At 31.5% G+C, this 52,144-nt stretch overlaps 1 protein-coding gene across 1 annotated transcript; it reads right to left on the bottom strand.

The window, feature by feature from the left end:
- Positions 1-654: 654 nt before the first annotated feature.
- Positions 655-49,887, bottom strand: LOC129228326 (probable arginine--tRNA ligase, mitochondrial). Its single transcript, XM_054863003.1, has 19 exons — positions 49,751-49,887; positions 45,910-46,001; positions 41,851-41,956; positions 39,657-39,752; positions 35,551-35,645; positions 31,264-31,403; positions 31,109-31,182; positions 29,464-29,548; positions 29,303-29,376; positions 26,548-26,654; positions 18,634-18,720; positions 15,693-15,753; positions 10,888-10,961; positions 10,668-10,789; positions 9,124-9,301; positions 6,772-6,867; positions 5,656-5,732; positions 1,438-1,505; positions 655-774 (listed from the first exon to the last, which is right to left on the bottom strand). The coding sequence occupies exons 1-19, from the start codon at positions 49,784-49,786 to the stop codon at positions 655-657; spliced, it is 1,788 nt and encodes a 595-aa protein (XP_054718978.1). The 5' UTR covers positions 49,787-49,887.
- Positions 49,888-52,144: the final 2,257 nt, after the last annotated feature.

Here is a 52,144-nt window from a genome sequence, read left to right on the forward strand (position 1 = left end):
TCGCTGCTTTAAACCAAACCCAGTGGCACGACAGCCCATAGGTGCCAAGGCTACTTTCTCCATCTCAGTCTTCCTGACAAAGGAGGGGCTCCAGCTAGATGTTCCGATTAGGCCAGCCGAACGCAGAACCCCTGGGGTTTAGTTCTCAAGCATGCTTGGTACTCGCTGTTTTTAACAATATTTATAAAAAGGAGACATGAAAAAGTGGAATTATACACACTTTTGCCCGAAATGCATCTATTTATAACAAATTACCTAAGATAAGTCCTATTAGCGTGCAAGATAACTTTGGTACGCTATAAAAAACAATCCAAATGACGTAGCGAATGCCTCCATGGGTAAAAATGATCCTAAAACATAATTAAAAAAAGGAAATTGCTTTTACCTCAAAATGCACGATCTTTTCGTTATACCTCTGGACAAGCTGAGAGCAACCCATGTAAAATGATAGCTTAAACAGTTTTTAAATTCAACATTTATGACTTTCGCAAGAAATTGGAATAAACTTCCTATCACAAAATTGGTTCGAAAACTGAATTGAATACTGATTGATGAGTAATGAAAAATAAAAATAAAAATATATAGAGTAATGAAAAATAAAAATAAAAATATATAAATAGAAATTTTATTATAAAATGTTATTTACAAAATATTTCACAATTTGTCTTGCACATTTACAGTCCTGGAGTATTTATTTTCCATAGGTGTCAAGCCTAGTAATTTTAGACCTGCTTCTAGTACTTTTAAGGTAGAAGACAGCAATAAAAGCCGTGCCTGAAAAAGAAAAATATGTGTAGTGATAAAATACAGCTGAATATTATTTTTTTAAAAATTTTATTAAAAAAGGAAGATAGAGCTTTTAATGAAGAAGTTGGGGGGTATAAATTTATAAATACAGTTCTGAGTCATTAACTAATAATTTGAATAACTGAAAAGAAGTATTGATTGATAATAATAAATACATAATAAAAAATATTTTATAATATATAAATGACATCTTCAAATAATGTGTCAGATTCAACAATAGCATAGATTTAGCCGTAAGTCACCGCCCTTAAGCCAGGGTTAAGGCAGAACAACATGCACTTTTCCAGACTGCCTGGTTATCATATCCAGAAAAATTCAAATCATAAAATTGGGAAATTTCGGAGAAAAAAAAATTACAGATAAATCAGGTAAAAATTACAATTAAAGTGGAATCCAAGTAAAAATTACAAAAGAGAGGAGGATTTTCATTCTTGACTATGCAGAAAATTTATTAACAAATTAATCAATGGGTAAAAATTTACTAAAACATGGAAAAAAAATATGCTTGTATTTTGTTTATTAGATACTTTGACAGCAACATTTTTAGCACAAAATGTCTATAGTACACAGAAATATGTACCTTCCTTAGGCACTTAAAGGCATCAAGATAATTTTAACAAAAATATTTACTTTTATAACAATGAGCCTGTCCCCTTTGATATCCAAACGAAGCACATTTGAAGCTCTGTCAGTAAAGAAACCTGTTAAATGAAATGTATTATTTTAAAGAATAAAAGTTTCACTACACTGTATACAATTTGTAACTTCTACATTATCATCTAACGACCAAACGGCACGAACTTGAGGGTCACGGATTAGGACAAAATTCTAGCTATAGGTCCATTCCCTCTAGGTATGAGCGCAGATAAAGCGGTTTGACTGCATAGGCTCTGGTTTGGCTGCAACAAGGATCCAAAGTTGCTAGTTTGGCCCCACAAATGCAATGGTGTTTCCATTGGAATTTCAGACTTCGACACTGTGTTCGAACTTCCAACATCTTTAGCATCTTTAGTTAGTAAATTGAGTATAAGGCTAGAATACGTTTTTATTTATGGGCAAAATCTAGGTGTTTGAAAAGTCGAAACGATCACGTATTTTTATTTATTTATTTATTTTTATTTACTTTTTTGTTTGTGTGTGTGTCATGTGCAATAAGTCAGAGCTTTTTCTCTTCTCCCATTTTTTACTTATCATTATGGGATATCTTTGACAGCAGACGATAAATATCCAGTTAAAGTAAATGTTTTTATTAGCAAACAATAAATACTTTTTACTTGCAGACGATTAATATATAAAACAAAAATAATTAGTTTCATTTGCAAACGATAAATATCCTGTAACTAGGTTATTTTGGCATTCAAGTTATTGAAATTAAAAGTAGTAGCCAATTTAAATTTGAGAACCGCTTATTGGAAATTAGCATCCAAGATAATTAATTCAAAGGTAAGCATGCAAATGCTGTACTCATACTGCAGTACAGTAGCAGAAAAAGGGATAAAAATGGTAATTTTAAAGGAAACTTCATTGCATTCTGGGTACAAATTAACAACTTTGGACCCTCGTTGCAGCCGAACTAGGGCCTATAAAGTCAAACCACTTTACCCGTGCTAATACATAGTAGGAATTGACCTATACCTAGAATTTTGTCCAAATCCGTGACCCTCAAGGTTGTGCCGATTGGCAGTAAGCTAAAAATGCTAAATTTTTTAAGTTGTCTTACAAAATTCTCTCTCTTACAGATGATATCAAGACAGTGGCGTAGCTAGACCCGACTTTCGGGGGTTATGTATATATGTATATATATATGTATATATATATATACATATATATATATATATAATATATATATATATTATATACATACTCCTATATATATAATATATATGTATTATATATATATATGTATATATATATATATATATATATATATGTATATATATATATATATATATATATATATATATATATATATATGTATATATATACATATATATACATATATATATATACATATATGTACATATATATACATATATATACATATATATATATATACATATATATACATATATATATACATATATATACATATACATATATATACATATATATACATATATATACATATATATACATATATATATATATATATATATATATATATATATATATATATATATATATAAAGAATATATATATATATACATATATATATATATATGTGTATATATATATAATAATAATGTGTGTGTGTGTGTGTGTGTATAATCGCTTGGAATTTTTTTCCTTTTCTTCTTTTTTTTTCTTTCTCTTCTCTCTTCTTTTTCTCTTTTTTTTTGAGACTAACTTTTCGGGGGGGGGGGGGTTTGTCCCCAAAACCCCCCCCTTAGCTACGCCCCTGTATCAAGACATATGTGAAGAACAGTTTTAAACCTAAAAATTTGAACTAAAATTAGCATTTTAGCATTCAATGACGCTTTTTAATTCAAAGGCTTTGAGATGGATCATCTTCAAACGCAAAGCGATTCAAAGCAAACTATCAACAGTTTTACGAGAACCAATCAGAAGCTGAATGTTTTACTGATCGCCATGACGTATGTGCCTAAGTGCTGAAAGTTGAAAATATTCTCAAAACAGAAAAGTTTCAAGTTAAAAGTAATTGTGTCCCAAATTTGGTGTTTGAGTAAATAAAAGGTTTGAATATGGAAACTTAAATAATATAAACTTATTTTATGCCAAAAGTGCTCAAAAATTGAAAATATAAATAAACGCATTGAAGAATTATGATGATTGGTTAAGAAAAGTAGTTAGAACAAATTATCCCGCTTTGTTTAGGAATTTTTTTTTTTCATCATTTGTTAATTTTCTCCAAGGATGCAGTCGGAGGAAAAAATATCCCACTTTGCCTTGTAGTATTTTGGAGCTTTTGACTCTGACTCTTTTACTTTATATTTTAAACACATGCACATAGTTTCATTTTCACATTTTGAACTGTGGTATTAGTCTTCTTTTTGCTTAGTTTTTACTTATTGCTTTAGCTTCTACTTGTTGCGTAACATTCTCTTTTTGTCAAGAAGAGACAAACTTTATTCCCAATTCTTCAACCACATTTTGAATGAATTTCAGTTTGCTAAAAATGTTTCACTTCTTTATATAAAACCCAGATATTGGTTGCAACAAGGTCCAAAATATTACATTACACAAAGCCTGCATCAATTTTATATTGAAGCGTAATAAGCTCAATCTGTCAAATAATTTGATTTCTTGACTTTTATTCTGGAAAAGCAGATAGTTCCCAGTCCTTTGACCACAAAAATTCTTTTGCACAACATATTCTCTGCGTATATAAAATTTGTATAAAAACATAGTACATTTCTTTATGTGCTACAATATTAATTCATCTATCAAGTTTTCAAGCATCTGAAGGACTGTTGTAGATAGCTATGTGCTCAATATGTGATGTTGGGCCTCAAATTTCTTTCAAAATATCTTGCTTTGATTAGCAGGCAAATTCACCTCCTCACCTGTATATACTCACACATAAGTCAAGAAATTTTTTACAAAAAATGAGGTTTAAAGTTATGGGGTCACTTATACCCCAGGGAAGAATTTCCGAAATCCCCCCCCCCCCCCGATTTTTTCTTAGGAAAAAAAAAACACTTGAAAACGTGAATATTTTCTCAATTTTAGTCCATCTTTTTTAAGCAGAAGTAAATACTCAAACATTCTGCAATAAAATTACATGGTCTGACTGTGAAATAAAGAATAAATAATTACAGCAAATGGCCGACTACGCAAAAAGTATGTGAATAGCGGTATTCGCGAATTTTCCCGATATTTGCAAATTATTGCTCATTTTTTAAAAATAATTTCATCTGGCTACAGCATAAAGTTTTATTGATATCAAATCAAACTTATAGCAACAAGTAAAAAAAAAAAATCGTAACAGCGAAATTGAACCCTTTACAAAAATGGCGATCGCAAAAGTAAACCCTTTTGGTGCAAAAGAAAAAACAATTGGACGTTTTTTAACATAAAAATGTTAATTACATTTCATTTTCCTCTTTTTTATAAAGTTTAAATTCAAAATTCAATGCAAAACACTCACGTTTTTTCCAAAAGTAGGGACTCTACTTTAACACTGTTTTTCGATTTTTCCCCCCGATTTTTAAAAATGGTGTATAATTAAGAAAATCATAGCTTCATAACATATAAGTTTTATTGAAGAATTCATAAAACATTTCTTTGCGAATTTCAAATCAGTTACTGTTTTGTTCTGACAACCATGATACAGTTGAGGTGACAGATTGATACTACATGCCGCTTTCATTAATATTATGATTTTGCCAAAAAAAAAAAAAAAAAAAAGAAAGAAAAAACTACTATGTTATTTCTTTCATTTTGCATTTTTATAAGTTGAAAAAGAAACTATCATTTGGCAAATAGCTTCCTGGAACAAAATGACTCTTTTAGGCACATCTACATATTTTTTTAAAACTGTGAATTATTGATTCCATCAAAGAAGTATTAATGGACGAATCACAATATTACACTCCCTTCAACTTGAAACCAGTGAGTTAAACGAATTTTGCAGTGCTGGTCTCGACTCCAGTATTACTTCTTTAGCAAATAAAAATGCTTTTATTCAAAATATGGTGTGTGTGTTTTGTGTTCTTTTTAAATAATTGTGAAAAAACAAAACTCTGCTATAGAGAAAGTCCTGTTGCCCCCCTTCCCCCCTAAAATCCACTACTGCACACATATTTGCATGTGAACAAGTATAGAGATGTCTCACAATAGTTATTTAACTCATATTTAAAGACATAACTAAGAAACTCGATAGCACTTACCATAAAGAACAAAGATATTGATACAATTTATGAGGCTCCAAATTTATGTAGGACTCATAAAGTATTTCATCAAACCTTTAAAAATAATAAAATAAATAACTAAATGCATTACAACACATATAAATAAATGGACACATATACAAAATTAGATTACTTAAGGATTCTTTAAATATTTAGATCTCAATGTTTATTTAACACATAATTTCCAAAGAATGTTTTAGAAGTTCATTCAGTCATTAAAAAATATATCAATGGTTGTAGAAAGTTAATTACTAAAAATTAGAGAAAAAAAAGTAAAAAATAAAATGAAATAATTAAAGAAATTAAACTTCAAATTAAGAAACTATTCAGGGCCTATGCAATTTTGATGGAATATCATAAGTAACAAAACTGACACGTCCTTCAATATGTCCAAAACTAATATCTAATCACTGGAACTATTTTTAGCACAATTTGTCAAAAACAAAGAAAATAAAAAGCAGAAAGTAAGAAATGTTTACCTGTAAACATAAACTAAATGAGAGAAATTGTGAACCAAATGAAAATTACTGACATAGAAATTCCGAAGCGTAAAAGGGTGAAGTTGAATAGCTTGAATTCCTATTGATTCTTTATCGGTATATAATTTTCACATTGGTGTTTGGTTGATTCGCTGTTTTTACATTTTGAGCAGCTTGCTTATCTCCCTCTTTGCTTTTATTGGATGGCTTTTCAACTATAAGTTCACTTATTTTGGATTGAAAAAGGGGTTCCTTGTAACCTTGAAATACATGCATGCAGTAATCTGCAATTTTGTGCAACTGACATTGTTTTCTTCTTTTTTTACTATAAAAGGTTGGATCAAGTTAAAAGGGAACAGTAGTCATAACTTAACAAGTGTGTGAGAGTCAACATATTTCATCACCTTCTCCATTGTTACAAAGTGTAACTCTTCACTTTAGCTCCTCTCTTCTCCTTATCACACTACATTACATAAACATATTGTTAATAAAAAATGTATATATATCAACCAAAATGTGTGATGTCACATTTCTTGTTACCTTGTCAGTTTCAAAGTGTAACATCATTTGCGAACACCTCTAACAAAATTACACTAATCAAACAACACAATTACCTTGACAGGTGCTTGATCAAATCATGAGCTGATCCTTCCAAAAGTGGAGAAGTATCGATGTCAAGTTTAAATTTATATTCAGAATCTTCTTGTAATCTATTGAATAATATTTTTAATCAATAAGAGGCAACATCAAGCAATGATTTTTTGAAAACATATTTGAGGCAGTGAGAAGCCACGGGAGGTAAGTGGACATTTTCAAATTTTGACAAATATGCGTTTAAAAATAAGGTATTAGGAAAGCTTAAATTGAATTTTTTTTCTAAATCATGCTGTACAGCAGCAACTACCAGGGCTACTAGTACTATCTCTTGCCTCAAGACAGAGGAGAGGTTCATGTACCATCTGTACTGGTTACTGTCCATTCTCGAAAGCAAAGACTTTCCACCCATGACCGATTCCATTTCAAAAAGGGGTGATGGGTTGAGGATGGGCACTTTCTGCTCACACTTGCTATCTCTTTCTAGTTCGACGCTACATTGGAAGAACTGCTGAACATGTTACTTTTGCATCTTTTACTTCCGGGTTTCCCTCCCTATGTTGATAAAATCAGAGCAGACCTGATGCATGTGCAAATCAGCACTAAGTCTTGGCTAAAGAAAACAAAAAGTAACTTTAAATTTTTAATTTTGCCACTTACATCCCTTTGCTTCTCACTGCCTCATTTGAGTAAAAAAATATAAGATGTACAGTAGAACTCCAATTATCCAAACTCTGACTATACGAACTGCTGATTATCCAAATCACTTTCAGAATTTAATTAAAAAATTTAAATAAAGCAAGTTTCTGTCTACCTTTGCTATTGCCTCCCCCCCTCCCCACAAAACTAGTATAGATGTGGCAGGAATATTATTGGGATGATAAAAGTCACTGTCTCATAGGGCAGTTCTGTTATTGGCTTCTAATCTGTAGCACCCTTAAGTAGGTTTAAAATATAAAAATGTAGACTTTCCTTTAATTAGACAAAAGCCTTTGAAAAAAAAAGGCTTTCTTCATCCTATTTTAAATATACATACAGTAATTAAATAAAACAGATCCTTTTTTCAGAGAAGATTCAATTATCTGAATTTTTGATCATCTGAATGGGTTAAGAGACAATTGATTCGGATAATTGGAGCTCTACCATTATATTACCGTATCTATGGTACAGGTACAGTTTTAATTTAGAAATTTACAAAAAAAATTATCATACATTTTGAGACACATTACAAAAAGTACAGATTAAAAGCGTAAAAAAACATTTTTTAACAATGCTATATATGACAATATTCACAGAGGTTTGGAAACCAAAAAGTTGGTAATATATCTCCAAGATGTTCCCAAATAATAAGGTCAAGTTAAGTGTGTGTTGAATTAATGCTGATTTTCCCCTAAGAGGTGTAAAAGACCCCTGTTAGAACATCTGAATAGCTACATTCACAAGAAACTTTGGTATCTCGTAAATCCACATTCCAGCTCGGAAAAAAAAAAAAAAACGGTTGAAAAATTCCCCGGTTACATGTAAACATTGTCCATGTTACACGAGAAAGTGGTTTTTACCCAGCATCCTCAGCCATATGCAAAATTTTAAGGGAAGGCTCAGATATTTTCACCATGGTTTAGTAGGATATTTTCCCCATACAAATTGATTGCAGTACAGATTAGAGTTATTAAAATTTGACATTTTTAATAACTTATTCATTAATAGCTGGAAAAGAAATGTTTTTGCATTTTTGCAAAGGAAAAAATACTTAAAGCAAGGAAGTTCACATTTCTAAGGGGGGCTTAATCCCCCCTCTGGCCCCCCTATACGGGCGCCCTTGTCCTCAGAGGCTATACTCAGCAAGTAGACGAACTTGTTTCTTGCAATGCATTCTGGGTAAAAACTCCGTACGTGCTCTAGAAAGAAGTAGGAGGAAGAAAAATCCGGGGAATTTTCCAGGGAAATAACCGGAATGAGGTTAAAAGCAGGTTATTTGCTGGATCGAAAGTGTCCATGTGAACGAGGCAAATATAACCAAAAGGGGAGCTGCAAAACTAGACCCCACTCAGAGTCTATGTGAAAAATTTCAACATTCTAGGGCATCCCGTTCTTGTGTTATGTGATATACACATACGCACATACATATATGCATAGAGACAACATATGAGTAAACACATGGTAATTAACTCAGAGATCGCCAAAATGGATGTTTCGGGCTTTTGTACACTCTTACATATGGTTGGGGGTGAGAAAACCACTGAACATTTATTCATGGGAGAGCAATTTATGCCGATATTAAAGTGAACTTTTTTTTACAATTACAATACTTCCTTTTTTTACGTAAAAGGAAGTTAAAAAGAAAATAAAACAATAATTTAACTTATTGGTACCCTTTCAGTCCAGCATAGCAGAATTGAAGTGAAGCAGCACTATGTTTGCCAAAAGTTAACACATCCTTCCAAAGAAAATTGTATTGCACATTTGGACGATATTTCATATCATTAAGGCACAGTGAAGAGAAACCAAGATTTTCCGCCATTGCATCCACATTTTCATCTATTTCAAGTTCTAGAGTAAAATGTTAAACCACAAAACACATCAATGCAAATAAAAAAGGAATTGCAACATTAAAATATTAAATATTCAAGTCTTAGGAATAAAGTAAATTGAGAAAATATAAAAAAAAAAAATTTCAAACTTCAAAATGCTAAAGGGAAAAAAAATATGGTCATTTGCTGCTAAAAGCAATATGTATACTGTCTGATCACGGATTGTATGGAAAGACAAACATCCATTTTACAGCTGAAATGGACGAATCTATTATTCAGCCTTCGCAGAAGCAGTCTCATTGAAATGAGTGGAATATGCACATCAAATTTTTACTTTTCCCCCTTATTCAAATAGATTCGTCTTATCTGGACGTTTGAAAATTCCATGCAATCCGTTGTTGGACAGTATATAGTCAGACCTTGATATAAAGCCACCCGCTGATAAGGTCACTCCGCATATAAGGTGATTTTTCTGAAGTCCCGGCTCACTGAATAGGAATCTTGCATTGGGTATTATCGGATATATGGTCAGATAATAATACATTAATCGCTTATAAAGTCACTTTTGTATAATTTCTTTAAATGATTTCAGGGCCTCAGATTCATTTTTAAGAATTTTTGGCAATATACGGTCCTTAAAAAGTGAAAATCCATTTTTTCTACTAACGTAGCATACAGTGCACAAAATGTAGTAGAAAGTGGGTGTTAGGACAGTGATGCTTACTAAAGTATGAAGCAGTAACGCATGCACACTGCGTGCAAATATCACACATTTTTACCAGTCATGAGAAGCCAAAGAACATGTTCAAAAAATATTTAGAAACCATAGTGGTTAAAAAACGCATCAGTTTTGTATTAATGATAATTTTGAGTAAGTAAGTTGCACATCAGTTCTTTGCTTGAGCATATTTGTATGCAGCTTTGTTCTAAATGAAAGTTTTGAAAAACAAAATGATTTTAAAATTTCTTATTGTTTCGAAAAAATTTAATTGTTCCAAATCGATTAAGCTATTTTAACTAGTGATGTTCCGGATATCCGAGGGAAAATTAGGCTGTACGGACGGGAAAATTGGAGACCACTGTTTCATCATGGTCATTTCATGTGTCACATGGAATGACTTATTTAAGATCATGAGAGATGCTTATTTTTTATTGTACTGACTTAAAGTTATTTTGAGAAATCCATAAAAAGAATTAACATTTACTTGCTTATAGAGGAAGTATTGCTATTAAGAAAATATCAAGGAGTTGACTGTGATGTCGTTTTTTATTTGGTGGGGGGGGGGGGACTCCATTAGTCCTTGCCCTCTTATTTCCTCATTTCAAGACTAAATCATGCAGCATAAGTCAATCCACATTTGAAAATTTCATTTAAAAATACTCACGCAAATCATAGTGCAATTTGTCGAGAATCTTAAGCTTGGCCAAATCAAGAACTTCAAGGGCACCTTTCATTTTCTTAGAGTCAAAAGAAGGGATATTCCTTAGTTCAAGTAGCTTAACCTCCCTAGGGGCAAAATTATGAAATAAATAAATAAATAAATAAAACTTTCAACAAGGTTTTTTTTTCTTTTTAAAATTAAACATTGGATAGGTATAACTTACTTTGACCATGAATAACCCAACTTATTCAGCAACTGAAGAAACAATTTGAAAAATGCTTTTTTTGAAGATGGGGCCTACAAAAACATTCAAAGAAAGTTGCTTTTAAAAAAGTTAGCTGGCCTAATATTTTGATAACATTAACAGAATGAATTATTTTTAACTTAATTCCTCTGGATGTATATTTATATATACTTTGCAGCTTTAATCAAATTAAACAATGTATGTATTTATTATAATGGGTATGGAGTATAATGTCATGCAAATATTACAATGCAGTGGAATGAATACCTTTACAATACCAAGCTCTATAAACTGCACAGCTTTTCAGAAGGAAACAAAAGATTTTGCAGTTAAATAAAGCCCTCTGTTTTGCCTTGGAAATTTTTAGACAAATTAAATTTTGGAAAAGTTTTTCATCTTTCCATCTTAATTCAACACTTTTAAATGAAAATTGATATTTACAGTGAAAAAAAATGCCAGACTACTTTTGAAAATGCAGCTGGTTATGCGAACCATGAAGCTAACAGAAGTGCAGGATAATTCATTTTCTTTTGATTATGAAACATATTTATTTGTGAATGACAACATATGTATTATATTGCACAATTAGAGCTTTAAGGTTCATTGCAGATAAAACTCATTCTGAAGTGCAAAATTATTTTTGATATATTCTGAAAATTAGTTTCTAAATTTGTGAAATGATCTATATAATGCCAAAATCTATATAACACAAAACTTCTGGTCCGAAGGTGTACTACAATGGTTTTCTACAGTACGGATTTTAATTACAATTATTTTGATCATATTTAGCATAAAATTAATAATAGTCACACCCTAGAAATATAGATCTGGCAAAAAGCAACTCATGATATAGCGTGCAGTGCATTTGGCATAATCTTTCCTTTTTTTTCGTGACTCAAGAATTAAAAAAAATGTTTAATGCATTTAACATAAAGTTGACAGAAGAAACAAAGTATTTTTAGGCATGCTTCTTTGAATTTCAGACATTTTAAACACATGCATGTCCAGCTCTAAGGCACAAACTAAACAAAGAAATGTAAAAATCTGTTAAAAATATATTTTAAATGGAGATAAAACACAGAGGTCAAAACAGTAAAAGTTTGAGCCTCCTTTCCCTCCTCCCCCCAAATCACTATTTCTTAAAAATTACCTTTAAAATTTTGTTATTGAATATGCTGAAGTAGTGGAAGAACTTTCTCTTAGGGAGCATATATCTCACATATTTTCTCCTTAAACTATACCATAAGCATTACAAAAGCTTGCCTTTTTACATGGTATTGGAAGAAACAAATTTATGTTAACAGAGGGTATTGTAGAAACATTATTAATCCTGAAATGCAACCTGGGATTCTAATAAATAATATCAAGATCTCATCTAAAATACTTATCTATAAGTGTAGACATCAGAAAATGTTTTGAAGTATAATTAAAATGATAATTTAGAGGTTACTATATTTATCATGCATTCAAATAGAATTTGAATGCACAGTCGGACCCCGATTTAACAAATTCATTGGAACCAAAACTTTTACATGTTAAATCGAGGTTATTCTTAATATACAAATACAATACAAGTGTGACAGCCAGCAACAGGCTCTGGGCTCAACTAGGCTGATCCACGTCAGTTTATAAGTCCCCAATGAAGGTCAATGGCCCTCTTAAATCTATCCACCCCCTTGCTCATTACCAGCTCTTCTGGTAAGCTGTTCCAAGTGCCCATGACCCTACTAAAGAAGTAATTTTTCATAACTTCCAGGTTGTCCTGAGATTTAAATAGCTTAAAACAATGTCCCCTTGTCTTGCTTTCCGTGAGAAAATTTAACCCGTTAACATCTTTCATTTTGATAAATTTAAACAACTGAATCATGTCCCCTCTGACTTCCCTTTGCTCTAGGCTATACATATTAAGCCTATTAAGTTTGTTATCATAGTCTAAGTCTGAAAGTCTCCTTACTACTCAAGTAACCCTTCTTTGAACCCTTTCCAATACAGAAATATCTTTCTTGAGATAAGGAGCCCAAAACTGAACGGCATACTCCAAATGAGGTCTTACTAAACTCCTATATAACGGCAGAAGAACCTTCTTAGATTTGTTTGAAATAGATCTATTGATAAACCCAAGCATTCTGTTGGCTTTGTTACTTGCAATGCTGCACTGTTGACTAAACTTGAAATCCTGATTTCATAAGATACCTAGATCAATAACGTTTTCTGCCTGACTAATGACCGAACACTGTAAATAATAACTTGTATGCTTTTTTGGATGACCTAAGTGTAGCACTTGACATTTCCCTACATTAATTGCCATACACCACTTATCCGCCCACTTAGTAATATGATCTAAATCCTCTTGAAGCTGTTTTACTTATTCCTCATTCCCTACAATCCCCATAACTTTTACATCATCAGCAAAACAATTAAGAACAATTAAGTTTCCAGAAATATTTCATCAATGTCATTCATAAAAATAATAAGCAGAAGAGTCCCTAAAACTGATTCCTGAGGAACCCCACTTAAAACATCACTCCATTTAGAATGATTTCCCCTCACAACTACTCTTTGTTTCCTTCCAGTCAGCCAATTACTAATCCGAAGTAAGGTTTTTCCTCCTATTCCTATATTAGTTAGTTTGCTGAGAAGAACAACATGCAGTACCTTATCAAAAGCTTTTTAAAAATCAATATAAACAACATCTACACACTTCTTGTTATCTAAAGCCAAGGAAACCTAAACATAGAAGTGCAACAAATTAGCACACAATTTACCTTTCTTGAAACCATACTTCAAACTAGTCAACAGACTATTAGTCTCTAAGAAATTCAAAATGTTGATTTTGATCAAAGTTTTAAAATTTTTACAAACCACTGAAGTCAGACTTACAGGTCTATAATTCCCTGCTTTACCTTTAGATCCTTTCTTGATGAGCAGCGTAATATTAGCCAGTTTCTAGTCCCCTGGCACTGTCCCCGAGTTGTAAGAAGCATTGAAAATATTTAAAATAACATCCTCTAATTCCTCTGCACATTCAACTAAAATTTTTGGATAAATATTATCTGGTCCCGGAACTTTAGTTGCTTTAATTTTTTTCAAATGAAATAGAACCTCCTCCGTGGAAAATACAAAATCCTCTAGCTGTATAATAGCTTGTGTCTTGTTAGTGTCAACTGTTGAGATAGTTATCGCTAAACACACTGGAAAAAAAGATATAAAGAACATTTGCGATTTCCCTATCGTTTTAAATTAAATTTCCATGCTCATCAACCAATGGTCCAATTTGACTTCTTCGAGTTTTCCCAGAATTAGCGTAAGAAAAATCCTTTTAGGATTTCTGTCAATGTTATCTGCTAGCCTTTGCTCCAATTCCCTTTTCTGAATCGGTACCAAATACTTAAAACTATGTCTTGCCTTACAATATTGGAGCCTATCAGCACTCTGACCAGTTTCTTTAAACTGAGGAAAAGCAGCTTGCTTATAGTTCAGAGCTTCCATTATCTCCTTGGAGAACCACATGGGCCAATATTTAGTACTAACTCCTTTTCTCCTAAAAGGAACATAATCCCCAACCGTTTTTGCTAGTTTTTCCTCAAATTCCGTCCACTGCAGATCTACACTGCTATTTTCCAATCCTGATGAAGATACCTCTTTTAAGCTCTAAGTGCAACAAAATCAGTGTTTCTGAAATTGGGCACAAACCTAAAACTTTCAATTTTGTACCCTTCAAATTTAATCCAGAACCTAATACTGTTATGATCACTATCTCCAATACGTTCCCCTATACACAATCCCTGAACAGAACTTCCTACATCACAGAAAACTAGATCTGAAATCGCATCCTCTCGAGTTCGGGATGTGAAAAAAATTAAAAAAAAAAAAAAAGCACTTACCTTATTTAAAGGTCGTAAAAATCAACTGCACAAAAATATCCATAGTTAGAAAGTGTTTATTTTACTTTTAAACTTAAATTTATGAACTACTTTTTATTCAGCATTCTACAACTTATTACACACTAGTTAATATGAAATTTTAAAGTACCAAGTAATAGATGTTTGACAATTTCCTTGATACTTGACTCGAAATATTATCTTTTGACATTATGGAGAAAAGAAAATACTGTCATTTACAGCCTGCTGCATGAGATATGTTTTTAGTTTCTAGGCCACGTGAAGCATTTGAAGAAGTAAGTTTTAATGGGAGTTTCATTATCGCTTTCTGCATCAGAATTGCTATTGATTGGTTGCCCCCTTGGCCATCAAAAATTGCAGACTCCAAGAAAAGTCTTTTTCTGCTTCGGACAAAAATGGATGTATCATTTGGAAAACAAACCAATGTTTCTTAACGCAAATGAAAAAAAAAAAAAAACTTTTTTCTTTTGGCTGTTAAAACAATTTGTTAATTCAAGATTTACAATCTGGTAAACAGGGATTTTGCCTTCATTTTAGTCGGGGGAAAAAGAAAAATTCGCTAAATCATGACATAAAGGTTTGTAAAACCGGGGTCTGACTGTATTCTGATTTTTGGCTCAAAAGTTTATCTACCGAGCGTGTGGGAAAGGGAACGATATATGTTTAAAAACGATACGATGGATTATTCACTCTCTTGCATATCTGCACATAGTGGCAATGTTCCCCACTTATTCTTTGTGTTTATCTTGTTTTGTGAATGGTTAATAAATAGATTTTTTTTAAAACATTTAAGATATCCAACTTCTTTCCAAGATATTCAAGTTCAGATTAAACCATTGACAATAAAAACTAAAAACTATTCTACTGAAAGCAGATACTTACAATCAAGTACATGGCATCAAATTTATGCTTTTCTTTGTTGACCACTGCAGCATTAATGTAACTATAAAAAAAAAGTGAAATTTTTTAAAATAATAATTATGTAATTTTGAAAAGGTTTACATCAATTTTATACGGCCAGTAAATCAAAAAAGAATTTTAGAAAAACATTACATGTATGATGTATCACAGATGCTGCCTAAGGTCAGGACAGACAGCAAAGAGAGTTTTTCAATATATAATGGATCATAAAAAAGACAACACTTGGATAGTTTTGAAAAGCTTTCCAAATGTGTTAATTTTAAACCTAATGACTTAGCTATATTAATTTGTTCCCCCTAATAAATTGTAATGATAAGAAAAGAAATAGTTAAAAGAATACTCTCCACATATCACCAACAGTGGCCAAATTAAAACCAAATGTTTAAAAAAAAACACCAAATTTGTCGCCATGGTGGCAACAAAACTTGGCGATCAAAAGATATATCGGCAAGTGTCGGACAAATCATAACACAACTTGAGTTTACATCGAAATAGACAATGATTTCCCGCAAAAAGGGGCAAAAGACCCCCTTAGGAACATCTGCACATACATACATACGTACGGACATCACAAGAAAATTCGTTGTAATTAACTCGGGGGTCGTCAAAATGGATATTTCTGGTATCTGTACGTTCCTAGGCATATATCCACGTGTGGTCGAGTAGAAAAAAAAAACTCAACATTCATTCATGGGTGAGAAAAATGGAAATTAAGGCCGATTTTTGAGTGAAATTTTTTTCGCAAATACAATACTTTTTTTTTTTGTAAAAGGAAGTAAAAAAGAATACTGATATAGTGAAATCCTTGTTTAACAAAGTTGAAAGTATCAAGAAACCGTTTTGCCAAATTTTGTTGTACCAAAATAAAAATAACCCTATGTTAATACAGTTAGGGAATCCTAGAAGTCTTTGTTATACCAGAATTTTTGCAAAAATCAGTTATACCATGTAATGCAGATTCAACCGTATCATATTAGAACTTGTAAAGATATATTTGTTTTTTAGTACCATTGCACACACATAGTTAAAATGAGGAGGAAAAAAGGCATCTAAGGGATAAGAATAAACTTTTACATTTTGGGCTATCATAAACTGTAAGAAACACTACTGAAACCTAAATTCAAATTCATTAAGTTCTTTTTAGACTGTACGGTATGCAGGAGCATTGATTATTTTTTTCCACAAAATAAAAATAACATTTAACTGAATATTGCAAAAGTGCAATGGTAAAATTTTAGTAAAAGCAAACCAACTTTCTGTACTGCTTCAGTGCTAAGAAAAACATCAACATTTACTATTGTCATATTTTCTGAGATGTATTGTTCACAGCATAATTTGTTGCAAAACATTGATTTCATATTATGAAATTTAAAACTTGAAAGATGGAAAACCCTGAATGAGCTGTTAATCATGGGACATGGGACTGAACCATTAATGGCAACCAAAAAGTCAGCTAAGGGAAATGAGGATTTTTTTCCTAAAATAATCCTAATAATAATGATTTTTCTTCTAAAATATTTGTATATATTTTATTACAAATCTACCACTATGCATGAATACTAATAATATTTGTTGGAAATGTGGGGCAAAGTGAAATGGTGAAGTATTTATTTTGTTTTTAGCACAACCTATTTGGTAACACTTGATTCTAGTCAGGATAAAATTATCTCTGAAAATCAAAGCAAATGCATATAGAAGCAAGGGCACCCATATAAGGGGGGGGGAAGTGGGGGCTCAAGCCTCCCCCCTTTTGAAATTAGAACTTTCTTGCTTTTAGTACTTTTTTCTTTGCAAAAATATAAAAACATTTCTTCTCCAGCAATTAATGAATAATTAAAAATGTCAAATTTTAATAACTCTAATCTGTATTGAAATCGGTTTCTATGGGGAAAATATCCTGCTAAACCAAATGGAAAATATTTGACCCCCCCTTAAGATTTTGCATATGGGTGCCCTTGTATAGAAGCAAGTTCCAAAAATTGATACTCATATTGCAATATTTGTGGTGAGTTAAAAATTATTTTTGTTATTATAAAATGATAAAGTTCTTGTTTTTAACATTTTAAATATTTATTGAGATTTAGTAATATTTGGTGATATATTTTAAATTAAGCACATTTTTGTTTGAAATGTTTTCTACAATTAGTCAAGAGCATGTGGGGCAAAATGAAACAATTCATTTTCGTTCACTTATTCAATCACTCATGACATCACTTATGAATTTATTCATTAACTAATTTTTATTTAATTTCCTTATTTATTCATTCATTCACTCATTTTCTTATTCCTTTGCCATTTTATTCACTCATTTATTTTTTCTCATGCATTAATTATTTTATTCATTTATTTCTTTATTGCTACATTATAATTTCATTTTTTCATTCATTCTTTTATTTATGCATCCACTTAATCAAAAGGATCAAACAAAAACAATTTTATAAGAATAATATTAGAAAATTTTTAGAAATAAATTTCCCTTGTGAAAAAAAAAGTGAAATTTTTCAATTTTTTTTAAAAGTATAAATATATTTGCAAAATTGAAAATAATATTTCAATGCAAGTTTTAATGCATTGTCCTTTTTTATATACCATAATTTTCAAAACAAATTTCTAATTTGTTCATTTTGAACAAAGTAACTTGTCTTTACCATTTCATTTTGCATTATATTCCCCTATATATATATATATATATATATATATATATATATATATATATATGAGATAACTAGTTAAAGAAAGGATTTGAAAGTAGTTGCGATGCTTAAGAAGTTGATCCACAGCTGATGATTAAGAAAGAGAGATGCTTAATCAGGATAATTGGTAATGAGGCTTTTTCTGCACTTTTAAATAAACCTGGCACAGAGACAAATGAAACAATCATCCAAAGAAAAAAAAACTTCACCTGCTTAACTCATGCTGTAGAAAACGTCTTGAAATTCCACTATGAAAACAAGAGTCTGCGCTGCCCACAGCTTCTGCTTCTTTTTTTCTACATTAAAAAAATAAATATGCATGAAGAAGCAATTCAACCAACTCATGAACACAAATCAAAAATAATAAAGACAAAAAATAGAACTCTGATGTAGAGAAAAAATCTATTCATTTACTTATTTATTTTAATAATTTAGATAGTGGTTTAATAAAGTAAAAATGAAACGATGCCTTAATAAATTTCATGAAAATGTAAGAACCTAAAAGTCCAAGTTTTTGTACCAAAAAGCTAATAAGATAGGAAAAAAGAAAGAAAAGGAAAAACAGCACTGCATATGCAATCTATATATATAAAAATGGATGTATGTTTGTGGGCGTGTGGGTATATGTGTATGTTCCTTATACAAATCCACAGTTTTCGTCGGATTTCTTCCAAATTTGGCACAGAGGTAAATTGTTACTCAGGAATTCATATAGGCGGGTTTTTGGAATTTAAAAATGATCCGAAGAGGTTCAAGTTTATATTTTTAATCATAAATTGCTCTTTTCGACACGAACAAATTTTTGCATGGTTATGAATTTAGTCTAAATGAAAGGCCCGTAAAAAACTGCCCTAGATGAAGTTTCTTCAAAGATTAACTACTATCGTTAAATTTAGGAACTTTGATTCCAAGCTAATAAAAATGATTTGCAACTTATAACCACCAGGATATATTTTAAACACAATCAACACAAAAAGTACCATAAACAACGGCTGTTCAAGTCTTTTAGTGACAAGCGAAACTCATGTTTGGTAAAAGAGCGGTAGATAGGCGAATTAATGCTGAACATCGTTTCGTAGCCTCAGGGATCCATTGATGCTACCGTTAAATTGTAATTTTTAATATTGTTTAAACAAAAAATCCACAATAGTAAGGGTTGCGTGTAATTTTTTGTCAGTGTTTTACACGTTAATAGCAGAGAAAATACAAACATTAGTAAGGTATTAATATTACATTCAAGATTGACGTACTATCTTCGACTGTTTCAGCATTAGAATACTTTTATTAAAACCACATCTAATTTCATTCATATGATCCTTACCAAATCAATTTCCAATGTGTAAATTTTCTGTATACTATTCCTTGATTTACGTTGAATCTTTAAGTAATTCAGTTCAACTATAACCTAATTCGGTTAAATAGAAGTCGCTCCAGGCTATCAAAGAACATGTATATTTGTGGGTGTGTGGGAGTGTATGTTCCTTCTACAAATCCAGTTTTCGTCGGATTTCTTCCATGTTTAGCACAAAGGTAAATTGTTGATCAGGAGTTCATATAGGCGGGTTTTCGAAATTTTAAAAAGACCCAAAATGGTCTAAATTCATATTTTGAGTCATAAAATTGCTCTTTTCTACACGAACGAATTTGTGTATAGTTATGAATTTGATCTTAATGAAAGGCCCGTAATAAACTGCCCTAAATGGAGTTTCTTCAAAGATTAACTAACATCGTTAAATTTGGGAACTTTGATTCCAAGCTAATAAAAATGATTTCTAACTTATAACCACCAGGAAATATTTTAAATGCAATCAAAACTAAAGGTATTCTCAACGTTGACCATTAATGCCGATTCGCGACTATAGTAAAGCATTTTTGGCAAGAAAACCGAACGAAAATCGAAATGCTGCTGTTAAGCGTTTTTTGAATAGCATCCTGCAAAGCAGTAATGCATTGCGGTCTTCGACGGTTCTACTTACTTTGTATGCTCTCTTTTGGTATTTCTGTTGCCGTAATGGTAAAACAAAATAATAGATCAGTATTTCCAACAGGAACAGCCCAGAAAATATCAAAACCAGCTCGGTATCAATAATGCATTTATCATCCATGTACAAGCTTTAACAATTTAACGTTGGATGGTCCATAAAACCAATCTGCATATGTTCTTTATACTATTCCATGATTTACGTCGGATCTTTACCTAATTCGGCTCAACTAAGTTTAATCGCTGAGGGCTAACAAAGAACAAGAGTAAAAAATACTAATTTCGAAAATAAATTGCAAAATAATCATATTTGTGCTTTGTAGCATATCTGGAATTTGTTTTTCAAGGAGGAGGGGGATGGTCATGATGTTTCTTACATGCACATAAGCTACCATACTAGGATTGCCAATATGTGCTAAAATTAAAGGTTGTGCACCTTTTTTACCCGCAAAACCGCACGGAAATATAATTCGGCGGAATTCATACACTTTGGGAGGGTTGGAGTTTTAAGTATGGAAAAAATGCAAATAAATATTAATTTATATTAAAACTGTTTTAAACTGCAAAAAATTGCTACGTTTTTTTAATATAAACAAATTTCTTCATTTGAAATTTTGTATTACCTTAACGCTCGAGTAATAGTACATCTGATGAAGCATCTTGGCCAACTAGCAATCATTTTATATCTGTTAGCAGGTATGATGCAACTTTTGACACTCAGAGATTGCTATTTAAAGGCAAGATGAAATATTACTGCACAATATGAAGTTTTTTCTTTATTGTGAAATAAGTTGAAAAAAGCTGCATTCCCAATTAAAAAGCTAAGTTCGATAGCTGCTATAGTAAACAATCGAAAAATATTGGAAGTTTGTAGCTACCATTAAGCATTTGAACCGTCACTGAAGAAGTGCTGTGACATTTGAATGGACAATTATCACTATAATAGCTTAAACTCTCTTAAACAATATAGGGATAAGGTGAAACGCTTTGTATATCATTTGTAATCTCATTGTACGATTAAGTGCTGTAAATGTATGTGAGATATAACCAGGGCCGTCCGAAGAGCTGACGGCGCCCGGGGAGAAAGTTTCCTGGCGCCCCCCCCCCCCTCTATACAGACAGAAAAATCAATTTAGTTATAACATCAGTGCATAGTTCATACTTGAATATTTTACATATTGATAAACAGAACAATCAAAGGGCTATGCATAATACAAATTAAAACACAAGCAATGAATCTGTTTTTAATATTTGTGAAACATTAATGCCCCAAAAACTTTTCGAAAAACGGAAATGTTAAAAATTCAAATATTTATCTAGTAAAATGTTATCCCACTAGATAAAAAACAAACAATTAAAACTGAATTGGTTATTCATATTGGTCAAACTAAGAACACGAATATAATTTGCTGATTATAAAGAGAAAATGTATTTATCGAAGTAAAATACATCAAAATTGAATTTCGATCTGAACTCATCTAATGATTCTTTTCAAGAGTTTTTGGTTTAACTTGCATCAATTTAATATCAACTTTCTTATATGTTATAAACAAAGATGTTATTCCTTTGCATCAAATATTTGTAAGTTTTAGGGAGAAGCCCACAAATACTCAACAACACCAAAAATCGCTCAGAATTGCGTTTTTGGAGGTCTAATTTTGAAAAATCACTGGCCCTAATATTACAAAATATGGCCTTACAAATTGCTTTTAAGAGTCGAGTTTAAGAAAATATTCACCCCCCATGCCGCCTTTCTTTAATATCACTAACAATGGGTTTTTCAAACGACACTTACAAAAAATTTAAGTGGGATAGCTCCTGAAAGTAAAACACTGATGAAATTTTTTGACCATAATTTTGAACAATTTTCCTGAGAGATGCTCCAGATCCTCCTATCCATCAAATCTTCAAATTTTGTCTAAAGCTGCGTTTTTGAAACTTCGATTTCGAAAACTTCAGGGGGAGAAGAAATTGATTTTAATCTTTTTTATAAAATAATCGATCGGAAACAGTCTCTGAACTCCCTCCCTTACCCCAACGTCAATGAACATGGCCTATAATCGTGTTTTAAGGCAAAAATTAAAACTAAAAGTTTAAAAATTTTGACCGGACACCTTTTGACCTTTTTTCCTATCCGATCAATAATAAAAATAAAAAAAACATTTTTTTTTTGAAGTGACCCCTTAAAAAAATTTTTCTCGTTACGCCACTGTATGCAGGGGCAGAACTATAGCAAATTTGGTGAGAACTAGACAAAAGAGAAGTGCCTTTTGTTTGATTCTAAACAGTTATATTCTCAGAAATTGTATCTGTTTCAATGATACAAAGGATACAAATGCTTTGGAGACTAAGAGACAGGAATATTTTAGTGCCATAGAACAATATAGAGAACCATTGCAATGATTCTCTATTTTGTGTGTCTATCGCTGCGTATCTATGATACCTGAAATGAGGGGGTGCCGCAAGGCGCCCCTCATTTCGTATGAATGTCGTTGTGTTTCGTCAAAACGAGGGGTGCCTTGCGCCGCCCCCTCATTTCGTGGCGCCCGGGGCCATTGCCCCGCTCGCTCCCCCTTTGGGACGGCCCTGGATATAACTATTTTCGATACAGATAGCTTTATGTTACTTGCTCAAGGTTGGTTTCACTCACAAATGTAATTCTTCTTGCTGCTGGGGGAGGGGGGAGTAAGAACAATATTTAGAAGAAAGTTTTAAATTAAATTTATGGATTAGAAAAATTTAAATCATTTAAGTTTCAAATTTTTAAACTACGTTTCGAAACGTGAAATACATTTCGTTTGCTTTTAAGCTGTAGGTAAGGGGAACAAAATATGCAACAAGATTCTGTAAAATGTAAACAAAAGATTTGTCTATTATGCAGTTGTAAATACAAACAAGACATTTAGTTTTCAAAAAATTTCACGGCCTGAAAATAATTAAAAAACAAAATTTAACACGGATTAGTGACTAAAATGCACACACCTACTTTTTTCTCTATAACGCAGTTTAATTGGTGGTTTTTAAATTCGGAACTCCAGCGCTCGAATACGCTACCTTGCGGTGATTTATAAAACTGCGAATGCAACTAAAACTTTGCCACGTTGCGTTCCATGTGTGTCTGTTGACGTAAACACAGGCAGTTTGTTCTGAGTATTTATTAACGCAATCGATGTGTCTTAGTTTGCTTTCAGCTACAGAAATTAATTCGTCCCTTAGTAGTATTCTCGAGCTCCTCAAAATAATGTTAGTTTTCATTATTTCCTTAATAATAGGTGAAAGCGAAAATTCTGGATTAACAAACTTGGATAACGTTATACAAGGTAAAAAATTTTATTGTTTTGTATGAATTTGTAAGAATATGGGAGTTTTTTTAATCTTAAATTAATTAAACTTACCATATTTTACAGCAGCATTTAGTTGGAATGGACAGTATGCAAAATATTTTCTTGAATATATTATCGTAGAACAAAATGAATAACCGAGAAAGAATTTACTTTATTCCTTTTATTCTCAGCTGAAAGGTATCGCCAAATTTGTTTAGGGTTATAATTTTGGCATTGTGCGAGCAAAGTAGCCTTGGCGAGATTTCGCGTTTTTAGTTAAACCATTTTCAAATTTTATCATGAGTGGAATAAAATGGTAGTAAGATTACAGAATTCGATAAGTAAAAAGAAATAATTGTCAATCAACTGAAAAGAAAACTACCACCATATATCCGTGAGAATTTTGTTGATGATTTGCATAACATGACACAATTAAATCGTAACTCAGAAATTAGAAAAATCGAAACAGAAAATTTTTAAATTAACCGATTCGGGAATTCAAGAGAAATAACTCAGCTACAAATGGAAAACAAGCGCTAGCCAAAGCAAAGCAAAGAAGTATCATCTTCTTTTGGTAATAATTTGTAATGTCATATTAAATTTTCTAGCATTAATTGTTATTCTTGTCAGGCCACAATTATTATTTAGTTTTATCAAGAATTGATAAATATCGAATTCAACATCGTGAAAATGGCTGCTTAGAACTACGAACTACGTACTTTGCATTAATGTTTGACGTTTAGTAATGCTTCTTGAATTCTCATTTCTTTCTACGTGGGTCAGAATATCAACAAGACTTTGAAAATTAATTTAAAAAGAATAAAGCGAAAAATCATACGTACGAACAAAAATCACAACACTTTTAGCATTTTCTTCGTTACCATGTGCGTTTGTTTTAGTTTTCAATTCCGCCATTAGACAGTGACTTCAGTGCCCCCTATAGTTCGTTGGAGTTGCGAATAGTTCGTTCAATAACTTCACATCCATCTACTTCTAATTTTAATGTTTTACATACCTTAAAATAATGACTGCAATGTAGTCAGTGGACCCATTCCCATCTCTCACGACTATTGTATCGCTCTAAATTAAATTTTTGATACTCTCTAAGGAATACTCTGTCTAGAGCAACAAACTTAAAACATGTTCTCTCTGCCTGCATCAGTGTGAGATATCATGTATAACATTTACGGCAAGTATTAGGTTTTAAAAATTTGAACTAGAACTTAAATCTTGACTAATTTCAAATCTTTACAAGACATTAGTATTACTGTCTAACTGTCATTTTTACCAACGAAAATAGAAATTTGACGTCAATATAAGAAAATAAAATATAGCTGACGAGCCTCTTTTTAGGCAAGTTACACTTATCCAATTTTACTCTATGGCATGGCACTAAATCACCATGGCAAGAGCGAGCAGACACATTTGGTAAAGTTTTTTTATACTAAGAAAACTTTTTCTGCGAAATGTGCTTGCCTGAAAACATACAAAATAACTTATCACTTGATACCCTCATTCGCAAAAACACCGCAAAAAATCCGTAAAACGGAGTGTTATCGTCTGTTAACAACACTGACTGAATTCTTTATTTTCTGTACGGTGGACTATTTGTTTAGCTTTTTTACATTGAGGATGATTTTAAATTAATCTGAAAATAGTGTAACCGTGTCCGAGAAGAATATTTTGTATATATTTGTGCCTGATAATAGGGATTGACTTTTATTTTTTGGTAAGCTCACGACTCTTTCTAAGGAAACATTCAATGATTTATTTCTGAATAAAATGCATGTGATAAGTACTGTTGCATTTTTTGATGTATTGGGGAAAACAAAACCTACAAAGGCGGCACAACGCTTTTCTTTCGAAGCATCACATAAAAGGTTGTCCCACAAGATGTGCAAAAGACAATCATTTTTCTTTGCATTAAGACAATTTACGTACCGCCCGTCTGGATTCAACCTCAGACAACGTACCAGTGCACACTACAGAGCCCAAACAATATTCCTCATATTTTTGCTTTAAGTTGATGCTACTTTTTCGGAAAATGCTTGATTTTCGGTGTTAATTCAAATATTTTGAAGATTTAAGCCTAGAAAGCGTTGTGAGAGTATTTTTTACGCTCATTTAGATAGAATTCATTCAATTGATTATCTAAAAGACATGTTGCATTAAAAAGCACCCGGGCAATGCCGGATAGTAAGCTAGTACACAATATATCGACAATATGGCTATGACATCTAATACTTAACTATATATTTTAAAAAAAACCTAGGGTTTAGATACAAAGAGGTGTTCTTCTCAAAAGCATTTAAATTGTGTTTCTAACATGCATAAGATAGATATCCCAGTTTGTGTTTAGTTAAAGGATAGTTTAAACATTTAGATATAAATATGTTTATGATACTAATACACTGATCAGTTTTAAAAACTTCGCACTAGTTAACCAAAACATAACACAATATTCTCTAGTTTTGCCAAAATTTGCATTAGAAATTATTTATTCAGGACATCAAAAAAAAAAAAAAAAAAAGGTGCAATCTAGTTTACTTGATTCAAAGAGTTTCACCAAGCTCTACTTCACAAACAATGGTTCAATAATTTTCCATGCACCTAAAATTTAAAAACTTTGCCAAGTCATTCTTCTGTGGTCAATCTGAAACTTTCCTTAAATTGTTTTTCCCACTTAATGGGCACTCATATGTAGATTTTTTAAAATTAGGTTTGCTTTCTCTAGTGCAGTACTCATATAATCTGTAATAATGGCTATATAAAAAGCATCTTTTTTTGGAATAAGTGGAATAAATAATATTTATGCATACTCTTCAACAGAAAGAAATTCACTCAGATCTATTTGTTCATAAATTTTCTTAATTTCTTGAATATGATTAGAATCAAGATGAGTTATGTCAAACGATAGGCCCATTTTCTGAAATAAAAATTATAATTAATTGTAATGTACTACAGCAAAGATTTAAAAAAAAAAAAAAAAAAAAAAAAAAAAACAGCATTATATTAGCATGATAAATCAAGAAGCATCAAATTTTTAGTTTTTTACCTACTTTAAAAAATTCACATTAATTCATTAAATTTTTCAAAAACTTTCTTTTTATTGTATTTTATTTTAAACTAATATTTGACTTGGGCTGCACCTAAAACTTTGAATCAAAATAAAATATTACATAATACTGTATTAAAAAAAAGTTTAGTCGAACTGTTAGAAAGAATCATTAATGAAAGTATAACCAAAGCGGCATAGTTCCAATAATACGCTAACAATCAAGATTTTTTACATTAAATAAAGTCAAATCTCATCATCGCGATACCTGGATGACGACACTTTGTTGATAACCCCAAAGTGACGCAAGAACGAGGTTTGACTGTATAAACATGTCAAACAAACTAAGTTTTGAATATTGTTAAAACATAACTCAAGTTTCACACTTAATACTAAAACTAATAATTTGATTGTACAGTAAACTACCGATTGCCGACGATCGGTTTATCTGCAGCTCGGATTATCCACTGGTCTTTTCACTATTTTTTTAACGGTCATTAAACGTTTTTAAACTTATGATTGTGTTATTGTTTGTTTTTAGCTTTTACATATGTATATATTTTACATTCAACGTTAGTAGATGGAATGTAGCAATGTTTTTAGCAAAAATTTAAATGTATGTGTGAGTGTTATTCATATTTTTTAGCTATTGTATACAGTAGTATCGTTTTTTAACTATTATTCAGATTATCTGCAGTTTTCCCTTACCCGCGGTAACCATGCCATCCTTTTCCATGGATAATCGGGAGTTTACTATATATAATTTATTTTTTTGTATGAGTTGACAAAACTTCAGTTAAAAAAATTAACTTAAAATACCCATAACACCATTAACTGTACATCACTTTGTACATTTTTTTTTTTCTATTAGAGAATAACTTAAAAAAATATTCAAAAAGAAAACAGTTTGAAATTCTGTGAGTTTATAACTACAGTAGGTGCTGCTTAATGTGATCACTTTGGGACAAATATAATTGGATAATAATAACTGATTGATACTAATAACCAAAAAGAACCCAGGATACAACAAAATGGGGTTTTTTTTCAATTAAGAAGCATTTATTCTTATAGAAAGCATCACAAATGCAAATTAAAATTGTATTTACTCAACTAAACGCAGTTTTAAATTATAAATTATTAAATTAGCAGAAAGGAAAAGCTGAGTTTTTTTTTTTTTTTGTTTAATCGTTTAAACCATCTGTAAAGTGTTTTTTTGTCCATTTTTTGAGTAAGATCCCTTTTAAAGCATTTTCCTTGACATTCCTAAACCACAGTTTCAAAGCAGATTTAATTTTACTTTATTTTCCAGCACAGTTTTGCTTGTTGCTTAAACTTTCATTTAGCTTCGCTTTCTTTTCAATCTTGTCACAATTTTTTAATAACTTACAAAATAATGGCTGAGGAGAATGTTTAGCTGTGCTGCAGCATTCTTAGATTCATCACGGTTAAATTGTCAAAGCATTTTAAAATGTTTATTTTTTCCTTGACAATAAAATCATTGCGTTTTTTCTCCAACATGTTGACCATTTAAAGTGAAGTTTTTAGTGTTCAAGTGTTTAGTGGGGTTAGTGTTTAGTGATAAGAAGGAAACTTGATTCCTCAGAAGCCACATTAATTCTCTCAAAACAGAAAGAGACACCAGCAACGTGTCCTACGATTGATTTTTTACATGTCCAAACAAGAGGCATTATAGGGGGAGTTTGCAGTCACTGAGGACAAACTTCCTGTTGTTACCTTTCTAGATAAAATTTGCATTGCTATTGAAAACCACAAAATTGCCACACAGAAAGTCTTGCCAGGGTTTGCCTTTGTATTTCTGTTGATTGAGGAACAAAAAAGAGGGAAAAATTTAAAGTTTATGAAAATTGATAACAATAAACAAAGACACTGATTACAATATCCAACTTTTTTAACACGTGTTAATATACAAATGTTCTGGGACTTCGTGATTCTGATAACATTAAATGAATGATAACATTAACCGTGATCACACTTAGCAGCACCTACTGTATTGACTGTCATAAGAGTTACTTGATTCCAGAATTAAACTTTGAATATTGAATGAAGTTACATAAAAATATATTTAACACAAAAAAAGCCTTTTTAAAGTATAATAATGCACATTTTTTAAAATTAAAATACTTCTTTATGCTAGTGCTAGTCAACTGTTGGAATAAGATTTCTAAATCTCTTATTCTGGGTTAAATTCCTTAGATATAAAAAAAAAAGCAATTGAATTGACTTAAAGCAAAGGTTTTTAAATTGTATCACTAATAAAGCAACCCTGAAGAGGAAGGAGAGTGAAACTTCAAGTACACACATTCAAATGAACTTTCATGCTATTTTATGGGGGGAAAAGATAAAAATATATGCTAATGAAATAACAAACCAAAATTTTGAAAGATGTAACTTTTGAAGAGATAAAACTAATTAGTTAAAATTTTTAAAAGCTTTAATTAAATGTATTTACATTCTAATTTAAACTTATTCTTTCTTTGAAATATTAGAAAAAAAATCACCTTATAAACAAGATCATAATACTGCATCCATGCACTTCTAACATCATTCAGATCTGACAACGTTGCCTGATCTCCTTAAAATAATTTTAAAAAAAAGCATTAAAATTTATCGAAAATGAGGCAATAAAACACCAGATAAAGATAGTTATAATGCCTTGTACCCTGAAACATTTTCTGAAGCATGTTTTCTACTTTTTCTTGAAAATGCAAATCATCATTGTACTTCTGGTCAGCTGCTTTACCTACCTAAATGAAACAAGAACACAAAAGTTCATTATGTACTTCAATAAACAAATGCACATTTTATTTCTCTTCATCCTTAGATAGTTCATATTTATTGACACCTATGCTCCTAGAACTGTTTCTATTGTTAAATGTTTTCAAGGAAGGGTTACTAGACTTGTAAGCTGACTTTCAGGTTTAGAGTATGATAACAGACTTAATAGGCTTAATATGTATAGCCTGGAACAAAGGAGAGTTACATACGGGACATGATTCAGTTGTTTAAATTTATCAAAATGAAAGATGTTAACTAAGGGTTAAATTTTTGCACGGAAAGCAGGACGACGGGTCATTGTTTTAAGCTATTCAAATCTCAGGCCAACCTGGAAATTAGGAAAAATTAATTCTTTAGTAGAGTCATGGGCACTTGGAACAGCTTACCAGAAGAGCTGGTAATGAGCAAGGGGGTGGATAGCTTTAAGAGGGCCCTTGATCTTCATTGGGGACTTATAAACTGACTAGGACCAGCCTAGCTGGGCCCAGAGCCTGTTGCTGGTCGTCACATTTGCATTTGTATTTGATGAGAGCAGAAATTTCTAAATACCTTTTATGGCGAAATCATAAAGAAAAAATTATCAATTAACAACTGTTTCAGAAACGTTATCTTTTCTTAGCAAGAAATAAAAAATTGAAGAAATGTTACAAACCTACAAGTGGTTTATTGGTTTCACTTTTTTTTTAAATAAAAAGAAAATGGCTTTTTGAGCTACTGCAATCGGGTGTAAATCTGTAAATACATGTTACAATTGGGGGGGAAAAATGCGGGAATGCATCGTCAGGCGAAATTTTTACATGATTGGACTTTATTTGCAGATTTTCTTGCAGTAACCACATACACATGTATTGTGTTTTGCTGTTTCAATGATTAATATCTTTGAACGTATTTTTCATGATTTCTGTAGGAAAAATTAAGAACTAAAATATGATCAGTCACCAATTTTTTATGGGCATAAATTTATTTTTTCTATTTTAAAATACATACTGATGCTTTCAAGACCGTCTGTTGATAACATAATTTGTCCATCACTATACTTCAAAGTAGATTATAATAGTCTATTAAAAAATTATACAACTAACAAAAATTTTTTGATACAATTTTGCCAAAAAGAAAAAAAAAAAAAAAAAAAACGGAGGGTTAATCAGTGCTTTTTTAATTTGTACTTTTCAGATTACAATTCATTTGCATATTAGTATTGATCTAATATATATATGTTTTAAGTATTTTTTTCTCTTTTTGTATATACATATATTTTTTTGACATAAAAATAGTTATTTAAGAGTTAAAAAGTGACTATACATATTCTACACCTGTGTCAAGGAAAGGAAAAAAAAAACCCCTTAAAATAGTTGAACTCAATAACTAGTTGCTTTTAAATAACCTGGTTGTTTTGCAAACTGTTATGATTGAAAAGAAAAGTTCTGCCTATAGTTTTTTTTTTATTTATGTTATTCTAAAGCTTAGGTCAATGCTATCAAATTATTTCCATTAAACAAAAAAGAGCATGGTCAGTTTTGATGTCATACCTCTAGTATTCGACTTGGGTCTGAACTTAAATCTGTATGTAAGCTGAATTCTTTATGGCCAGCAAGAAAAATTGCTATAAAAAAACAATGTTTATAAACATAAATCATTCACCACATGGTCAAAAATTCAATCTTTTAAAAAGAAGTTCTACTACCAGCTCCCAATCCAAAGTCAGCAATGTGGCGTATATGCAAAGCTTCATGGCCAATGAATCTATTGATGTTCAAAACAAATTTGCTACGGATAGCAGAACGAAAGTGAGTCATGCTGAATAGATCTCCAATGGCAGAAGAGCTAGGACAACAAGTATATTTCAGTTTATGTAATAAACACACAAGGCAAAAGAAAAAATTTTATTTAGAAATTACAACACACTCAAGTTTAACAAAAATTTAAGAAATCTTTTGCTTAAGGAATTACACATCTATTTGTAATTTGTTAAGCAAGAAAATTTTTATCATTATACTTTTAAATTAATATTTTTAATGAAATATAAAAGGCATAGCCAGCGGGACAAAACTAGTTTTCTGTGGAATGGCGCAATAGTTTTTCTTTCTTTTTGATTATTTGAGGGAGTAAAATTAATGTAATGAAGTTCTGGGAGGGGTTTTAACCCCAAAACCTCTCCCGTGTCTGGGCTACTTTAAAAACTTCATCAGATGACAACATCAATGGATCAGTTGCTGACAAAGTTGATGCAGCGTCCAACTTGGAATACAACTTAACTTTAGTTGTATCACACACAAGCACCGGAAGAGCAAATGCACTGAAAATGGTATTATGCCATGTGGAATAAAAGACATCAGCTTCCTCTACTCATGTGATGCTATTTTAAAAAACAGCAAAATTATAGAGCAAGTCATTGAAGTTCCAAACTTCAGCAGAAAAAAAAAATGGATTTTAAAAATATTCCTGCTAATAACACATAAAAAGCTTCAAGCTAATGTGTGATCCTTCCTAAATATCAGTGTATAATTCAACGCAAACACTGGTTTTCAAAGAAGGAAGAAAATAATGGAAAGAAACTGAAAACAGTTGCTATAGTGAGAGTAAAACAGTTTTCAAAGATTAATTCAAATTATCACTTTATGTAGAAAACTAGCGGTACCCGAACAGCTTTGCCCGTAATAGAAAATTAAAAGGTCTTTTGGTTCGCCTGTATATTTACAAATAATGTATGGTGAATTTTCTTGCCAATTGGCTTGTGCCCATGTTACGGTTCCACGTTATGATGATTTCATAATTTACTCGTTCATCTCATGATAATTTTGCTCGGGAAAATGTTCTTGAAATTGGAATAGAAAAAGAACATCAAATTTTCGAAAAATCGCTTCGAGGTGCATACCCCTATACTACAAACTAACTTTGGGCCAAATTTTATGAAAATCGGCCGAACGGTCTAGGTGCTATGCGCATCACAAAGATCCTGACAGACAGAGATCTGGACAGAGAGACTTTCAGCTTTATTATTAGTAAAGATTAGACACACATTAGTGGAATCAATTAAATGTATTGACAGTTTATAAAGGGAAAGTAATTTGGTTTTTTTAAGTGACAAAGTTAAAAGACAACACTATTTATACCTTCCAAAAAGGTATTTTTAATTGCCATACTATGAAAAAATGTGTTTTTCCTTTGAAATGATTGTGAAAATGAGTCTTTTCATGTGAAAAATGAAAGTTTTTTTTTTTTGAAAAAGTGATGAAAAGATAAGAACAATAATAAAAAAGCATGTATTTTAACCTTGTCGATTCTATCACATAAATTTCTTCTTTTCACTTAGTTAAGAAAAATTCGAAGTAAAATTCTTAAAAGACAGAATGTAGTCTACAACATTAAAGCTTAAAGGCAACATTTATTGAACTTCTTTTATCTCACTGAACTAAATCACTTACAGCGCTGTAGTCTGTTATAGGATTCACATTACAATGCATAGCAAAGAACGAGATCCCCCCCCCCCCCCACACACACAAGCTCCCAAGTTTTGAAGTATAGTGACTAAGTTTCAATTTTAAGTGAAACTAAGTTTCAATTTTAAGTGAAACTAAGTTTCAATTTTAAGTGAAACTATGTTTCAATTTTTGCTTCTTTGGAACTTAATGATGGTGAAATTGGCTATTTCAGTGCATCACAGCTAAAAGTCAGCCTCTTTTGGAAATTGTTTTGAAAACTGTTTGAACTGTCTGACACAAACGAAAAAAAAAAAAAAAAAACTGTTTGAAGTACTGATGGCAATAAAACAAATTTCAAGTCTGTTAGTTTAACAATTTTTTCTTACTACCAAACGGCACGAACTTGAGGGTCACGGATTTGGATAAAATTCTAGATATAGGTCAAATCTTACTAGATATGAACCCCGGTAAAGCGGTTTGACTGCATAGGTCCTAGTTTGGCTGCAACGAGGGTCTAAAGTTGCTAATTTTGACCCGGAAATGCAATGGAGTTTCTTTTAGAATTTCCATTTTTACTTCTTTTTCTGCTATTTTACTGCAGTATGAGCCATTTGCATTCACTTACCTTTGAGTTAACTACATGGAATACAAATTTTAAATAAGTAGTTTTCAAAATAAAATTGGATTGTTCTTTTAAAGTCAATAACTTGAATGCCAAAATGTTTCTATTCGTGTAATTTCATGACAAAAAAATTCATTTAATCTTATAATTTGAAGTAAAGTGTTATTTAAAAACATTTATACCGAAAATACCATAAATTGTGGAGAAAATGCAATGTACAAAAGGTGAAAAAAGCTTTCCAAATATACGAAGAGGGTGAGAAAGGTGGTAAGCCACCAAATTACGATTGGAAAATCTGGAAAAGATGACGGAAGATGAAATATTTAACAGAATAAAATTAATTTTTATACTTTGGAGTTGAAATAAATTATAAAATGTATGAAGCTACAGTAAAATTTCACTGCATATAATTTTTAATAGTGGAAGAATGAAAAGTTTCACCATTGAAATAGTGGTTTAAGCAAGCCAAATGCTTACACCACCTACAGCGACTAAAAAAAAAACATTTGGGCAGTTCTAGGTGTCGCAGTTCAAGAATTCCTCCAGTTCAAAGCAAAATTGTTGCGGGTGTACCCACTCTGATGAAGCATCAATGTTGAACCCACACAGTTAGTTGCCAAGCTCTTTTCAACCATGAAATAAATCTAGGCGAGGAAAACTGATTAAATACTATAGAGTGTATAATATATCAGCATGATCATCATAAATCTCTTCTATCATAGAACGATCAAAGTAATGAAAAAATGACAGTTCTTTGTCAAGCTAATCGTTGCAGTGACCTTGATCTTCAAGATCTACATTCGAACCGTCAATTTCGTCATTGTCGAAGACATTGTTCATATAAATCAGAATTCGATCCAAGGCATCTTTTTCGCTAGACAACAAGCGGTCTTGAACATTCATGTCAAAATTGGCTTGCATTGTTGCAACCAAATCGCGTATGACTCTGCTTATTGATGTGATGCATTATGATCCTGTTCATGTCAAAAATGTTTAAAAATATGATAGGAGAAATAAGAGAATTTGTAAACTAAAATATTTACAAAATGATTTAAATACGAAAAAACATTTTATGTTTAAATTTTTCAAAATTATGAAAGAGTGATGAAAAGCACAAATCAGAGCTATTACTTATGAATTAGTTTTAATGTAAAGTAAAATATTTTTGCTGCCAACATTCAAAGAATCTTTTTACGATAAACTATTAAATATTCGATGATAAAACTAAGCGATATTTAAATAGGGAAGTTATTTCTTGTATTAACATAGTTGCAGGATATTTATCGTTTGCAAAATAAAATTAATTATTTTCATTTTATATTGATCGTCTGCTATAAAAAAATATTTATCGTTTGTCATTAAAACATTTATTTTAAGTGGATGTTTATCGTCTGCTATCGGAGATATTACACAATGATAAGCAAAAAATCAAAGAGGAAAAAAAGTCCTGATTTTTTGCTCATGGCAAATAAAAAAAAAACAAAAAACAAAAACAAAATACAAGACCGTTTCTACCTTTCAAAACACTTAAAAAATGCCTATAAATAAATAGGTGTTCTGCCTTTCACTCGTTGTACTAACCAAAGACGCTCCAAGTGTGTTGGAAAACGAACATTGTGCCGAAATCCCAAATTTCAATAGAAATATCAATGCATTTCTGGGTCAAAATTAGCAAATTTGGACCCCCCTTGCAGCCAAACTAGGGCCTATGCAGTCAAACCGCTTGATCGGGGTTCATATCTAGGGGTTTTTGATCTATATCTAGAATTTTATCCAAATCCGTGACCCTGAAGTTCGTGCTGTTTGGTCTTTAGTTTAGATGTTAAATAAGCGATTTTGTTTAAGTATAGAAGGTGCAATAAAATGAATAAAAACTACCCTACAAAAATTATTATATAAAAGTAATTATATTCTAGGTAGATCATACCTACAGGCAACTAGTACTTTCTTCTGAGATATATTTTCAAACAGGCAGCTGTTTTGAACTAAATTTTCTGTATTACTAATGTCCATTAAAACAAACTGCAAAACAATATGTGCATGACATTAGTCTGAATCAGTTTCTTTCATTTTCAGATTAAATTCAAATTTCTTATTTGATTGAAACTATTTCACAATATACAACATTTGAAACTGAACGATTTAACAATTTTTTATCTCTGACAAAAATTTTTTTAGGCATTATACAGTAAGGAACAATCAGCTTTTGAAACAAAACTGGACGATCAATGCACATGCTGCAAATAAAAAGGCAAGAACAGATGTTTCTAAGGATAAAATCAAAATAAATAACATTTAACAAGTAATTAGTAAAATAATTCAAAAGTTGCAAAAACAAAATGGAAATAATGCAATCTATCAACTTTAGTTCTTATTAAAAACATTGCACAGAACTCAGATGAAATTCTATAGGGTTATGGCAGTGCCAACACTGCTCCATGGCTCGGAAACATGGACCATGAACTCTCAGACAACAAACAGAATTCAGACAGCGGAGATGCGATTTTTTTGAGCGGTCAAACATTGCACCATCCTAGACAAAATAAGAAGCGAAGATATACGAAAAGAGTTACAGATCTATAGCCTTAACGGAAAAATTACCGATTATCGTACAAAATGAAGAGACCACGTACAAAGAATGCCGCGTGGAAGACGACCAAGAGCCCTCTACTACTATCAACCCAAAGGCAAATGAGACCGCAGTTGACCTATAAAGCGGTGGGCAGACCAGGAAGCCGGAACAGGCTGAAAGCCTAATCCATGAAGAAGATCATGATGATGATTATGACTATCACTTCAAAAATAGTCCAGTTAAGGCTTTTTTTCTTTTTTGAGGGATACAAACATACATACATGCCAATCTTTGGCAACAAGAAACTTAATGAACATTAAGGTATGATATAAACTTATTATTCAGGGTTCATACTCTATTTGGATGAAAAAATTCCATGACTTTTTCAAGACTTTTTCATGACTTCAATGAAAATTTTCATGACCTCGTTATACGAAGAGAATAGCACTATTTAATCTCAAACTTGGTAATATTTGGAAATGAGCATTAGCAAAACGTCTGTATGAATGCCAGTCTCATTGAAGCACTTACTTGTAATGGAAAAAATATAAGTGCACTTTTAAAACACTAAACTATTCTTATTTGTCTTCATCATATAAATTTAAGTAAAGTAAAAATGCAGTGAAGCGAATATGATGATGCTTAAATGTCTGATATTTTTTTTTAAACAAGCAGAATGATATTGATTGGGACAAAGGTTGAATGAGTCATCACTAAGTTTCAATAAATTTGCTTCAAAAAATACCTTTTAGTGTCAACAGTGCCTTTAATCATCCACGTAACTTGACAGTATTTTGGTTCTTTGAAGGAAAGCCACATAGTTTAGTTCTTTATGTTTCTAAACCAGATCTTTTTTGAAAAAACTATTCATTAATGAATCAATCTTCTGATTCAAAAGTATATTTGTTTTGTTTACAAATTTGCATATTTTCAAATGCATATAAATTAATAGGTTCAGAAATTCCAAAACACGTTTAATTCTCACCATTGAACGTAGCAGTGGGTCGCGTGGATTAGTTTTGCGTGCCGTATGTTGGGCATTACTGTTTTAGAGCATTAGAATTCCTCTTTTTCTGTATTCTATCGCCTGACTTAAGATCTTTATTTTCTAAAACATTCAATAAATTAAGATAAACTCTGATAAATTTAATAATAAAGTCCTTACGAGTGATGGAATCGAATTTGCATACAATTGAATTGCTTTTTTTGAGTGGGCGTGGCAAAACTAAGAATGTGAAATTTTACTACCACAGAATATGGAACATAAGAAGTGTTGAAAATAACAGAAAATTCAAAATAAGTGATGTCCAGGCAGTAAAACCACATCGCAAAAAATGGCAAGCGGCTGCGACAGAAGTGGATGCAATGAGATTTCAAAATTCAGTTTAGCTACTGTTCCTTTCTCTTTGTCCAGGAAATTTTTCCATGACTTGAAATAAATTTCCATGACTTTCAATGAAAATTTCAATTTTCCATGACTTTTCCAGGTCTGAAATTCTGTTATTTTTTTTCTATGACTTTCCAGGATTTCCATGACCCGTACGAACCCTGTTATTCTCTAATGAGTTGTTCTAACAAATAGTCTATCCCCTCTGCAACTATTTGTGAAATGCAAAACGAGAGGGTTTTAAGCAAATCTTTTGTACAAATTAGTTTAAATCGTGTCTTGTTAAACTTTTTTTTAATTACTTTTACTTACTGCTATGACTGGGCCAATAGCATAGGCAAGGGTTGTGGTGGTGACCCCCCGCCATGAGGCAAAAAAGTTATATGTATGAACACACATGTAAGGGCCGCCTAAATATGTGCTTTTTGGCCTTTAATTGTGAAAAATTTCACATGAACGCCTCCCCCCTCCTCCACTTGCATGAAAAATTTCTCTCTACACCATTGGCCACTCATAAAGGCTTAGCAGGAGCAGGTTGAGCTTGGCTGGTCACAAAGGCCACAATGAATACCATCGAAATTTCAGTTCCAAGTAGTTCAAAGCTAATTCTTTTAAGAATCTATGCCATAGTTTAGAGGAAGATACCTATATAAGTGGTGAAACCAGAATACATTTTTAGGGAGGCCACACTTAAAATTTTCTCTATCTGATAGGGGAGGCTGGGGGTCATCCCCTGAAGAAATTTTTGAAATTGTAATCCAAGAACGCAGTTTTAGATGGTCTCTGATGATGTTATGGAGAGGAAGGTTTGAGGGGCTTTCCAAGGAAATTTTTAGTATCTGAATTCTAAGAAATGCAATCATAAGCGATATATGTTGATTTTAGGGTAAGGGATGGGAATTAGGAGCTGTCTCCGACAATTTTTTTTTCTTTGAAAACTACAGTGAAATCGATCACCACTCACCCAATTTTTAGAATTTTAAGTTCCAAAACCCAGTTAACGACAAACTTTGCTGATGTTATGAGAAAAGGGGCTCCCCACAAAAAAAAAATTCAAAATAGAAGTTTTTTAGTGATATTTAGTGATATTAAAGGGAGGGGTTTAAAGCTTTCCATCTTAATGCTTTTGGAATTGTTGTTTATTCATTTTCAGATATCATTGGGGAGCACCAGTTCACTCTATTTAAAGGGGACGTGCTAATGACGCCTCAATCAATTGTCATTTTAAAAATACAATTTTTGACGTTATTAGAAGGAGGGGGTTTGAGGTTCTTGTCAGAAAATATTTCGAAATTGAAGTCTTAAAATTGTGACTAAACTATATTTGGTAATGTAAGGACCTCGGTAATTTTTCAAAATTGTAGCTCTAAAAAAGCAGTCTTAAACGATTTTCGATGTTGTTAGAAGGCAAGGTGTTTGGTAATTCTCCCCTGGAAACAATATTTGAGACGCTCTTTAATGATTTTGGCAGGGGCTTCCGAAGCATAGCATTTTGAAGCCTTTCTTGTTATTTGGCTGTCTTGGAAAAAGAAAAAAAAGGACGGGAGGGAGGGGTGGGGGAATAAAAGAAATAAGAGGTGTGGGATGTAGTTAACTGATCAATAATCTACAACTATAGAAAATTTTTGGTTTAAGGTTATTTTTAAAATAAATTAAACTTTCCCCTCAACATTCTATATCTTTCCTGTGAAAATTACTTCTTTTTGCACAATGCGTGCTCATTTAATTTTTTTTATGATATGGAATTCTTTTGTAAAAATATGACCCATAAAAACAAAAAATGAGAGAGGAGGCGAGACAATACCATGATCTTGTAATTCATGTATAAATATATTTTATACATGAATTACAAGATTACTTCATTGATGCAATTTTTTTCAGGAGTTTGTTTTTTTCCCTTGGCACGTAAATAGAAATATGAATGGGAAGTAAAACCCAAGAACTGGCTCATGTATTTCCAAAAAAAAAACCAGCAAGTTTGATTTTAAAGAGGAATTTTGTCTATTAAATTTAAGAACTTGTGCAGTTAAAATACCCGGAGCACTCAATTCATACTAACATAGCAATATTTTACCTTTGAAAAAACATGTTCATCAACTGTAAATACTAAAGCAGGATTACGTGATTCATTCAGCTCAATATCAATAAATCCTTCAGCAGTTGGAAGTCCCTGTAAAAGTTAATACAATACAGTTGTACATCAAACAAACACAAAATGCTCACAACAACACTTTCATTAACTATCACTACAAGGTTGTAACAAAAAGAAAATGTCTTAATCATTTTTTATAAATAAATACAGACAACTGAACATAAAAGAATCTCAACATTTACAGCACATGTTATGTCACAAAGTGGGTATTAGATTACAAAGGGAAGATAGAAAATTCACTAGTACATAATTTTATGTTAATGACTGTTTCCATGCAAAAAGCATGACCAAAACTTTTGTTGGGCGTTTTTTATCTATAAGCTCATACATTTTTACATTGAAAAGGGATTCTTTAAATACTAAAACATTCACCAGTTATGTTTGGCTTACATTGAGGACCACATTGATCATAGATTTTTCCGTGGTTAAAAAAAGGCTTTATTACTTTTTTTTATATAGCTTGATCAAAAACTGCAGAGACACTTTGTCGCTTAAAAAGAATAGTGACACAACTCAAAAAATACCGAAAATGAGATTTTTAATTGATACTTTAAAAAAAAAAGGATCTTTTATTTGGAATAAAGACACAAGTCATAGCAAAGTTGCCAGTAGATGGCAACTTTAATTAAAACCTAAATTGAACTAAATTTGTTTAAAATTAGGGGGGGGGGGTCTTGCTCTCGGGGGGGGGGGGGGGCGACACCCCTGGTTATAGAACTATAAAAGTGAAGTGTAAAAGCAACTAATAACAGTTGTACTACCCAAGAATTTTTTAACTCCTTCATTTGCATTGAGTCATGCAAAGAACTTGCCTTATTTGTAAGATAATACATTATATTTGATTTAATTTTATTTTTTATTACTGAACTAGTTTTTAGATAAAGTTAAATGATAATTACAATAACTGCTAAGAAAGAATATGAATGCTAGAATGAATGTATGAGAACATATTTTGAATTTGCAACTCTATTATTATTATTATCATCATCCTTATTTTCAAAAAAAAAAAAAAAAAAAAACTTCCAATTAACCACTTTTTACAGACATCCAGGAGCATTTTTCATTTTTTTTAAGTATGCAGGAATAATTTCTGCTTCTCCAAGACAGAAAAAGTAGAGATATCACATTGAAAGATTTTGAACTTTCATTAGTTATAGGAGGCAAATATAATAATTTTAATTCCTCATTTTTAGATCTAATGGAATTCAGGATGGCGCAGACTGTGCCATTAACATTTTCAGTGTGTGTGGGGGGGGGGGATGTTTAAAAGGGGTATTTTTTCTCATTTTGGGGGAGGGGGCTTGCGTTTTGGGAGGAGGGGGTCTCTGCGATATTGAGAGGGGTGCGCCTTTGCCCCTAGGGGGGGGGGGGGAATCCCTGTGGAATCTAAAGCTAGCCCATGGTTTTGGTACTTATCAATTCAAAGGGTCAAACATTCTTTTCAACTGCTTATAGTTTTTCAATAATGAACACTTTTGTTTGTGACACAAAGGGTAAAAGTTAACTTAAACTAGAGGAATTTCACAAAAGAAAACGCCGGGTGCTTGTATTATTTAGCATAATAGCATTGAAAAAACAAAAAGCTTCATAAAGCAGGGTAATTTAACACATTGTGTACGATTTTTTTTAAAATTTATATTTTTACATGTAGGTAATTCATTTATTTATAACCTAGTGAAATGACCATAAATCAATACCCCCTCCCCCTGTCGGATTGACTTATAAAATCTTGCAGCTCTGAATCATTTTTATGGAAACAAGGAAAAGAAATTAATCAATGTTAGTGGAATACTTGTGTTCTATTTTTGAGCCTACCTATGAAATACCAAACATCCAACTGAATTTCAGCAATGAAAAAAAAAAAAAAAAAAAAAAAAACCTCCAAAAGAAGAAGAGAAAAAAAGACAATCCTTTACAATTAAAGTGAAAAGATGTCTTTGCACCAACAACCAAAAGAAAAAAAAAACTATTAAAGTACAAAAAGAGAAAATAAAAATTAAATAACTAAAGGGAGAATGCATAACAAGAATCAAATTAAAATCTAAAAAGTACATAAAGATCAAATCTAAAAAGACACATTAAGAAAAAAAAAAACTTGACTGAAGAGCTATCTTACTTGATTTCTCAGTAATCTAACCACTTTGGATGGCTCCAGATCATTGTCTTTAAAAATAAATGAATCACATAGCTTCTTCCAAGAAAGTACTAGTTTTGTTTCCTTGCTGAAATGAAACGGCAATAAATACAGTACAATAAGATTAAATAAATTAGAATTCAAAATCTGCATTGCATAATTTCATTATTAACAACAGCAATATGAACTACAGAACAAAAATTTGAGAAAATGTAAGAGGAATACGGTAGTAGTACATACATTTATATTAGAGAGAGCTACTAATTTGAATTCATACACATTAAAAGCAACTACAGTGGACTATTAAATGAATGAATTGCCAATGTTTTGATGCACAAAAATTGCAAATTATTGCAGACACATGTTTCGGTGTTACAAGGAACACTTTTTTCAATGCAAAGAAGTGTTAGCTTTTGGATGGAAAGTCATCCAAGAAAGCAATTTTTTGTTCATCAAAACGTTGGTAATTCATTCATTTAATTTTCAAGCTCAAACATATTTATTTGTTATTTGTTAACTACAGTGGACACCAGTTAATTGAATCAGTGCTTAAATAAATCACATGCTTTGATGAATCAAATTGACAAAAACGGAACAAAATCCAGCTTTATTGAATTAGCCCTTTTATTGAATCAACCACTTTATGGAATCTAAACTGTTTAGAACAAATGTAATTCATACAAGTGGAGGCTACTGTAGTTTGAAGTTTGAACTAACTAGTTTGAAAATACAGTCATCCAGTGATAAAATCAGACAAAATAAAAGTTTGACTGTATAACGAAATTTGATTTCTTTACTCCATATAAGGAATTTATTAATGAATTATAATCTCTAATAAATTTTTACAGCTCATTTATATTAAAAATGTATACAGGAAACACTTTGCTAGTACTAAGTTTTTGTTATTGTGAGCATCACTATTTTACTCAAAAAGTTTTGATGCATTTCAGAAGACATTAATTTAGGATGATCTCTTTCAACAAAGTGAGGTAGGATATTATTCCATTAGACACTCTAGAAAACAAAACAAAATAATTTTCATTCAAATAAAAGAAAACCATGGTTGTCGTAAGAACATGGTGCGTTCAGTCGACCTTGAAGTGAATTCACATGTGGGCATTATTTGAGCCCTTCCTAATATTTTTACAACTTACTCATATTTAAAAATGGTTCGGTTTTGCATTTATGACCTTTTACAGTTCCTAATTTCTTGAAAAATAATCATGCAAAGCTACAGAAATGTTTGATTAATAAATTAACCAAACCCTGTATATGTATTTACATTTGCTTTCTTTAGTCACATATTGCCTACACTTGCATTATAATTTTAAAAAATTGCAAAATATTTGTTTTTGTTGAATGTTTATATCTTTATATTAAAAATATATCAGTTCAAATTTTGTTTGTTGTTTTTGTAGAATATCATAATATTTTAATTTGTTGCTAGTATGAAATGAAATGAAGGAGAGGGTCGCTCAGCAGAGCCAAGCACTGCGACCAGAGGTCTATTGTACTAATAGTAGAGACATACCGAGTAGAACTTTGGCCGAGTACTCAGCCGAGTACCTAGTTACCGAGCACCAATTATATTTTAAGAAGAACCACCAACACACATGTGATGAATTTTGAACTTATTGGAATAGTAGTATAGACCTCCATGTCCATTTTAGTTTTTAAAACTAAATTCCGGCTGAAATTTAACTACGTATTAGTTAAAAAAATTTGCTTATATATTATATCAAAAGTTTTACAAAAAAATTATTTTTAAAATTAAAATAAATAAATAAAAAGTATGATTAATCAAGTTGGAATTCAAACAAATTATACCAATCTATTATAGTTTTAGTTCGCCAAACATAAATAATTTTTAAAAGCAAATAAAACAAATGTGCAGGAACACTGCAGAACTGTGTTTCTGTATTGCAAGGAATGTCTTTTTCAGTGCAAAAAATGTGAGCTAAAGAATGTAAAGACATTCGACAAAAAAATCCGACTTTTGTCGGATGCCTTTAAATCCACGAGCTCACATTTTGTGCATTGAAAAAAGAATTCCTTGTAATGCCAAAACACATGTCTGCAGTGTTCCTGCACTGTGCTTTTAACATTGTTTTATTTCCTTTTGTTTTTTAAGCAAAGATATTTTTATATTTCTTATAACTAATTTTTGTTTGTAGCAAAAATACAGTTTTTTAGTATAAAAATTCCATATCTTCTATATTTACCTTTTTTTGCACAATCTTTAATAAATAAGTTTTATTAACTTTGGGGACAAAAAATAAAGATTTATTCCATTGAAGCATTACAAACTTCATTATTCTCAAAATTTAAATTTGACTTGTAAATGATTGCAGAATATTACATATGCTTGCGTTTTTTTTTTTTTTTATAAATTTTAATATTTGTCTTGTACAATATTAAATATTTTGCAACTACTCGGTTTTGGCAGAGTATCTGATCAAAACTTGGCCGAGTACCGAGTAATTGGCAAATTGGCCGAGTGCCGAGTAGTTACCGAGTACTCGGTACATCTCTAGTTGCTAGTATTACTAATAGCAAATAGGTTATTTACTTGTACTTTTAGTGTTGCAATATACTTTTTTTTTTAAATGGCAACTAAAAGTGCAAAAGTGGCTACTATTTTAGGTTAGGAACTACTATTCAGAATTCTTAGTCTAGAGCTTTAGTACAAAGACTATAGCAGCATTTCATTTTGGTGTCAATTATAATACATGGTTCATCAAATTAGATCAAAAGAAGGTAGTGGCGCACACAAGGGAGGGGTCCGGACCCCTCCCACACCCATAGGTCTGGCTTTTTTCCCCAATTGATTACGATTCTACGTATTTTGTACGCATAACAATTTCAAGAAAAGGAAACAATAATTTCAGTTGTAAGAAGTGAAAAATAAAGTCCAAATGTTAAAAGATTTTTAAAAATAATGTGCACTTTTCCTACAACGAATTGCCTAAAACAAGCAGAATGGTGATTATAAATGAATACACTGTAATAAATATGTTTTTAGTTTTGTAACTACAGATTAAAATGAGATTCTATGAACTTCTATAATTATATAGTGCTTCTACAACGATGAATTTGATTTGTTGAATCATTTTTTAACTACGAGAAAACTAAATGCATAAATTATTTTGCTTTCTGGTTAATTCTTTAAGTACAATTCATTGAATAATGCTAATTATTTATTCCATAGTTTATTTTTTACTGTTTTTCGTTCTCGATAATCGATAAAATCAAGTCAATATGTTTGACGGCATGTTGGGGTATGAGATGAGAATGAGATTTTTTATCTTGGACCTTCCCCTTACAAAAGTCCTGTGTGCGCCACTGAAAGAAGGGAATGTGTTTAAGGCTGCCTCCTATTTGGCAGCTACTTTTGACTTAATCTGACAGTTGATCCAGGTGTGCCCATCCCACTCAAGTGTGATAGCACAACTCTCCCCCCCCCCCAAAAAAAAAAAAAATTGAGAAAATAAACTTTCAAATTAAGCTCCCTAAAAATTTCAATGACGCAGTTTATATGCCCTTTCTCCTCGTCGGCACCCGAGATTTAACATAACGGCCATAAAATTCCAGTACTAATGCATAAAAACTACAGACAAACTTTGACTAATATCTAGCAATTACATGGTCATTTGAGGTAACTGAATATAGGTCAAATTAAAAGATTTACTCAAAAAATTCGCAGTGCAACTGATAATGTATGAAAAAATTAAAGAAAAAAAGAAAGTAATTTTTTTATATATTTGTTTATAAAGAAGCAGAGATCATTTTACACAACTGTTTACAAATACATGGAGCACTTTGTATCATTCAATAATAACATATACATAAAATAGTTTGGTAAAATGAACACATTTTAGCTCAGAAAAAAATCTTTATTAACAAAACAGCTTATTCAAAAAATTATTTGATTTTTCATTAGGATAATTTTTCTACCTCTCATGAGTTTACTTGAGAGTAACTTATAGATTGCTATTCTTAAAAAAAAAATGAGATCAAAAGAAAATCGTAAAATGTGCTTACCTTTTATATTTGTCAACTTTTACAAAGGAAGACACTGAACTAATGATGTCACCTACTTCATTTTTATTACTTCCAAGTAGAAATGGAGCCAGCTAGAATGTTTAAATAGAGTTAGTTAATCAGCCAACCACCATTTGGGAGAAACTAAAAAATTTTTATTCACATCAGGGTTGTTTGGTTTAAACCACGTTGGTTTAAACCAATTGGTTTTTTTTTTAAATGGTTTTTTTTAAAAAAAAAGCCAAAAAAAAAAAATCCATTTTACAGGTTTACATTGACTTCCCCACACATATTGAAAAATGTAAAATTCCATTTATGCTAAGTTCCTAGCTAAGTTGCAGAGATAAATACTAAAATTGCAAAGTTGCTTCTCCAAAATGCAAGCTTTAATCAAAAAAAAAAAAAAAATATTACTATATTTTTTATTTCATATATGTGCCATAAAGCAGATTTCAGTCAACTTCCATCATTATGCTTAATTTGCATGATTAGTTAAGATTTACTAAGGATTGAATCTTTTATTGTAGATGCAATCCATTATATTGCTCACTCCTGTTGCAGGGGTGTGACATTTTTGCCCATTTATTTGCACTTTCCTGGAATTTTAACTTTGACTTGTAAGGTAATCAACAGTCTAACTTAATTGTTTGCACCTAAAAATTAAAATTTGTTCTGCAGGTGAACGCAAATAATATTTTTTGAATCAAATTTTAAAAAAAAGTTTATACTTCACGTACATAACATTTTTGGCAAAAAAAATTTCTTGAAATAGAATTTGCTACACATTTATTTGTTCTAAAGAGTTTGCATTTAATATCTTTTAAACTTCAATGCTGGATGCAACATATATGCCAGTAAATAAGCTGTAATTTAAGCCATGTTACACCAATTTTTGTATTTTTGATTTGGTTCTTTGTTTTAGCGATAGTCGATATCTTTTCCAAGTCTTTCCAAAATAAGAACGGAGTCGAATATAGAACAGCACTTTTTTTAAAAACTTTGTCAGTACAACAGCAATCGATTTTTTGACTGTTCAATCATGTACTGTTGTACCTTTTGCTTTACTTCAATACTTGCGACATTTTTTATATAAAAATCAGCATTATGTAAGATCAGAAAGAAAAAATATGAAAATTGTTCTTTTGAAAAGATTATGCTTAAAAATATAACTTTTACCTTTATTCGATAATTATTTATATTATGTTGGTTTTATAAAGTTTTTTTTCTTGGATCTTCATTATATTTTATCTTAACCCGCATCACAACCACTTCTTGAAGCATTTCGTATCATAAAGGGTCTATATATACATGCATACTAATATGTTAATCAAGTCAAACATTTCAATCAATATTTCCCCGCAGAAAGCTATTTTAATTATTTAATTTAGTTACAAGATTTTGTTCTTATCTCTTTAATTAATCAAGAAATTAGGTATACTGTGACTATTGAATAACTGTTAATTACATGGAACCTTAATTACCTTCCGAAAATTAATTATTTTTCTCGCAAATAGTATTTAAACCAAAAAAAAACCCGGTTTAAACCAAAAAAACCTGGTTTAAACCAAAACAACCGGTTTTTTTGGTTTTTTTACCAACCCTGGAATGCAGTTAACATGATTTTGGTGACTTAAAAAGAAGGCTAATGTCCATCAGTTCATCTTACTGTGTACTAGGGCTGGGTGATGCGTCTCAAAAAAAAAAAAGGGTGTACATACCACAGGAGATGTAAAACTGCATCAACACTAAAAAAATAATAAATGATTTTGCTCTCATTATGAATTTGCGCTCATGAGAAAAATTCTTATAAGGTACTTGAATAAAACTTATTGTTAGACCAGGGGCAGATACAGGATTTAATTTTAGGGGGGGGGCGGGTCATGCTCAAGAACGTAGTTTTACCTCCAAAAATTGTCTTATATGAACAATTCCCCTACCCCGTAAGAACTCTTCAAATATAAAAACAAAAATCATTGAAATCATAAAAGCTCTTCAAATATGCTTACAAAAATCATCAAAATCATTGATAAAATTCAGTTTTAAAGTTTTCTTTTAAAATAATTTTTCAGTTTTAGAATGGAAGTTGAAAATTTCCGGAAACGACAACTCAAAGTTTTTGGAAATTTCGGATCACAAAACCCCTGGTTGATTAAATATTTGCATAATACTAGACACATATCCATCTTAGATTACAAATTTGCATGACACTCCACGCATCCATCTTGTATGCAGAAAAATAACATCACTTAAAATAATAGTAAAACATCACTTAAAATAATAATAAAAAATGCAGCGAAAATCTAATTAAAAATTAAGTATTCTATAAATATAATTCAGACTTGATAAATTATTCACCGATTGATTAATTCCAATTGTAGAAAATCAGAGGTTGACGAAGACAGTCTGATATAGGAACTCCAGATATGTTTCCATCGGTTTTGGGTTCATCAGTTTAAAAAAAAGAAACTACACTGCTTTGTCACCCAAATGCTTTATTGTTTTTGTAATAGGTCAGGAGTTCCCAAAGTGGGTGCAGCAGCACTTTATTACATAAAATAAAACATTTACACAATCAGATGTTTCATTGATTGAAGTGTTCCCTGCAGCTTTGAACATAGTTTTACAATATCTATCATTGTTAAATTTGTTGCATACAAAGCGATCAGGCATCAGACACTTTTTTGTTGCTTTTCATTATACTGGCTCCTGAACACAGCTCCACAGACTAACAGTCTCAAGAAAAACTATTTTACTGTCTACATATTTTAAATACATATGCTATAAATAAAAAGGTGACAGTTAATAGCCCCCCCCTCCCCCCCCCCCCCGAAAAAAAAAAGAATTCGAAAACTATTTACTGTTACAGGGGAGGGAGGTCATGACCCTCCACCTGTATCCGCCACTGCGTGTGATGATATTGCGTTTTAATTTTTGTTCATACTTCATTTTTAAATTTTATTTGAACTATTTTTTACTAAAGTTCAGGAGGCACAAAAATTTCTACTGCTTAGGATTCCCACTTCACTTGATCCGCCTCTAAATGCGAGGTTTGTGATGCATCACAATATTTTTGTTCTCATCTGAGATTAGAACTTGCAATAATGGTAAACTAACCAACTCTCTAGTAAGCACGCCCAAGCAGAAAACAAAGAAAAACTGATCTACTGTAGAAACAATTAAATTCTGCAGAACTCAAGATATTGCACTCAAGTCTCTTTATTTTGAAAAAAAGGTTGAATGAGAACAACAAAGAAAAATGAGAGTTAATGATGGAAAATTTTGTGGTTTTTTAATGTTTTAAGATTTTTTCTGATGCATCAGTTTGTAAAAAAACATACCATTTTTCAAATGAAACTGAAAACATTATTTTTAATGAAAACATTTTCGGAAGATTTTTTTTTAATTTTCGGAGGGATTTGAACCCTAAAAACCTTTTCCAGCCCTGCTAAAGTTATGGAATTTTGCAAGGCCTGCTGGAAGGAACATGAAAAATATTTCATAGATATCCTGGGTGAGTTATCATAATGTAAAACATTTACCGCGATTTTCAAGTTCTTCGCCAAACTAGACATAGCAAAGTTCTTCTTGTCGAACGTGATCAAAATCAATATTGTTGAAATCTAAAATTATAAGTTTGATTTTCAATCAAACCAAGCCATTACACAACACATAAGTTACATTAACAAGGGAAAAAAAAGTGCCAAATGATTGGATTAAGCTTTTAAAAAGAAAGAGGACTGCAAACTGTTTAAAATTTTCGTTTTAAGTTGCAGTTTTCAAAGCAGCATATTTTTGTGGAAACTTCAAGACATAAACGAAATTAGAAACTATACATTAATACCTTTTGAGCTATGCACTTTCGAAAAAATGACGCCATTGATGCTACTTTATTCTTTCAAGTGCTACAAATAAAAACAAATTGGAGACATTTACATTACTGTCTCCGTCTTGGAGCAGAAAAGATTTTTTTTCTCTCACTATAAGCACGTACGGATGATTTTGTTTGCAAACTTTCTTTCTTTCGACGCTTAGGCGCAATACTTAGATGAGAGACTGGATGACAGAGTTCCTTCTCTTCAATACGCATATTTATTTTTTTAGATATTGTGGAGCGTATATCTGTAACTACGTTTTCATACAGGGACTCTAATCTGTACAGGGCTTCGCAACCGGTGTGCCGCGGCACACTGGTTGCGCCGTGACAAGGAACCCGGTGTGCCGCAGTATTTTCGTAGTTATATAAAAAGAAAGAGCCTTGATGTATTTTATTTTAACCTTACGACCGAATAGCGTTTCTATCGTTCTGTAACTTCTCAATTGACCCTGGTAGTCATGTGCAATAAGACGTAAGAATCAGAGAGGACAGCATTTTCTGCTCCACCGCTTTTAAACTTCTTGTGATCCTATTGCTTTCAGTTTGCGAAAACAGATTCTAATTTCCACGAAATGACTAATTATGCAGAATTTTTTCTAAATCTTTCACAAACGAGAGTATTTTGCTGCCTCCTCCAGTCAGATATCATGCCCTTCCGCCCAGAATTTTAGCCCCAGCTTTAACTTTTGTTTTCCTCTTTTCCAGTTCCGATACTAATTTCATTTTATCGTAGTTTCTCAAAGCTCGATTCTGAGACTTAACAAACTAGAAGTTAAAACCTTACACTGTTTCCTCCATCGTGAAGCTCTAATGGCAAAGAATTTACCAGATGAGCTGAAGTCAACTTTGGCTAAAGTCGTGAATTTCATAAAATCGAAGCCATTTAATTCTCGCCTTTTCTCCGTATACTTTGTAAAGAACTGGGGGGGGGGGGGGGGGCAGATCACCATTCCCTACTTCTTCATACAGAGATTCGCTGGCTTTCATGTGGTAAGGTTCGTACTATCAAGAATTTTCGAATTGAGGGACGAGGTACGACAGTTTTGGATTTAAAAAAAAACGAACCAGTTTGTTGCAAGACAAATATTGGCTGGCAAAACTAGCGTACACGGCTGACACTTTTGAACACCTTAACGAATTGAATCGGAAAATGTAAGGACAAGGAGAGAATTTGGATTACATGTATGGATGAGGGTTTTCCGATTTGGTTGTAGAAAAAAATTCAATAATAATAAAAAGCAATGATAATAATTATGTCTAAGCAGTGAGTAAATATATGAATAAAATTTTTATAATCAATATCAGCTTGAAGTTAAGTAAATAGTACATTAACATTTATTTTTGTCTGTTAAAGGTCGTGAAAGCAAAAAATTATTTCGCTTTAATTAGTTCTCGAAACATGTCACGAAATTTACAACTAATTTTTAAAAAAATGTATTTACGTAAATAATTGTACTACATTCTCATTTTGTCAATTATTTACAGGAATAGAAAAATTCTAACTCGTAATAAAAAAAAAACATCGCACAGCGCAATATTAATAGCAGACGAATTCGGCAAGTTGGTGATGAAAAATAAAATAAATTTTTCCATCAAAATACTGCGCTAACTTCCTGTGGACGAAAGCCGTACATCGTCCAATATATTAGCCCCTTATTACAACCAATTTCCAGTAGTATTTTTCTTCTTTTGCTTTAATAGCTGCCTCTAAAAAAATGAGAAACTTAGCATCATTTACATTGATCTGCTGCGACTGACGGGAGCGGCTCGCCGACAGCGCGCTCTGGAAAAAGTGAACAATCGTTGCCACTTTTACACTAGCAAACCCGTAGGACATTTCTCTCCTTCTTCCTACTCCGTGAGTAAATCGCTGCTACTGAAAGCCCCGATCGGGTTTGCATAGTTATTTAAGGAAAGAGGTAATGGTATCTCGTTGCAAATTATGCTTAGGGCATTTGAAAAGGAGGTGACAAAAATTTTCTTCGGTATCACATAGATCAGAGGTTTCCAAACTTCTGACTTCCGTGGAACCCCTCCGGAAAAATTACGAACTTCACCCCCTCCCCCCGGCGCGCTATATATTTTTACACTTATTTTTCCTTTAATATTATTTATTACTTGTTCTATATATTTTTTAAAGCTCTTCTGATTTTCATTTCTTACATTATTATTTTGAGTTATGGAAACTTCTTTTTGAAGTTAGTGAACAAAACACATATTAACGTAGTTAAGTGTGTGAATTTTCACATGAGTTGTATTTTTATGGCTTATTAGGATTTTAATTATTAACTATGGTTACGGGAAACCTACCCTGGCAGCGTCGTACTGCTGTGATTAGGATCTGCTTTTCCTTCGCAATGC

The sequence above is a fragment of the Uloborus diversus genome, chromosome 8, assembly GCF_026930045.1.
Source record: "Uloborus diversus isolate 005 chromosome 8, Udiv.v.3.1, whole genome shotgun sequence".
Classification (NCBI taxonomy): Eukaryota; Metazoa; Arthropoda; class Arachnida; order Araneae; family Uloboridae; genus Uloborus; species Uloborus diversus.

What these genes read in the sequence shown, in the direction of transcription:
- LOC129228326 (XM_054863003.1), bottom strand. Translation starts at nt 49,786, where the DNA reads ATGGCGTCATTTTTTCGAAAGTGCATAGCTCAAAAG. An exon ending in TTGATCAAGCACCTGTCAAG is followed by an intron (nt 5,733 to 6,771) that starts GTAATTGTGTTG and finishes TTATTTTTAAAG; the next exon opens with GTTTGATGAAATACTTTATG. An exon ending in ACAGGCTCATTGTTATAAAA is followed by an intron (nt 775 to 1,437) that starts GTAAATATTTTT and finishes TTTCTTTTTCAG; the next exon opens with GCACGGCTTTTATTGCTGTC.